At 43.2% G+C, this 52,111-nt stretch overlaps 1 protein-coding gene across 3 annotated transcripts; it reads right to left on the minus strand.

The window, feature by feature from the left end:
• Positions 1 to 209: 209 nt before the first annotated feature.
• Positions 210 to 39,172, minus strand: NTAQ1 (N-terminal glutamine amidase 1). 3 transcript variants are annotated; one of them, XM_049854101.1, is made up of 6 exons: positions 38,969 to 39,170; positions 30,360 to 30,459; positions 29,382 to 29,432; positions 24,289 to 24,437; positions 20,908 to 21,032; positions 210 to 1,222 (listed from the first exon to the last, which is right to left on the minus strand). In XM_049854101.1, the coding sequence occupies exons 1-6, from the start codon at positions 39,055 to 39,057 to the stop codon at positions 1,194 to 1,196; spliced, it is 543 nt and encodes a 180-aa protein (XP_049710058.1). In that variant the 5' UTR covers positions 39,058 to 39,170; the 3' UTR covers positions 210 to 1,193. The 3 variants fall into 3 exon arrangements, with proteins under 3 accessions (XP_049710058.1, XP_049710057.1, XP_049710059.1); XM_049854100.1 differs by lacking the exon at positions 210 to 1,222 and adding an exon at positions 15,052 to 15,941 and having other exon boundaries at positions 38,969 to 39,165; XM_049854102.1 differs by lacking the exons at positions 210 to 1,222; positions 29,382 to 29,432; positions 30,360 to 30,459 and adding exons at positions 15,052 to 15,941; positions 21,171 to 21,213 and having other exon boundaries at positions 38,969 to 39,172.
• Between the last annotated feature and the right edge of the window lie 12,939 nt (positions 39,173 to 52,111).

Consider the following 52,111-nt stretch of genomic DNA (forward strand, 5'->3'; position numbering starts at 1 on the left):
AATAATAGCACCACAAAGCAGTAAACATGGATTTAAATTGATCCTTCTATGTCACCATCTAAAAAACTTTCTGTAGGCATGATGGATTTCTTAATAAGGCTAAGTTTAAAAGGCAGTGTCCCTGGCCTTGGAAAGCCTGCATTATGAAATAAACGGATACAGTCAACATAGGCACACTTTTAAGAGGCTGTGCTAGTTTAATTCTCCATTTGCACACACACCCTCCTCCATCCCCCACCCTCCTCGGTGGCCCATGGGTTGACCCCTGTCTTAGCTACCTATTGCTACTGTAAGAGAAATACCACAAGTGGATGACTTCAACAAACAGAAATTTTCTGTCTCACAGTTTAGGTGACTAGAAGTCCAAATTTAGGGCACAGGCTCCAGGGGAAAGCTTTCTCTCTCTGTCAACTCTGGGGCAAGGCCCTTGTCATCAATCTTCCCCTGGTCTAGGAGCTTCTTAGCACAGGGGCCCCAGGTCCAAAGGGCACACTCCAGTCCGCTCTTCTTGCTTGGTGGTAGGAGGTCCCTCTCCTCTCTGTTCCCTTCTCTCTTATCTCTCAAAAGAGACTGACTCAAGACACAACGTAATTCTGTAGATTGTGTCCTGCCTTATTAACATATCTGCCTGTAATCCTGCCTCATTAACATCATAGAGGTCAGATTTACAACACAGGATAATTATAACAGATAACAAAATGGAGAACAACCACACAATACTGGGAATCATGGCCTCCCCAAGTTGACGCACATTATTGGGGGACACAATTCAATCCATAAAAACCCCTAAGAACTGCACTACCCAGGCTCCCTTGCCCTTGACTTCTGGTTGGGTTTGGCCAGTGGGTGAAAACAGCTGGGAATTGGAGGGCAGGAGAAGGGAAGTCTGGGTGTTTCTTCCCTTGCTCTCTCCACCTCTGTGGTCTGGCAATATCTTCTTTCTTCTCTTCCAACAGCTCGTTTCGGGCATCCCTCCCTACCCAACTCCACAGCTCCAACTCTCTCTGAGCTCCATGACACCATTTTCTCCCTATGTTCCTTCAGCCTTTGGGGTGGTAACAGCTTCCCTCTGTTGCCAGTTCTCAGGAGCTTTAACATCCCCACTGGTTTCCTCCAACCCAGGCTCACCTAGGTGAATAGCTCCTTCATTAAATCCTCTTCAAAATCCAGTGGAGCGTGTCTTAGATTCACTTTCAAGACCCTGACTGACACAGGAGCCATGCTGTAAAACCAAACAGATATAAACCTGGTCAAGGCTTAAAATGAAACCAAGAGTTAAATCAAGAGTGCCTTTAACTCTGTCAGAGCGACCCTTGGCTGGAGTTGTCTCTTCGGGGCACTGGGTTCTTAACTGCAATAACCAATTTGTTTATAAGATGCAATAATCCATTAGGGTCCACCCAATCAAAAAAATAAAATAAAACAGTTATCATCGAGTCAGTTCCAACTCATGACAACCCTGTGTGTTTCAGAATAGAACTGCACTCCATAGGGTTTTCAATAGCTGTGATCTTTCAGAAGTAGATTGCCAGGACTTTCCTCCAAGGTACCTCTGGGTAGATTTGAACCATCAACCTTTCAGTTAGTAGCCAGGCGCTTAACCCCTTGTGCTACCCGGTGACTCCCAATCCAGAAAAGTACCTTTAATAATAATTGGACAAGTACTTTAACTTTGAACTCCAGGAAGACCACAAAATAATGTATTAAAAATTGTTGGACCCAACATTCTACAAAACACATGCCCAATTCTCCTCAAAACTGTAACGCTCATGAAAAACTGTCACAGACCACACGAGATTAAGGTAATATGACAAATAAATGCATTGTGAGATCCTGGATTGTATCCTGAAACACAAAAAGGAAAAACCGGTAAAATGCAAATAAAAAAATATAGTTAAGAGGAACGTACCAACGTTGGTTTCTTGGTTTTGACAAGTGTACCACGGTAACGTAAGATGTTAGCATCAGGGGAAACTGAAACTGGGGGAGGTATGTGGGAACTCTCTGTATTACGCAACTTTTTTGTAAATCCAAAATATTCCAAAGTAAGAAGTTTATTATTTTTTTTAAATGATACTACCTTTACGATGGGGTGACAACTATAAACAGGGTAATAGTCAATTTAAGCATAAATAATTTACGTTCAACAATGAATGCTATAAAAAAATTTTTATTTTTTTAAAAATGAATGTTACATACTGGGTTTTTAATATAAATTTTATATATACCTACCTCTTCATATCATTGGAGATCTGGTGGCACAGTGGTTAAGAGCTCGGCTGCTAACTAAAAGGTCAGCAGTTCGAATCCACCAGCCGCTCCTTGGGAACCCTACCGAGCAGCTCTACCCTGTCCTATAGGGTTGCTATGAGTTAGAATAGACTCCAGTGGGTTTGGTTTGGTTTTCATATGTTGTTGTTAGGTGCCGTCGAGTTGGTTCTGACTCATAGCAACCCTATGCACAACAGAATGAAACACTGCCCGGTCCTGCGCCATCCTTACAATCGTTGTTATGTTTGAGCTCATTGTTGCAGCCACTGTGTCAATCCACCTCGTTGAGGGTCTTCTTCTTTTCCGCTGACCCTGTACTCTGTCAAGCATGATGTCCTTCTCCAGGGACTGATCCCTCCTGACAACATGTCCAAAGTATGTAGGACACAGTCTCGCCATCCTTGCTTCTAAGGAGCATTCTGGTTGTACTTCTTCTAAGACAGATTTGTTCGTTCTTTTGGCAGTCCACTGTATATTCAATATTCTTCGCCAACACCACAATTCAAAGGTGTCAACTCTTCTTCAGTCTTCCTTACTCATTGTCCAGCTTTCACATGCATATGAGGCAATTGAAACTACCATGGCTTGGGTCAGGCACACCTTAGTCTTCAGGGTGACATCTTTGCTCTTCAACACTTTCAAGAGGTCTTCTGCAGCAGATTTGCCCAATGCAATGCGTCTTTTGATTTCTTGACTGCTGCTTCCATGGCTGTTGATTGTGGATCCAAATAAAATGAAATCCTTGACAACTTCAATCTTTTCTCTGTTTATCATGATGTTGCTCATTGGTCCAGTTGTGAGGACTTTTCTTTTCTTTATGTTGAGGTGTAATCCATACTGAAGGCTGTGGTCTTTGATCTTCATTAGTAAGTGCTTCAAGTCCTCTTCACTTTCAGCAGGCAAGGTTGCGTCATCTGCATAAAGCAGGTTGTTAATGAGTCTTCCTCCAATCTTGATGGCTCGTTCTTCTTCATATAGTCCAGCTTCTCATATTATTTGTTCAGCATACAGATTAAATAGGTATGGTGAAAGAATACAACCCTGACGCACAACTTTCCTGACTTTAAACCTATCAGCAACCCCTTGTTCTGTCCGAACAACTGCCTCTTGATCTATGTAAAGGTTCCTTATGAGCACAGTTAAGTGTTCTGGAATTCCCATTCTTCGCAGTGTTATCTATAATTTGAAATGATCCACACAGTCAAATGCCTTTGCATAATGAATAAAACACAGGTAAACATCCTTCTGGTATTCTCTGCTTTCAGCCAGGATCCATCTGACATCAGCAATGATATCCCTGGTTCCACATCCTCTTCTGAAACCGGCCTGAATTTCTGGCAGTTCCTTGTCAATATACTGCTGCAGCCGTTTTTGAATGATCTTCAGCAAAATTTTGCTTGCGTGTGATATTAATGATATTGTTCTATAATTTCCACATTCGGTTGCATCACCTTTCTTGGGAATAGGCATAAATCTGGATCTCTTCCAATCAGTTGGCCAGGAAGCTGTCTTCCATATTTCTTAGCATAGACGAGTGAGCACCTCCAGCACTGCATCTGTTTGTTGAAACATCTCAATTGATATTCTATCAATTCCTGGAGCTTTGTTTTTCGCCAATGCCGTCAGAGCAGCTTGGACTTCTTCCTTCGGTACCATCGGTTCCTAATCATATGCCACCTCTTGAAATGGTTAAATATCGACTAATTCTTTTTGGTATAATGACTCTGTGTATTCCTCCCATCTGCTTTTGATGCTTCCTGCCTCGTTTAATATTTTCCCCATGGAATCCTTCACTAGGTTTTCATATAGAGAGTTATATATCAAATTTATATAAAAAACCTAGTACCCACTCCAACCCACTGTATACATACATACAGTGGGTTGGAGTGGGTACTAGGTTTTTTAATATAAATTTGATATATAAAACCTAGTATGTAATATATATTGTTGTAAGTAAATTATTTATGCTTAAATTGACTATTAACTTATTCAGTTATCACTCCAAAATACAGGTAGGAGCCCTTGTGGTACAATGGTTAAAGCACTCGGCTGCTAACCGAGAGCTCAGTGGTTTGAATCCACCAGCCACTCTTCAGGAGAAAGATTCAGCAGTCTGCTTCTGTAAAGATTAACAGCCTTGGAACTGTGGGGCAGTTCTACTCTGTCCTATAGGGTCACTATGAGTTGGAATTGACTAAATGGCAACGAGTCTGGTTTTGTTGTTGTTTTGGGATGATATGAAAACCCTTCATCATGCAGAGCTTACAAAAGTGTTGAGTGAACGGTCAATACAAAAGAGATTCCAATTCATTCATGCATGCACAATCCATTACCAAAAACCAAACCAAACCCGTTGCCGTCAAGTCAATTTTGACTCATAGCAACCCTACAGGTCAGAGTAGAACTGCCCCATAGGGTTTCCAAGGAGCACCTGGTGGATTCAAACTGCCAACCTTCTGGGTAGCAGCCATAGCTCTTAACAACTAAACCACCAGGGTTTCCACACAATCCGTTAGGAAGAAGTAAAACACCTAGCCACATAACTGCTAAGCTCCTTAACTTAATCGTCATCGTTCAGATTGTATAAGGGTGCTATTGAACGTCTCCCTCTGTTAGTTTGTGTGGCTTACAAAAGCAGGATGTCTTTTCATTCTATTTTTTGGTATCTCTTGAATGGAACACTTAGGTTATTGAAAAGACAGAATCTTTGGTTTCAATTAGAAAGCGGAGTGCATCTGTGAAGACCCTAAGAAAGAGTCAGCCCCTCAGAGGGCAGCTTCCAATGGAACATGGAGTCCTTCAGACATCTGCACCGAATCCTCAGCCTTTAAGGCCTCATCCCTTCCATTCTCCAGGCTACAAAATGAGTCCATCTCATCAGGTATTAGCCCTTAACAAAGAGCAGTGGACACAGAGGGACTTAGGGGGCCATGGTAAAAATAAATTATGGGATTTATTCTTGATTATGGGATCTCTAGTCCCATGGTGAGGAGTTCCTGTGTGATGCAAACGGTTAAGTATTTGGCTACTAACTGAAAGGTTGGTGGTTTGACTCCAACCAAAGGTGCCTCAGAAGAACAGCCTGGCAATCTACTTCTAAAAGGTCACAGCCATTGAAAACCCCATGGAGCAGTTCTACTCTGAAGCACATGGAGTCACCATGAGACGAAATCAGCTTAACAGCAACTGGTAGTTCCACGGTGTATATAAAAAACACAGAGAGTGCCCAGTGCTATCCTACAGAATGAATCATCCAGCCTAATCCTGTGGCTTCAAACTACACAAAGATCATCCTCCAAGAGTTTAGAGCCCATTAAAAGCTTATTTCCCACCCCACTCCCTTGTTTGGGACCCATCCTAGAATCCCTGACCTCATCACCATCTCTGTGTGCCTGGCCCCTGGTTCATTTGTTTACCTCTTACTCACAGCTTCTGAACTTGTCTCTATATTCACTGCTCCTTTGGCCTTCATCTCATCTCTTATTTCTTGACCAAGAACTATACAGAATTTTGGTCTGCTTCTCACTGCTCCAGAGCACTCCCTGATCAACCTGGTAAAGCCAGACACTACCAGAGGGAAACTGGGTATGAATGGCCAGTAATTAATTTATCAAATCCGATCCTCAGCAATATTCTCTATTTGAGATACTAATGGCAAGTTTAAAGACGTTGACAAAGCACCTAATGCAAAAGTTACAAAATCATAAAAGCACTTTAGAAATTATTCCAAATAGCACTTAAACCCCATTCAATTAACAAAAAAGCCTACGACACAATTCTGCACCGTTCAATATATAATAAAACTTCCAAGCACTATCTGGTGGGAATGTAAATTTCCACTGTGTTTTGAGAACCATAAAAAGTCCATGCCCTTTGACTCATTAATCCCATTCCCAGGAATTTGCTCTAAGAAAATTATACTACTAAAAAAAAAGACTTATATACAGATGTTTGTTTATTTCCAAATTTCCAAGTAACTGCTGTGTTGGCACAGCAAAACACAACATTATTTTCTTCCACCATCCCTTTAAATTTATTCTTTCAAGGTTGTTGCTGTTGTTTTGGGGGGGAATAGAGGTAGCGGGGGCCCTGGTGGTGAAGTGGTTAAGAGCTCAGCTGCTAACCACAAGGTCAGCAGTTCCAACAAATAGCTGCAAAGCCCAGGTGCTCCTGGGAAGCCCTGTGGGGCAGTTCTACTCTGTCCTATAGGGTCACTACGAGTTGGAATTGACTCAACAGCAATGGGTTTAGGGGTACGAGAGAGGAGAGGAGTTTGCCCTTGACTCTGAATGAAAACTATTACAGGCCACTGACTGTACTGGTCACTTTCAGGCAATAACAGTCTGATGGTCACATCAAGTCATAAACACAGTCTCAGTAGAGTGATTCAGTGTGTCAGTCTATATGAATATTAACCAGAAATTTGGTTTTCATTCCAAGGATTTCTCAGCTAGAGCCAGCAGTTCCGGGGGGCGGGGGGAACAGGGGAATCCCAAGCTGTTTTTCCACCATTCCCTCATATTTCCTCCCCCCACCCACTAGCTGCTGTTTTGGATACCACGTCAAAATGGACAAAGGAAGAAGAAGAGGTAAGTGGTTACATCTGGAAATACTTTAATTGGCCTGTGACTGGTAGTGCTCTAAGCTGGCTTCCTGCTCACTGGGCTTTGCAGCTATATAAAGCTGCTGCTCACTTGGCACTTCCGTGGGATCTTTGGAGGTTCCCATCTCTGGGGACCTCGCCAGAGTAATTCTTGGGACAAGAGTGAAGCATTCTATTCCAGCTGCCACTTACTCCCTCAGCCCCTGGCTCTCTGGCAATCCACTCCATTCAGACCTCACTGTTGGGGTTCCTCTCATCCTCTCAAAGGGTCCTCTTGGGCAGGACTGAAAATGACTCCAGCCTGGAATGGATAGAAAACTCCGTATGGATATACAATAGAATACTACTAAGCTATAAAAAGGAGCCCTGGTAGCGCAACTGTTAAGCATTCGGCTGCTAACTAAAAGGTTGGATGTTCAAACCCACCCAGCAGCTCCACAGGAGAAAGACCTGGCAATCGGCTCCTGTAAAGATTACAGCCTCAAAAACCCTATGGGGCAGTTCTACTCTGTCACATGGGGTCACAATGAGTCAAAATGCACTCAATGAAACCCAACAACAAGCTATAAAAAAGAACAAACTATTGATAAAAGGAGTAACTTGGATGGAACTCAAAGCTATTATGCTGAGTGAAAAAAACCAATCTCAGAAGATTACATATTATACGACTCCATTTGTAAAACACTCTTGAACTGACAAAATTATAGTGAGGGAGAATGGATCAGTGGTTGCCAGGGTTAGGGTTGGTGTTCATGGCTGACTACAAAGGTATATAGCATAAGGGGGTTTCTTTGTGGTGATGGAAAAATTATGCACCCTGATTGTGGTGGTGATTACACAAATCTATACATAAAGAAACCAAAAATCCACACAACCAGACCAATAAAAGCAATATCATGATAAACAGAGAAAATATTGATATTCTCAAGGATTTCATTTTACTTGGATCCACAACCAACGCCCATGGAAGCAGCAGTCAAGAAATCAAACATATTGCATTGGGTAAATTTGCTGCAAAAGATCTCTTTAAAGTGTTAAAAAGCAAAGATGCCATATTGAGGACTAAGGTGTGCCTGACCCAAGAAACGGTACTTTCAATCACCTCATATGCATGTGAAAGCTGAACAATGAAAAAGGAAGACCAAAGAAGAATTGATGCCTTTGAATTATGGTGTTGGTGAAGGATATTGAATATAACATGGACTGCCAGAAGAACAAAAAAATCTGTTTTAGAAGAAGTACAGCCAGAATTCTTCTTAGAAGCAAGGATGGTGAGACTTCGTTTCACGTACTTTGAACATGTTGTCAGAAGGGACCAGTCCCTGGAGAAGGGCATCATGCCTGGCAGAGTACAGGGTCAGTGGAAAAGAGGAAGACCCTCAGCGAGGTGGATGGACACAGTGGCTGCAACAATGGGCTCAAACAGCAAAGATTGTGAGGATGGCGCAGGACCAGGCAGTGTTTCCTTCTGTTGTACATAGGGTTGCTGAGTCGGAACCAACTCAGCAACACCTAACAACAACATACATGTGGTAAAATTTCATAATAACACACACAAACATATGCACGTAAAAACTGAAAACCCAAATAAGATTCGTAGTTTAGTTAATAGTATCAACACCAACATTACTGCCAGATTTCCAGGTTTTGAGAACGTACTATGGTTATGTAAGGTGTTACTGCTGGGGAAAGCTGGATGAGGAGCACACAGGAACTCTCGCTTTTATTTTTGCAACTTCTTAGGAGTGGTAAATTATTTTAAAATAAAAGGTTAGAAAAATGGCTCTGGCCTGGTTCTCTCTCTCCATGGGGCCTACATTTGAGCCACAGGAATGACTCTCTCATCCTGTGCCCCCAAAGCCTGGGAGTGTTCTGCTGCCACAGGCCACTTTAATCAGTTCTCTGACCAGGCCCCCAACTCTAGAAAACATATTTCAAGTTCTCTGCATGGTCTCATGAAATCCTCTCTCATACCCTTGAGGTAAAAGATGTGGCACTCCCAGCCCTCCCTTTGGGGAGTGAGAGAGGGGTCACAATATGGCAACATCTCTCTCCATTGGCCTCTCTCACCATCTTCCCCTTGCCATGCTCTAACCCTTTTGTGTATTTCTTTGGGCTGAGGGGATCCAAGACTTAGGCAACAGGTTCACGAATATTCCCCTGGTGTAGCGGATGCTGTGGTACGCTGCACAGAGCTCCCCTTCAGGACTGAGACACATTTCCACAGCTGCGAAGTGTGTTGCTGACTGACAGCTCTCAGCTAAGTCTCTTTCCAAAAATCGCCCTAAACTGAAAAGAGCTACCTCTCCCGAGGTCACCTCCCCTTCCCAGGAGCAACCCGCATGCAATGACTGGTCTGTGTAGGCGTATAAAAACCCAGCCTCCTTGCCTCAATAGAAACTCTGCAGACCATCCCAGCTCCAGAGCTCCCTGTGGGATCAGCTGAGGTCTCTGTAATGACTGCACTGAAGTTCAACTCTTCCCTCTAACCAATCCTGCTTCCTTTATTCTCCCACAAATGTTGATCCCATAAACCTGCTGCACGTGAAATCTCCATCTCAGAGTCTTTCCCAAGGACCTAATCCATGACATTTGGTGAACTCTTATTTATGACGGTCAGTCTCACACCGACTTTGGAATCTGATATCTTTTGAATTGGTGCCTCAAAATAAGAAACTACATTACACTTGTAACAGGAATAAACAATAACAACCAAAGAGAAATTAATTAGTAAATTAGAAAAATCAGTAAATCATTCCAAATCCACTTCATGGAATATTAAATAGCCATTAGAAATTAATATTTTGCAGCAAAAGAGTCCAGAAAAATGACCATGATCTAATAACACCAAGAGAATACAGAATTGCTTCTGGACTGAAAGGAATAGCAATAGAGGACTTTGGGGGAATATTTGCATATAGAGAGACTGGAGTAAAAAAAAAAAAAAATTTTTTTTTTTTTGGAGTACTGGATATTAAATAATATTGTTGCATCAATGTTAAATTTCTTGGGCATGATCATGATGTTGTAATTATGTAGAGGAATGTCTTTGTTCTTTGGAAATCCTGCTGAAGTATATCTCACGATGTCTGAAACTTGCTTCCAAACCGTTTACCAAAATAACATAGAGAGAAAACACGTGCTTTTCCCTGCAAAGGGCAAGAATGCTCACTCGCAGCAGAGATCCTTTCCTGTGCTAAATGCTCCCCCTTGTGTACCAAGACAGCAGAATGCATTCATCCAAACGTTGCCTGCCTTGAGAATTCTCCTCTTTTAACTATCTATTTGGGATCCAATGGACAACAGCAACCAGAAAGGTCAGAGAGCAAGCTTAGGAGGCAGTGAGTTTATGTCATGGTGGAGGACCAGCTCAGGAAAGGCGGGTGAGAATGGTGGCCCCACTTGAACAATATAATCAAGGAAATTACATTGTACATATAGAAATTGTTGAACTGGTGTATGTTCTGCTGTGTACATTTTCAACAACAACAAAAGTAAATTTTTTTAAATATATTTTAAAACTCTAGGGATACAGGCACTGGAAAGGACTATTTCCCCAGGCGTACCTTTCCTCACACATAATTTCAAGGAAATCAACTTATCTAGTTCTCCTCCAACTTTTCTGCTCACCTTTGTGCCTCCTCCAGGCCTTCTGCCTTTGAAACTCTAAGCATGGCCCGCCAAGGCAAGTCCCCCTCAGGCCCCATGTCAAGATTCCCAGTGAATCTCTCTATCCTTTCCCTCTTACTCTATCTCCCTTCCCTTTAACCAACCTATTCTCTGATAGACAGTTTCTCTTGGTCTTAGAGATACAAAATTATGAAGACATAGTTTCTGCCTTTTACGAATTTACAGTCCATCATGGAAGGGCAGTGACTGTCCCCCTCCCTAAAATGCACACATCCTGCATACGGACTTGCTTTTCCTGATTGCCACACTTCTACCCGCAATGTACCAACTGAACGCTTTCCTTACTCACTGTCAATATCTGACACCAGCGTTGCTTCTGATCATAAATTCATCCACAGTAAAGGAAGGAAGTCCGTGTGCAGGTGTCCCCAGGATTGTCTGGCTTTACCGTGTTCCCCATAACCCAGGAGAAGCTAATCTGATGGACCGCAGGATGGTCTACTGAAGGCTCGGGTACAGCCCTTGATGGGAGACACCACCTGGTGATGCTGAAGCTCTGTCCTACAAGATGCATCCCCTGAACCTGTGACAGTGCTGCCAGAACCCACAGGGCTGGGACCCAGGAGTGGAGGCGAGTGCATTTCTCACTGTTTCACCCAATGACCCACACTCTCTCCAAATGCCTGCTTCCCACCTCTGTGGCTTTGTAGCAAATCCCTTTCTGCTTCATGTAGCAAGAGTGATTTCAGTTATCTGCCACTGAAACCTGACCAAGTGCTTGCCGAATCAGAATTTCTCAAGGAAGAGTCTGGGTATCTGCTTGGAATGAACCTTATACTTGCGAAAGTATTAAATTCATTGATAAAGTCTCTCTGCAGTAACTACAAGGTCAGGAATTTCTCCCAGGTTGTGGTGAAGGGCAATGCTCACTCAGCTCCTGCCTCACAACAGCAGACACGTCTCTAGTGACTGGAATTTGATTACAGAATGTGGGGCTGAATGGGAACTGGGTAAGGTGGATGAGCAGACAGTTCCTGAAGCTGGGTTGCCTGAGTTCAAAGCCTACCTCTGCCACTCACAAGCTATACGGCTTTGGGCAAGTTATTTTACCTCACTGTGCCTTGGTTGGGAGAAGTTCTGGTGGCACCGTGGTTAAGCAATCGGCTGTTAACCGAAAGGTTGGCAGTTCGAGCCCAACAGCTGTTCCTCAGCAGAAAGATGTGGCAGTCTGCTTCCAAAAAGATTTACAGCCTTCGAAACCCTATGGGGTAGTTCTACTCTCTCCTATAGGGTCGCTATGAGTCAGAATCGACTCAACGGCGACGGATTTGGTGCCTTGGTTTCCTCATTGTACCATGAGGATAATAATGATGTTGTTGTTGTTGTTGTTAGTTGCTGTTGAGTCAGCTCTGACTCGTAGCAACTCTATACCGAACACAACTGTGAAACACTGCCAGGGCCTGTGCCATCTTCATGATTGTAGCACTATATTGGACAATATTCTGCTGTGATCCCAGGGGTTTTCCTGGTCTAATTTTTGTAAATAAATTGCCAGACCTTCCTTCCTAGTCTTAATCTGGAAGCTCTGCTGAAACCTGTCCACCATGGGTGGCCCTCCTGGTATCTGAAACATCACTGGTATAGCTTCCAGCATCATAGCGACACGCAGGCCACCACAGCATGACAAATAGATGAGTGGTGGGAGGATAACAGTAGCATCTACCTTACATGGTTGTTTTGAGGCTTAAAGGAGTTAATGCATATAAAGGGCTTAGGAGACTATCTGGCACATATTAGGCATGCAGTAAGTGTCAGCTATTTAAAAATCTTCAGAATATGCAACATTCTTATTCTGTTTGAGCCTCAAAATAACTCTTTCGTAGACAAAGCAACCAAAGCCCAGAAGGTTAAGTGACTTCCCAAGGTCATATAGCAATCCACCAGCAAAAGCAGGACTATAATGGGGACCAAGAGCCCAAAACTGATTTTCCCAGTATTCTAAATGCAGAGACTTGGTCCCTTCTTCATCTGGACCCCAAGGAGGTCACATACAGCTCTGTACCTGTGGGTCTTGAGTGGGAAGGGACTCATTGCACATGGCTGTAGAAACAGCACATGCCAGAATGGTATGACGGCACTAACGTTTTGCTCCTCAACTTCTTTCCAATGTTCTTTCCAGAAAGGGCTCTCAAGCTCCAAGTCACCATGGCAACCTCGGGAATGACTGCCTATTGACGCTAAGTGAGATTCTGCTATGACTGCTCCCTTGATAACAATTGGATATTATTAAAAGCCTGGCCCCAAGAGATGCCTACCACAGCTCAAGGCCAAACCCACATTTTCTTTGGATTGAGAGGGTAGAAGAGATGGTTCATTCTCTGGTGTTAGGCTGGGTGGTCAGCTTAGGGAAGGGGAGAGAGATTGCCTGAACCACTACTCTCAAAACCAAGCACAGTACAAGGTCCCTTCCGTATTTATTTGTGACAGGAAGCTGGAGTGAGGTGCCCACCAAGAATGTAGGAGTGAAGCTAATTAAGTCAACTCATGGGGATCTCTGCCATTTGCATAAGTCACTTGTCATATATTTTTCAGGCCAAAGGACGGAGGAGTAGGGCTTGAAGTTAAGGCTCAAGAGGCTGCAAAAGAAAACTGTTTGAAAAAAAAAATAGTATAATTCAAAACTAAAAGAAAAAACCAAAGCAGCTGCCATCAAGCCAACTCCGACTCACAGTGGCCTCATAAGGTTTTCAATGGCTGGGATCTTTTGGAAGCAGACCACCAGGCCTTTCTTCCAAGGCACCTCTGGGTAGACTTGAACTATCAACCTTTCAGTTAGTGGTCAAGCACTTATCTGTTTGTGTCACCCAGGGAATCCAAAACTAGCATGATCCAAACCCAGTATAATCCAAATCTAGTCAAAGAGAAGAATCCAAAGAGCAAGAACTTAGCTACATTTTTCTGGCATTATTCAGAGATCCAGTGGGATGGAAAAGCTGATATTTCAGTTTCCTTTGGCAACAGGAATTGTTCCTTCATTAAATATGTGGGGGATATTTGAGTACCCACTGTATGTCAGACACTGTAGTAGCCACTGGCATTGGAGTGAAGGATAAGGCAAGGAGAGGTTACAGTCTAGTAAAGGGAAACAGAAAATAGACTTTAAACAAATATACAAGATAATTTCAGTTAGTGATAACCACTATGAAAAATGCCACTCACACAAGCTGAGGAGAAAAAGGAATCCACAGGACCACGTAACTAGGAAATTCAGACATTGGGGCAGAGAGATCCAGGGGCTCAGCAATGCCCTGAGGGCCTCGCTCTCCCCCTCTCAGCTCTGCCTGGCTGCAATCTGCAGTCAGGCCCTTCTCCTTGTGGCCATTAGGATGCCCACCAGCAGCCCCAAATCCTCAGACCCTGAGCTTAGCAACCCTGGAGAGAGAACTTCTCTCTCTGAACATCAGCACAGCAAGCCCAGTGGAAGGCTCTGACTGCCATTGTCAGATGCCCCCCTCTGCACCAGGGATGGGTTCTAAGCTTGGTCCAGCGTAGGCTATATGCCTATACCTGTGGCCCACCAAGACTACATGCAATGTGCGGAGAGTTCCCCAAAGGACACCTTAGGGGTACTGGGTAGAAAAAAACGATTGTTAATGTTAGTTGCCGCTGAGTCAGCGCCAACTCCTGGAGACCTTGTAACAGAATGAAGCGCCGCCCCATCCCGTGCCATCTTGAGGATGGTTTGTGTGTCTGAGTCCACTGTTGCAGCTATTGCGTCAATCCAGCTCACTGAGAGTTTCCTTCGTTGAAATCTATAAACAGTAAATGTCCTATATTGTTTCTAACAAGTCAAGACAATGGCCACTGGATGTTTTCACAGGCTTAAAACAATAAAACCTGGCTCCCTCCACTGGTTCAAAGTAGTGGGTTTTTCAATTTCACGACTGGGTGAGTGGGGATATCAAACCTCCACATGCTGTCAGATTTGTCTGTACTAGACACACTTTTTGAATACCAGACAGGAAACCTGCTCATAAAATTGGCAAAATACTCCAGAAATGCAATTTGTAAAACAGATCACAATCCTGTGGTCCCTCTGAAACTTTCTGCTTAGGACAAAGTATTTCCGTGGTACAGCCTGCCAGAGTTTATCTTCTTCATTTTAGCCACATACTTTTCAAACGGCCATCTGAAACTAAATGAAGATATCTCAGTAGAGGGTCTATATTTAGCTCTAAATTATAAAATAACAAGAGATTGTATTTGCATTCTTCTTACCAGAAGGTCATTCACTTTCTTCCAGAATCTTCCTGATCAGCTAAACCAACTGGACAAGTAGTATTTCCTTAGCTGATAGATTCTTGAGTAAACGGTTGTTGTTGGACCCTCCACAGCACAAGGCACAGGATTCGTATTAAATGAAAGTTTCTTAATAAGTAGAAAACTCATCTAAGACCTAAAGCTTAGACATCCTTGCTATAAGAAATCGCTCATTTTTACAAGTAGAGCCACGCAAACATGAACAAGAGGTAGTGCTATATGCCAGTTTAATACTAAACATCTTTTATTTGGAATAAAACAATTAAAGCCAAATTTCCAAAACATGGTCAAGAAGGCAGATGTGATAAGTATATCTTAAAGCAACAGTTCCCCTCGACAATTGAGACATTCTGGGATATTTCAAATCGTCAAGAGTGAAGCAAAATCTTGAAGACAAAATTATTTTTAAATCAATTGTATTTAAGAACATATACAAATAGGCCATATAACACTCAAGCCCGAGAGGGCCGTAATCTTTTTTAAGAACGTAACAGTCTGAATAGACTAATAATTATTGCTGATTCAGCTCACAATATTATCCGTCTTCAAGCAGCAGCACAGTCACCAGCAAACATGTTACGGGCGCCTTTTATAGGCATCAGAGAGTCACAGAGCGATGGGCCATGGGCCCGCCCACAAGGAACGTCCAGTGTAGCTGGCGAGATGAGAAACTCAAAGAACAGTCACAAAATGCTGGCTCCAAGTCCACACCTCTGTCACAAGAGCAACCGCTGGCATAGGCGTCACATGTTTTAACAAGTAATTCATAGGAATAGCAATTACATGCTATATGCTATACCAAGTTACAGCTTGACATATCAAAAAAAATTTTTTTTTAATTTAGTTAAGTTATATTTGTGTTCACTCAAGTTTTAACTCAACTGAATTAAAAAAAGGAAAACATAATTCTAAGCCAACTGTACCATAATGCTTGCTCTCCCCTAAATGGAAGAATGGATAGTTTGCGTCCTAGAATTTCTCCATGGCTCCCGATCCTGATGTCAAGTTCAGGAGTGTTTACTGCCAAACCGACGGACAAATTCCGACAGCGTGTAGACAGCTCCCCATCCCACCTCAGGATTCATGCTGATAAAATCATTCAGGTTCATTTTGGAGTCTAGAAAAATACATGAAAAAAATTTCTACTGAAAACACAACTTTGGTTTAACAGACACTAATAAAACAATGCAAAAGGCCAAAGGGAGGGAAAATCATGCAAATGGATAAGGGTACACAGTATCACTTCTGTGGTATTCTTGCCCCAAATGCCTAACTTCAATCTAATCGTGACAAAACATCACACAAGCTGAAACTGAGAAGCACTCTATAAAATAACTGTACTCTTCAATAGTGTAAAGGTTGTGAAAGATAAAAAAAAAAAAAAAAGAATTGTCCCAGATTGGAGGAGACTGAGGAGACATGACAAATAAATGCAATATGGGATCCTGAGTTTGACCAGAAAAAGTAAATTGGAAAATTTCAATAAGCTCTACAGGAACCATTCCCGAAGCCAACTCTTCAGACATGGATTGGTCTGGACAGTGGGTTGGAGAGGGATGCTGGTGAGGAGTGAGCTTGTTGGATCAGGTGGACACTGGAGACTATGTTGGCATCTCCTCCCTGGAGGGGAGATGAGACGGTAGTGGGGTTAGAAGCTGGCGAAATGGATACAAAAAGAGAGAATAGAGGGAGGGAACAGGCTGTCTCATCAGGGGGAGAGCAACTGGGAGTATGTAGCAAGGTGTATATAAGTTTTTGTGTGAGAGGCTGACTTGATTTGTAAACTTTCACTTAAAGCACAATAAAAAAATTTTTTTTTTAATTTACATAAGCTCTAAAATTGTTGTCAGTTGTTAGTTACCGTTGAGTGAATCCTGACTCATGGACCCCACGTGTTACAGAGTAGAACTGCACTATAGGGTTTTCTTGACTGTAATCTTAACAGAACGACACCAAGCCTTTTCTTCTACAGAAACCCAGTGCCGTCGAGTGGACGGTACTGCTAGGTGGGTTCAAACCACCAACCTTTAGGTTAGCAGTCAGTCGCAGACCATTTGCGCCACCTAGGGACCTTAAGATCTAAAATTACTTAATAGTATTATATCAATGCCTGTTGCCATCGAATCAATTCCAACTCATAGCGACCCTACAGGACAGGGCAGAACTGCCCCATAGGGTTTCCAAGGAGCAGCTGTTGGCAAAGAATATTGAGCATACCATAAACTTCTAGAAGAACAAACAAATCTGTCTCAGAAGAAATACAGCCAGAGTGCTCCTTAGAAACAAGGATGGTGAGACTTCATCTCACATAGCTTGGACACGTTATCAGGAAGTTCAGTCCCTGGAGAAGGACATCATGCTTGATAAAGTAGAGGGCCAATGAAGAAGAGGAAGACGCTCAATTAGATGGACTGACAGTGGCTGCAACAATGGACTCAAGCATAACAACCATTGTGAGGATGGCACAGGACCAGCCATGTTTTGTTCTGTTGTACACAGGGTCGTTATGAGTTGGAACCAACCAAACAGCACCCCACGACAACACAATATTACTGTATTCTATAAACGCCCTGGTTTCAGGGATCATACTATGGTTATGTAGGATTTAACATTAGGGCAATCTGAGTGAAGGGTATACAGGAACTCTGTACTGGTTCAGCAAATTTTCTGCTTAACTCTAAAATTATTTCAAAATAAAAAGTTAAATGAAAAAAACACACGACTAATCAAACTGCCAATTGATTGGATTCTGCGGCCAGTTTACAGGAAATTCAGAGGCAACAATAGAGACATGATCAGCAAAATCCAGACTGTGGGAAATTCTACGGGACAAATTACCTGGTTTCTTCAATAAATAAGTTACGAGGAAAAAAAGTAGCTGGACAAGGGATTTATATATTTAAAAAGACTTAAGACACATGTCAACCAGGAACAACACATGGACTTTATTTGGCCTCTGACTCAAACAAACTGGATGAAACAAGGTTTTGACTTCATGAGATAACTCCACTTGACCACTGACTAGATAGGGAATTGCAGAGTTTTCAGGAATTATTGTTACACTGTTTCCGGATTTTCAGGAATGACAGCTATACGTTTTTAGATGTGACAGGGGTAATATAGTCATATTTTATTTTAAAAAATCCTGATATTTTAGAGATAATACTGAAAAATTAGGAGTTAAAATGATGTAATAGCCACAATTTGCTTCAAAGTAATATAAGAGGGGAGAAAGAGGGTGGGATTTAAATGAACCAAGACTGGCTGTGAGATGGTAACTGTTGAAGGGCTAATATACTATTCTGTCTACTTTTGAAAACGACTTAAATTAAAACTTTTTTTTAAAGTATATACAGATTTCTGCTTCTGCCCATGCAAAAACTGTTACAAGAATGGCACTCCCACCATAAATTGCTGGAAAACTGGTGAAACATATGCAGCAAATGTTTCCAGACATTGGCAACAGGCAGCATGTGACCATGATTCCTGAGAAAACACAACAGCCGAGGGGAGCCCAAGGACCCTTCCGGCTCCCTGGCTGGAGGCACAGCGCAGGAAACGTACAAACAGCATACAGCCTCCCAGAGCTGAGGAGACAGAGATGGACATTCAGGAAGGCCAAGGCAGCTAGGGTTTAGTGGCAGAGCACAGGAGAGAAGGGGGCTGCAGAGAGACAGGTTCCAGAGCTCTGGTCTGTTGGCTAAGTACCAACCTTCCTTTAAATACATTGACACTTGATGAGGCTGCGGAAAGAATCACCAGAAAGTTGTAGGGCTAATAATTTTCACCCAAGTTCCATGGGGCTAGGACTAATTCACGTTCCCACCAACCAGAGGAGAGAACTTGTAATACATGGAGATTTGGGAGGTCCTCAGAAGGGCCGTGACAAAGTACAGGCTAAATCAGCACTATATTAAAGGCTGTTCTGAAGTCACACTAAAAAAGCTGAAAAGCAAGCCTCAAAAGAATCCAACTGAGTCCAAGTGATTTAATTGTATACCAGGACAAAATCTAATGCTATTTTTTAAAATGCCTCAAAATCTAGCAACCACGGTATAAAACTTACAAGTCCAGCATCCCATCAAATATTACAAATCACACAAAGAAGCAGGAAGGTAGGGCCCATACCAGGAGAAAAAAAAATCGAACAGCAGCAACAGACCTAAAACAGCACAGATAACGGAACTAGCAGACAAGGACCATAGAACAGCTATTATATAAACGTGCTTCCTATGTTCAGAAAGGTAGGGTAAAAATGAACGTGATGAGGAGAAAAATGGAAGATAATAAATAAGCCCAATGACATCTCTAGTAAAGAAAAAAATTAATTATGTAAAAATGAAAAAAATGCACTGGATGGGATAAACAGCATATTAGTTAATTCAGAAGGCCAACGAATCTAGATATGCAACAAAAGAACTAGACTATAGGTTGCCTGAGACTAAGAGGTAGTTAGGGATCGTGGCCCCCAAAAAGTTATGTTGAAGCCCAAACCCCTGTCCCTGTAAATATGACCCTGTTTGGGATGAGGATTTTGTGTTACATTAATGAGGTTGTGTGGGAGTAGGGTGGGTTCTAGAAAAAGGGCAGAATATAAATCAGGCATACACGCATGGGGAAGACAGACACTGTGTGAAGACCCATCTACAAGCAAAGGATTGCCAAGGATTGCCAGGAGACACAAGAAATGAGGAGAGAGGCCCACAGAAACCGAGACGTTGATTTGGCCTTTTGGCCTCCAAAACAATGAGAAAATAAAACTCCATGCTTTAAAGCTACCCTCTTGTGGTACGTCTGTTATGACAACACTAGCAACCTGAGACAGAGGTAGACCCATGAAGTCCTCCCTTAACCTCGGGGCTACCCCAATTCCAACGCTGAGGTTGAGAAGCAGGCTGGTAGACCAACAAGCAATTCCATTAGGAGAGCTTTTCACAGACAGCCTCAAATGTAAGAGTTTGAATCTTGTTTTAATGTGAACTGCCTTCAAATATGGCAAATATATTTTTTACTTTCCTCCTTACTGAAATACTAATACGACTCCCCTATTTTTCTGGCATGTTGCTCAGCTTACAGGGCACTTTCGCCGACAGTATTATCCATGTGATGGGATGATCTCACCAGCAAATGGCAAGGCTGTGAATTACTAACAACCATAAATAATGTTTCAAACTCGTATGAATGCCAAGCGGTAGCAATGGGGTGAGGAACCCTTTATCTTCTTAAATCTCAGGAAATTATAAATTGGACTGATGCCGAAAAGCACTTAGATGAGATGAGTGGTACATAAACTCTGCTAGCACTCATCTCCCTGTAATGCAGATTTTATTACAGAGCCAGTGAAACGACATTTCACACACCATAAGGATGCACGGGCAATTTTTTTCACCATGAGACCCTACCATAGCAAGGTGCTATGAGTCCTACTGTGAAATGACACAAACATGCAGGAATTCTAAAGTAAAGCGTCCCAGTGGTGGTGGTTGTCAGTTGCCATCAAGTTGGTCCCTAAAACATGGCAACCCCTTTGCACAACAGAACAAAATGCTTCCAGGTCCTGTGTCATCTTATGATTGGTTGCGGATCAGACCACTGTTATCCATAGGGTTTTCACTGGCTGATTTTCAGAAGTAAACTGCCAGGCCTTTCTTCCTAGTCCGTCTTAGTCTGGACGCTCTGCTGAAACCTGTTCAGCGTCATAGTAACACACAAGCCTCCAGTGACAGACAGGTGGTGGCTATAACCGAAGTGCACTGGCCAGGAATTGAACCCGGGTCTCCCGCATAGAATGTGAGAATTTTACCACTAAACCATTACCGGTAGTAGGTATATCCAATGTTCCAGCAGCTTGCAAGTATCGTAGCTCCACTCCTAAACACCTTTTCCGTAAGTCATGCCTGCCAGTCCTGTTCTCTGTGCCTCAATTTCTGAATTGAATAAAATCACAGAACTAGCACTCCCTCTTACTTCCTTACCACTCAGGGAGTTTTATCCAAAGAATAACCCGACTCTTGTCCTTATGCACGAGAACACGTTGACTTGTACCATGACCAGTACCCTCTGGGACGGCATCATTGGCTCACCTCCAGTTTCAATGCAGGGATATGGAGGGGGTGGCTCTCTCCAGTTCCCACTGGAATCTTTCATGTGAGAACGGTCAGAAGCAAAGTGTTTCAAATATGAATCTGCACGGATCACTCTCAATTTCCTGCCGACGAATCAACATACATTTAGATTAAGGAAATGTCACGTTTGAAATTCTAACTCAATGCTTCTATGCGCTCATTATCTATGTGTGTATTTATGTTCTAATAGTAATACACAAATAATTCTGTGGCTTTATTACCTGTTAAAGAAGCCATGGAAGACACCCACGGAAATCCTTGGCTCTATGAAATTAAGGGGTTTGAAATGTATACTCTGCCAGTTTGCCCCATCTCCCATCCCACCCATTTCTAGTAAATTTAATTGAAATATATCTTAAATCCAACAACCAGCAATGACAATAAAAATCAACCTGAGACAGACACATTAAAAACAAGCAACTATAGGCAGGAGTTAGTTGTACAGTTAAACTGTATAAGGGATTCCACTTACCAGATGAGACAAATTTTTAAGCTCTCTGTGACTCAATTTCCGTCTCTACAAAATGGACTTATTGAGAGTAACTAACCCAACGGCTGCTGTGAAAATGAACTACTGTGACCCACGTAAAGTATTTAAGATAGTGCCTGGCATATACTAAGCGCTTAATAAACATTGTTATTAACATTATTAATATTCTTCTACCAACAAATCCGTTTTTCTCAATTCAGTTTTCAGTTTCAGAGAATTTAAATTGACGCAAAATTCCCTTTTTGTTAACTGAAGACGTAAGAAGTGATTCAGTCTGGTTAGCTAATGATAGTGAGGAATTTTGCTCACTTGTTGGTGTGGTGATAGAATTGTGGCTATGTTGCAAAAAAAACAGGCCTTACTTTTAAAAAATACATATGAAGTATTTACAAATGAAATGGTAAGACACCTGGGATTTGCTTCAAAATAATAGGGAGGAGCTGGGGACAGTGGTTTAGATTATAGAAGAAACAAAAACTAGCCAGGCGTTACTAACAATTGAAGCTGGATATGCAGCGTCATTACTGTACCTTTGTAGGTGCTTGATTTTCCCATCCAAAGAAAAGAGTTCAAAGTAAGAAAGTGATGTGGTGGCCCAACTGCTCTCTTGCCCCACAAATGTCCACCCTACCAGAGTTCACGGCACTTTACTTGGACCCTTGACACAGCCTTCTCTTCTTCTACGTCAACCGCACATCTGCTTTCAGCCATCTGGCCTTCCAGGTGACGGCCTCCTGGAATGAGCCTCCATGTTCCTGCTCCTGCCAGCTACTGTATGTTCCACTAGGGATCCATTACCCAAGCTTTTCAACTTTGTTTTTTGGTATAAGGCAATTAGATTTTAATTTTCATGTTTTATTCCTATGGCCTTTGGGGTTTTTTCCTCTCCTATTTACAATCTAATACTTTGGTTGTTAGGTGCCATCAAGTTGATTTTGGCTCATAGCGATCCCATGTGATAGAGTAAAACTGCCCCATAGGATTTTCTAGGCTGTAATCTTCCTGATGGCACAACAGTGAAGAACTTCGCTGCTAATTGAAAGGGCAGCAGTTCAAACCCACCCAGCAGCTCCATGGGTGAAAGACCTGGCGATCCGCTTCCATAAAGATATAAAATAAATAAATAAATAAAGCCGAGAAAACCCTATGGGGCAGTTCTACTCTGTCACATGGGATTACTATGAGTCGGAATTGACTCGAAAACACCTAACAACAACAACACCATCTAATTGGGCTTCGTCAATCACAGTGTTAAATGTAATGTCAAATGTGAACTGTACACGGCAGACATGAGCAACAATACTTGATAAGGGACTCAAAGCAGCCACTACGGATCATGATTACACCTGCAAGCAGTTCTCACCTAAAAAGATCAACGTACAACCAACAAGTATTTGCCTGTCATCTCCCCATGAGGCACTGTAACATGCCTGTTTATGCAACACTCATCCTCAAACTCAGGTCAAATTAGCCAGTTTTTTCTGTAACACAGTGAGAGCTAGAGCTCGTGGGGTACGTGGGGACAGGAGGTGGCAAAAGGCTTAGAAAGAAAGGGGACAAACTTGGTAAACTCAGCCTGAGGCTCAGGGAATGTCCTGAAAAACTGAACCATAGGCAGCTGCTGCTGGAACTGAGTCTTTCGGACAAGTCTGTAAAGCTGTTCATCTCAGTTTCCTCTGCTTCAATCTGGTTTCCTCAAACCAGGTCTTAACAATTCATGTAAATCTATTGCCATTCAGTTCCCACCCCTCCTTTGCAGAGAAGACAAGGAAATAATTAGGAGGCTAAGAAAGCACAGAGACACACATATGCCCTCCATCATGGCCTACCACCTCTAATTGTTAGCAGTGGAGAATATTCACATTACCCTACTCAAGGGCCCAGAACAGCATCTAGCTGGCGATGTAATCTGTAAAGCACATGGCAGATTTTTAGGACTGAATGAAATGCTGTAAAAATAAACCTAATTAGAAACACTAAAATACGGAGCTCTTCCCAAAGCAGCATATATGTCTGTGTGTGTATATATAAATTAGGTAATATATAACATAATATGTATGCTTCACAAAGCATATCGTATTGTGTAATAACACTTTACATATTATACGAATATATTCCGAAAACATACTTTATATATTATACGTTATATATATTACATTTATTTGTATCTATCATGTAATGGTAATTATATAATATATATGTTATATAATAAATATTATTACATGTAACAATACGTTATATAGTAGAAGATCTAAGAAACATATAAAAACTTCCTAGGCTCTAAACTATAAAGGGACAAAAATATATCTGGTCACCTTTATTTACCTCAGTTGCAGATGGGGTACCAAAAACTAAACCTGTTGCCCTCGAGTCAATTCCGACTCATAGTGACCCTACAGGGACAGAGTAGAACTGCCTCATAGGGTTTCCAAGGAGCAGCTGGTGGATTCGAACTGCCGACTTACTGGTTAGCAGCCGAGCTCTTAACCACTGCACCACCAGGGCTCCACAGACGTGGCAAAGGGCTTAATATTCAGGTGCTGTCACCAAGCCCTCTCAAATCTGGCAGCACGGGGCATTCCCCCACAAACAAGAATATGAGGGAAATGCCAACATGCCTGAAAGAAAATGTTTGTGATCAATCTCATCACACAATTTTTAAATGACTGCCAACCTCTTATAGGATGGATAACCCTTAAAACTTTAAAACATTCTGAATTTTCTGTGTACCATATCAACTCCGCGGTAACGCAAAGACAAGTGATCTGTAAAAAAACGAATGCAAAAAAAGCTCTGCACAGCTGCCAAAATCTTCAAAAAGTGAGCAAACCCACTCTGAGTGTCCTCACCTTGTAAACTGTGGATGAACGTCATCGTCTGACTTAAAGGCACCCTCCACGTAAATGTCAAAGGGGCAGGGAAATGGCAAGACAGTATCGAGATCGTAAATGAAGCTCTGTCCTCCACTTGAGACATGAAGCAGAACAACATGGTAATCCTAGAAGTAAAAGTTGCTGAAGTTAAACAACTTATTTTGTGATGGTGAAATACAGGTTTACAGTAATAATGCTATTGCTGTTAGCTCCCGTGTACAATGGGATTGGATCACTGTGCTCCACAGGGTTTTCACTGGCTGGTTCTCAGAAGTAGATCGTCAGGCCTTTCTTCCTAGTCTGTCTTAGTCTGGAGGCTTCGCTGAAACCTGTTCATCGTCATAGCAACAAGCAAGCCTCCAATGACAGACAGGTGGTGGCTGCACTTGAGGTGTACTGGCCAGGAATCGAACCCAGGTGTCTCACAAGGAAGGAGCAAATTCTACCACTAAACGATCACTACGCTCAGTAATGTCATATATATTATCAAAATCAGATACAAGACTAATACAGCCTTCCTTATAACACCAAAAAGAAGCCCTAGTGGTGCAATGGTTAAGCGCTCGGCTGCTAACCGAAAGGCTGGCAGTTTGAATCCACCAACTCCTCTGCAGGAGAAAGATGCGGCAGTCTGCTTCCATAAACCCTGGAAACCCTGTAGGGCAGTTCTACTCTGTCCTATAGGGTCGCTATGAGTCGGAATCAGCTCCACAGCACACAACAACAATGACAATATAACAGCAAAATTAAAAAAAAAAAAAAAGCAAACACAAAACCCTGACGATAGACTAAATGTCTATGACAAGGAATGATGAAACAAATAATGGAAATGCTCAGATACATTAAACAAAGATCCTTTGACCCAGCAATCTTACCTCTAGGAAGCTACCCTACAGAAAAACATGTGTACGCGTGTAAAGGTAATACATATACAATGATGACCTCGGCAGCGCTGTTTATAATAGTGAAAATTCAGAAACAACCCAAAGCCCGTGGAGAGGAGAATGGTTAATAAACTATGATATAGCCATATAACGGAGTATTATGCAGCTGCTAAAATAATTAGGTAAATTTATGTGAAAAACAGAAAAACGTCCATGTTATACAGTTGAATGGAAAAAGCAAATATTAGAATATGTCTTATATACTATTTTTTAAAAGCCCTGTATACATGAGGACACGCATGAACGCGCAGAAAAATGTCCCCAAGAGTATCCTCCAAACTATTTTTTAAAAAAGGGATTTCCTGGGGTTAGCCTGGAAAGGGGGAAGAGGGCCTCAATGTCTTGTTTATTGCACGTCTGTATTGTCTGAACTTGTTACACATATGTACTATTTTTGTAATTGGAAGAAAAAAAATGTTTAAAAAAATTTAAAATTTTTTAAACAATGTTTAAAAAAAATTAAAAATTTAAAAAAAGCAGCCACGCCAAGCATGTGTGTTAATTCTCACTCTCACTCCCAGACACCAAGCACTGCCTGACATCAGCTGCAGCTGAAAAGGATTTCAGGGAGGTTATCAAGGGACAGGAGCCCTGGGGGCGCAGTGATTAAGAGCTCAGCTGCTAAAAGGCCTGAACTTTGAATCCCCCAGTGCTCCCTGGAAACCCTATGAGGCAGTTCTACTCTGTCCTACAGGGTCACTGTGAGTATAGGGCCACTATAAGTCACAATCAGAATCGACTCAGCAGCAACAGGTTTTTTTGGTTTATTAAGGGACGGGAATGCGGTATCTGCTGCCTTGAGCTCCTCAGAAGAAAACTGCTTTCACAGACACCAGCACTGCAAAATAAAAATGCCTGTCTAACAACACCAGCAATACCAACTTACATTTCTAGCGTACTTTGGAATTTAAAAAGCTCTTTCTCAAATGTTATTTCATTTGAGCCCCCACAAAAACCCTGGAAAAGGTCACTAAAAACAACTAGAGATGTTGTACCATCAGAGCCTGAAGTGATTCCCTCAGCTCGGGCTCTGCCTTCAGCTCCGGCTCTATCTTAGTAAAGCATCAACAGCATCACAAACAGCCCCTCACTCCCTCTCCTCTCCTGGATGCGCCCTCACTCCCTTTCCTCTCCTCGATGCGCCCTCACTCCCTCTCCTCTCCTCGATGCGCCCTCACTCCCTCTCCTCTCCTCGAAGCGCCCTCACTCCCTCTCCTCTCCTCGATGCGCCCTCACTCCCTCTCCTCTCCTCGATGCGCCCTCACTCCCTCTCCTCTCCTCGATGCGCCCTCACTCCCTTTCCTCTCCTTGATGCATCCTACCCTCCAGATAAACGAACTGAGAGTTGCTCCCCTTACAACAGCCCATTTCCTGCCACTGGGCTCCTGTTAGTCCCTCCTCTCTCCCCAAACCCCATCACTCAAGCTCAGGCTCAAGGGCTTTCTCCCCAGGAGTCCGCTTTTTATCTTCCCCAACCACACTGCCAGATGTAGCCTCTGCCTTATCCAAAGTCTGTTTTCCTCTGAATACCTTCTACCTCATACTACAGCAGCTGTTTGTTGTTGTTGTTTTAAAGTATCTATTCCCTTTTATTTGTGGGAAACCATGCTGTTTTTCTGCAGATATGAAGATGAAAAAGATGACATCCTTCCTCTCAGAGAGTTTCCAGAGAAGCAGGTGGGAAACACACGGACACTGCTGCGGGGGCGGTGTGGTAAGTATATGCCAAAGGAGGCAGGCGAGCACACAGGGCAGGTGTTGTGAAGTCACACTGCCTGGTTCAAATCTCAGGCCCTCCACTCACCCATGGCTGGGGGGTCCTGTCCCCTCACGGTGTTACTGGGAGAGTTAATAAGATTATGTATGTAAGTGTCAGATCTTTAAAAAGCCAATCCTGGAAGCTAGGAATCAAGGAAGTGAGGGGACGGGAGGCCTAACTTCTATGGAAGGTTTCACCGAGGAAGAGAATGTATCACCGAATCTTGCCTGAAGGGGAGAGCGTTCCAGGAATAAACAATAAAAATTCACAACTCTGTAGTCAGTCCAGGTCTATATTCCCACACACCCGATGCCTGACGAACTTACAGAGAAGCAGGCCTCGACTCTAAATTGCCTCCACAGCATCGATGTGGAGTTGGGATACAGAGTTGAGTGGAACATGACTCTCAGTGACTGCCCAGCTGCCAGGAAAAGACTGTCTGGGTTTGGGGACGGGACACCCACCTAGACAGTGACCTACTCTTGGAAGCACAGTGGCATGTACCCTATTGTAGGCCCACTTCCCACAACAGCGAGGCAGACAAATCTGCCAGGAGATAAAAGAGACTTCTTGCCACAGGATTTCCCGCCCTGAGCTGCCATGAGGTGTTGCATGAGGGTGACATGGCCACAGGTCCTTTCCCTGCAAGCTTCCGCAAGACGGGAAGCAAGACCACGACTGGAAACTATGAGCAACTCAGCAAGGAGGATGACTTCTGGGGCAGCCAGACAGCCTGCAGCAGGGGTTATTTAGCTTGGCTGATAATACAGCTAACACTTCCTAAGCACTTCTTACATACCACATACCAGGAGAATGCTTCAGAGGCATTATCTCACTTAAGGCTCACAACCCACTGCCCAGATGAAGAAACCGAAGAGAGAAGGAAAATATCTGGTCCCAGGTCGCACAGCAACCAATGGGAGGGCTGGAACTTAAACCCAGTCCACCTGACACCAGGGCCCAGCTCCTAATTTGACCCTGCTTGGTTTAGACTTTAACGTTAGCAACAAATCACCTGCTGGAGAAGAAAGGAGGAACATGAGCAACGTGAGGCCAGGGATTTTTGTCTGTTTTGTGCCTGCCATATAATCGGCATTCAATAAACGTGTTAAATAAACAACAGACACTAATTCAAGTAATTGTTGTTGTTGTTAGGTGCCGTCGCGTCAGTTTCGACTCATGGCGACCCTACAGGACAGAGTAGAACTGCCCCATAGGGTTTCCAAGGCACAGCTGGTAGATTTGAACTACTGACCTTTTGGTTAGCAGCCAAGCTCTTAACCACTACGTCACCAGAGCTCCAATTCAAGTAATATATGGCTGTAAACAATATCCAGAAACTAGGTGTTTGTTACATTATCATTAATGGGGTTTCTTTTACTTTTTCTTGGTGTTTGTTAGAGCAAGCAATTCAGTTCTTAATGAGGACACATTAAAGTGACATACAGCTGTGTACTAGAAAGGCCACCTGGGTCTGAGACCTGTTCTGTGACTGACCAGCTATGTGACCCTTTGTGACCCTGAGCTACTCACTCTGCCTTTCTGGGCTTGTCTCTTCGCTGAGAAAATGAAAGAGTGCAGTAGATACAAATTTTTCAAATGCCAGTCATGTTTGCTCAGGAGTTTGCTAAGAATATTAATTCCTAAATCCCTCTCTGTTGTTGTTGTTAGGTGCCGTCGAGTTGGCCCCCAACTCACGGCAACCCCACGCACAACAGAACAAAACACTGCCTGGTCCTGTGCCATCCCCACAACTGGTAGCAGATCAGACCACTGTGATCTATGGGGTTTTCACTGGCTGATTTTTGGAAGTAGATCACCAGGCTTTTCCTCCTCGTCCATCTTGCCTGGAAGATCTGCAAAAACCCGTTCGGCATCATGGCAACTCGGAAACCACCACTGGCAGTCAGATGGTGGCTGTACATGAGATGCACTGGCCGGGAATCAAACTTAGGACTCCCGCGTGGAGGCCAGAATTCTACCGCTGAACCGCCAATGTCTCTGTAAACTCATCTCTAGATTTACTAAATCAAAAATCTTTATTTTTAACACATCATTCCAATGAGCAGCTAGGCTAGATATCACCAAAGTTCCTTCAAGTGCTGTCTCGGTAAGAGCCTAGGAAATCACAAATATATCTACCACGTCAGCCACATAAATCATCCCCATAATAATTCCTAAACAAAAAGCTAAACGTAATTATTCCTGTCAGCACTTCTACCTTAGACCAAATAATTTCCATTCTCAATTTATTAATAATTATCACAACTCTTCTCTACTGCCCCATCACTTCTGGTTTACCAAGCTTAAAGACCACTCAGGGAGGGCAAGTGTTAATGCTGGAAGCTCTGAACTGGCCATCTTACCCAGATCACAGGCCCATCTCCAGGTCTCGCCTGTTGTTTCCAGATAGGTATCTAGAAAATACAATAACTTTCATGAGCCACAACTTCGGTTAAACCATTACTAAATTATGTCAATACGTAAGTGAAAAATGAAATATTTATAAGCAATCAACGATCAAGGTGAAAGAAAAAATCCAAATGAATGAACAAATCCAAATCTTTCCAAGTGTCCTTAACCATGAAAGTGCACAACAGCAAAAATCAATTTTATGACATTCTTTTGAGAGTGAGAAGGGCCTTAAAGTGTTGCATTCCCAGTAAATTATGCACGGCACCTGGCATTGGTTGGAGCCCTGGTGGCACAGTGGTTAACAGCTCCGCTGCTAACCTAAGGGTCAGCAGCTGCTCCTTGGAAGCCCTATGGAGCAGTTCTACTCTGTCCTGTAGGGTCACTATGAGTTGGAATCCACTCAACAGCAACGGGTATTGGCATTGGTTGATGTTGGCAATCAATGGCACTCCCTGAGCCTCATCTATAAACAGAGAAGGGTGTCCAAGCCCTGCCTACTTCACAGAGTTTCCAGCAGGATCTAATGAGATGCTTGCAAAAGTGCCTTATGAAATATGAAGGGCTTACATTTTTTAATACTTCCTACAAGTTTACTGTAGTTCTATTTAAACTCCAGAGACAATGAATTCTTTACTTCAAACCTCAGGGTCTGTGGCTCTAATCTAAGCAATTTAAAAAACTCTAAATTCACACCTAAAAAAAGGGACTTAATTTGTATAAAGAAACCATCAGGTATTTCCTTACCTACAAATAAGGGACTAAACTCTTCCAACTCAACAGTATGGAAAAAAATCTCATTCAAAAACAAACTTGAAAATATTGCTGTATTTTATAAGGCACACTTTAGAACAGTACTGAACCCATGCTGCATTAGCTCTGACAGCATCCTAAATCTCTGGTTTCCTTTCTGCAATCCCTCATCCACTTACCATCTTCCTCTCATTAGATATGAAGACAGCGTAACACTCTTCTAAAGGATACTGGTTGTGGTTTTTGATGTATTCACAGAGCTTCCAGATATTTTCTTCACTGAAATAAAATAATTGTTTAATCGATATCATCGAGAGAGAATGATCTGTGTCTTTCAAATTGGAGCAAAAGCTTGATGATGCCACAGAAAAGTCAGAAGAGACCTTAAATATCATCTAATAACTGGTTAAGGTCTGAATTTCCTCTAAAACCCAGCAAACTGCTGTTGCTAGTTGTTGGGTCGGCTCCAACTCATGGTGACCTTATGTGTAACAGGGTATAACGTTGCCCAGTCCTGTGCCATCTTCACAATCGCTGGTATGCTGGAGTCCATCGTTGTGGCTATGATGTCAATCCATCTCACAGAGAGTTTCCCTCGTTTTCAATGATCCTTTACTTTCCCACCTATAATGTCCTTCTCTAGCGATTTGTCTTTCCTGATGACGTGTGCAAAATAAGAAGTCAAAGCTTTGTCATCCTCACTTGTAAGGAGCATTCTGGTTGTATTTCTCCTAAGTCTTAAACAAGCTGCTAGCAAACCTATACTATGTGTGGACACCTCTCCAGACACAGAGCTCACCTCCCACAGCAATGCCTCTGTATATAGGCATTTTACAAATGATAAAGTGCTATGTCAACATTCTAAGTTTTGGATCCAGGGAGGCTTGAGATACAGCTAGAATTCCAATTCAGCCACTCACAAGGTAAGAAGCTTTGAACATCTTGACCCCTCTGAGTATCTACTTTTCTCATCTGTAAAATGGGTGTAACTTCATTATACTATAAACAATAAATCTCAGTTAACACTGATTCCCTGTGGGGCGGAAAAGGTGTTTTGGGCAGGAGGTCTCCTGGCTGGAGAGGGTCAGCAGCAGTCACATGATACGTTCAGAATTTTTTTTTTGGAGGAAGCCCCTGTGAGTAGGATTCCTCGAGCACCTCTGGTAAGGCAGAGGTTCTGGCTTACAGAAGTTCTTTTTCACGCTGAACTGAAATCCACCTTTCTACGGAGTCCCCAGGTGGTGCAAACAGTTAACGTATTCGACTGCTAACCAAAAGCTTGGAGGTTGGAGTCCACCCAGAGGTACCTCTGAAGAAAGCCCTGGCAATCTGCTTCTGAAAAATCAGCCACTGAAAACCCTACGGAGCACACTTCTACTCAGACACACATGAGGTCACCGTGAGTCGTAACAAACTCAACAGCAGCCGGTTTGGCTGGTATGCCTCTGCCTCAGACAGATCACTCTTCTACAGGACAGGCCCCTACCTATTTGAGGAAACCTCAGGCTGCTAACCAAAAGGTCAGCAGTTCAAACCCACCAGCCACTCTGTGGAAACCTTATGGGGCAGTTCTACTCTGTCCTATAGCGTCACTATGGGTCGGAATCAACTCGATGGCAACAGGTTTGGGTTTGGTTTTCTGGTGGTGTAGTGGTTAAGAGTTTAGCTGCTAACCAAAACGCCAGCAGTTCAAATCCACCAGGCGCTCCTTGGAAACCCTATGGGGTAGTTCTGCTTTGTCCTATAGGGTCACTATGAGCCAGAGCTCACTCAACAGCAATGGGTTTGGTGGTTTGGTTAGCTATTTGAAGCAGTGATCAGAACCCGCCTGGGTAAAAAGCAATACTACGACAACAAACTGAGCACTGATGGAGCCACACTCCTGTGCAGGGGCAACCACAGATGCCACAGGCAGAATTTATAGCTCAGCCTCTGGGTTCCTGTCCTTTCCTAATGAGTCACACAGCACCTTTGCTCAAAACAAGTCACACCAACGCTCTGAAACACAACCCACGACTCCGTCTGCCAAAGCCGAACTTGCAACCATCTCTACCATGCTATCTGAACATGAAGTGGGCACGAACAGCACTGGGAACTATCACCATTTTACGGAAAAATACACTTTCAATTCGCAAGTCTTGGTCTTGTCTACCTGATCTTAATGCTTGATACAACTAGGCTTAAAATACTCAAGTTGGGCTTCTGCATTTTCTTCCTGTTGCTTTGATTTTCTCCAAAAATACCTAAAAACCTTAAGGACAAAGTGGTGGCCGTAGTGATAACAGGAGATTGCCATTGATTACTTCAATATGGCATGTAATATTGAGAAACAAAAACTACTGACAGCTTCAATATGTCATGGAACATGTAGTAAACCAAACAAAACAAACTAACTAAACCCGTTGCCATTAAGTCAATTCCAACTCGTGGCAGCCTCATGTGTGTCCAGGTAGAACTGCTCCATAGGGTTTTCTTGGCTGTAATCTTTATGGAGGCAGATGGTCAGGCCTTTCTTCCGTGGCACCGCCAGGTGCGTTCGAACTGCCAGCCTTTAGGTTAGTATTAAGCACAAATCGTTTGCTCCACCTAAGGACCTGGAGCGTGTAGTAGCAAAGCTTGTTTGTTTTTTTAAGTCTAAGAACAAATTTTGAGAAGACATTTATCTGCCCAGCCTACAGGTGTTTTGGGGAGTTGACCACAAACAGCTTCAAGAGCCTATTATACAAAGCACTATGCTAACAGTTTGGGGAATACGATTGTTATGGATTGAATTGTGTCCCCTAAAAATGTCTGTCAACTTGGCTAGGCCATGATTCCCAGGATTATGCGACTGTCCTCCATTTTGTGATCTAATGTGATTACCTTATGTGTTACAAATCCAAACCTCTATGATGTTAATGAGGCAGGTTTAGAGCAGTTATGTTAATAAGGCAGGATACAATCTACAGGATTAGGCTGTATCTTGAGTCAATCTCTTTTGAGATATAAAAGAGAGAAGCAGACAAAGAGGAGAGGGACCTCCTACCGCCAAGAAAGAAGAGCCAAGACCAGAGCTCGTCCTTTGGACCCAGGGTCCCTGTGTTGAGAAACTCATAGACACAGGGGAAGATTGTTGACATGGACCTTCCCCCAGAGCCAACAGAGAGAGCAAGCCTTCCCCTGGAGCTGGCACACTGAATTCAGACTTCTAGCCTCCTGAACTGTGAGAGATTAAATTTCTGTTTGTTAAAGCCATCCACTTCTGGCATTTCTGTTATAGCAGCACTAGACAACTGAGACATTGATAAATTAAGAGCATACAGGAGATGAGAGGAGACATACAAATCCATAAATAATAAACACAACTGAAAAAAAAAAATCAACAACTGAAGTTCATAAAAAATGTATGCAGAAAGCATAGAGGAGGAAGACACTGATTTTCAGGAAGGTGGAAGATGGAGGTGGTATACAGGTGGTCAGTGGTTTTTCCATCCCAAGGGTAGGCAGAGAGTTAATGTACGACTTCATGAACCCACAGGAACACAAGCACTGTTTGTAGACTGAACACATACTGTGGCTGGAACACAGATTGCCTATTGTTTTTCATACCCATGTAAACATTACACCTATAAAAAACAAATTTAAACATAAGAGTAACTGAATTTTTAGTCCCTATTCATCAATTTTTTTTCAAGAGTACAATTAACATCATGTAGGAGGGTCTCAAGAAATTTTTAATGCTTAAAAAAAAAAAGGCATTATACTTGGAAAGGCTGGAGTCACTGTCAGGATAGAAGGTGCCCTGGGTTTAAGGTGCATTCTGGCACCTATTTAATATGTAAAAAAGGGGAGGATGATAATAGCATTCCAACCTGTCAGCTCAACAGTTTGGTAGCAGAAAAGGCTGGCAAACAGCAGAAGGTTTGAGACACTGCAGGAGTTACCACCAATGAGCTGAGAACAGAGAGGCATGCAGAGAAGGAGGGCCCCTGCACACAGTAGGTACTCAATAAATGTTTGAAAAATACAAAACAATTAAAACAGAATTGTGAGTGCTTTGTAAACCACACAAGACCATGCAAAAATTGGCTACCACTATTATCATTAAAGGAGCCCTGGCACCGCAGTGGTTAGAGCACCCAGCTGCCAACCAAAAGGTTGGTGGTTTGAACTCGCCAGTGGCTCCATGGGAGAAAGATGTGGCAGTCCACTTCAATAAAGATTACAGCCTTAGAAACCCTATGGGGCAGTTCAGTTCTGTCCTACAGGGTTGCTGTGAGTCAGAATTGACTCAACCACAATGGGTTTGCTTGGGTACTGGTACCTAGTGAGTAGAGGCCAGAGATGCTGCTACATGTCCACAATACACAGGACAGTCCCATGACAAGGAACTATCAGCCCAAAATGTCAATGGTGTCACAGATGAGAAACCCTGGGAGCAGAGAAGACAGGTTCAAATGAGTTTGGAAGAACAGATGGTGACCAGATCTTGGAGAGCTTGCTATGCTCAGGAGACAGACTTTATTGTCTATGCCTGTATTCCTTGAAATGTGGTCAATGGACCACCAGCCTCAACTTCTCCACTGTGCTGCTTAAACACCCAGATCCTCTGCAGTAGGACCCTAAGATCTACATGTTTTCAAAGCTCCCAGGTGATTCTTGGACACATTCAAATTCAGAACTGCTCTGAGCAGTGTGAAGCCACCTAAGGTTAGAAAGACTTGGCTGGATGGGGGACAGCTAGGCAGAGAGGCTGCTAGAAAGCTAGTGGAACAGTCTCCACTGCAGCTGAGGAGGGTCTGGCTTACGGCTGAAGGAACTAAAAGGAGACAATCTATTGAAGAGATGTCCATCTCCTACCCCTCTTCCACCAGCCTCCTTGCTGTTCTTAGAATCCTCACACACACTTCCTCCTCAGGGCCTCTGCACCTCCTGTTCTGCGTGCCTGGAATGACTTCCCTCCAGATATTCACAAAGCTCCTGACTGCTTCTCTCTTCAGGTCTCTGTTCAAATATCACCTTACCAGCAATGTCTTCCTTAACGATCCTAATATAAATAGTATCTGAGGCAGTATCCTGTGCCTTGTTTTATTTTTCTCATCACACTTAACACCACCTGAACATGGTTTGCTTGTTTCTGTCTTCTCCCTCAACCCCAAAATGTTAAGTTCCAGGAGATCTTACCAGGGAACGTGTCTATTTTGCTCACTGCTCTAGCCCCAGTGCCTAGAATAGTGCATCACACACACCAAGTGCCTGATGAACATTCGCCGAATGAACGAAACAATGAATGAACATCAGGGACAAGAACTAACAGGATTTATGACAGAGGCAGAAATATCATGCAACAGTTAAAAGCACGGGCTCTGGCATCACAGAGGTTAGAGTTTCAGCACTACCATTTGTCAGGTGTGTGAACTTGGGCAAACAATGGCCTGTCAATGGCACAGCTTTTTCATTAGCAAAATGAGGATAATAACAGAAGCTCTCTCGTAGGCTGCTTCTAAGGATTAAATAAGAAAATGGGTGGAAGCACTTGGCACTAGGCTTCACACCTAGTCAGAGCAGAACAAATGTTGAGCTCTTGGAGGCCCGGGCTTGGTGACCAGCTAAAGGTAGGTGGATGGGTGGGTAGTTTTAGAGCCCCGAGGTTTCTTGTGTGGGGGGTCGGGGAGTAAATCATTACTGAGGAAAAGGAAAGGTAGATGTGCCACTGACAGGACCAAGGAAGGTGCTTCAGCTGCAGAGGTGGCCTGTTGTTAGTTGCCATGGAGTCAATTCTGAATCATGGCAACTCCATGAGTTACAGAGTAGAACTGCCTATAGGGTTTTCTTGGCTGCAATCTTAATGGAAGCAGATCACCTTGACTTTTCTTCCAAGGTGGCACTGGGTGGGTTTGAATCCCCAGCCTTTCGGTTAGCAGCTGAGCACTTAACCGTTGAACCACCAGGGCTTCATATAGGTGGCCTAGGACTAGGATGAAGTACAAGCACTCTAGAGCCAGGCTCTGCCTATAAATCCCCATTCCTAAATTCACAAGCTAAGTGGCTGTCATGGATTGAATTATGGCCCCCAAAAAATGTGTATCAGTTTGGATGGGATTGATTCCCAGTAGTGTGGTTATCCTCCATTTTGTGGTTGTAATTTTATGTTAAGGAGGATTAGGGTGGGATTGTAACACCCTTATTAAGATCACATCCCTGATCCAATGTAAAGGGAGTTCCCTGGGATGTGGCCTGCACCACCTTTTATCTTACAAGCGATAAAGGAAAAGGAGGCAAGCAGAGAGCAGGTGACCTCATACCACCAAGAAAGGAGTGCCGGAAGCAGAGTGCATCCTTTTGACCCGGGGTCCCTGCGCAGAGAAGCTCCTAGTCTGGGGGAAGATTGATGACAAGGCCGACAGAAAGAAAAACTTTCTCCTGGAGCTGACACCCTGAATTTGGACTTTTAGCCTACTTTACTGTGATGAAAATAAATTTGTTTGTTAAACCCAACCACTTGTGGCATTTCTGTTATAGCAGCACTAGATGACTAAGACAAAATTTGGTACCAGGAGTGGGGTGCTGTTCTAACGGATACCTAAAATGTGGAAGCAGTTTTGAAACTGTGAATGAATAGAGGAGCAGCAGCAGAAGAGGATCGGCAGCAGCAAAGAAACTGCAGCAGCAGGGAAGTGGCTGCAGCAGAGAACCAGCAGCAGCAGAGACCTGGCAGCAGCAGAACCAAGAGACCAGTGCAAGATGGCACTGAAGCAGACCAACAGAGAGAGAGAGCTGAGTGCCTGTGCACAAGAGGCTTCCTAGAGGAGTGGGGTGCCTCCGGGCACTTACCAGTGGAGCTACAGAGCTTTGGAACACTTGCCCCAGAAGGGCAGATGTGGGCGTGAGGCCCTAGGAGCCGAGAAGCCAAGAAACCAGGAAGCAGAAGCTGAACAGACAAGGAACACAAGAAGCCAAGCTGCCTCAGTCTCAAAAGATATGGCCAGGACCTCTGGGATTTCAAAGGATGGAGCCATGGCCTCTGATGTTTCTAAAGGCGGAGTCACCACTCAGATGGACTAGGAGAATGGCGTGCCTAAAGCTGAGGGAGCAGAGTTGCTGTCCCAGTGGGCGTGGAAGGTGGAGCTGAAGCCCAGGGCAGAGGGGCCTCCCCTCAGGATCCAGAAAGTGTGGCCAATACCTAGAGTCTAGAGGGCGGAGCCATTTTGTAAATGGTCTCAGAGAACAGAGGATTTTTTCAAAGACTTTAGGGCTAATATAATGTGTTCTGCTGACTTGTTTGGTGCCTGTTATCCCTTCTTTTCCTCCAGTTTCTCCCATTTGTAATGGAAATGTCTAGCTTGTGCCTGTTCTGCCATTGTACCTTTGTCAGCAGATAACTTGCATTCTACATTTCACAGATGAAGAGGAATTTTTGGATGCTGGACTTGGAGTTAAGACTTGCTATGATATAATGGGATAAATATGCTTTGCATGCTACAAGGATGTGATTTTTTGGGGACCAAAATGAAGAATGTCATGGATTGAACTGTGTCCCCCAAATATATGTGTCGACTTGGTTAGGCCATGACTCCCAGTATTGTGTGGTTGTCCTCCATTCTGTGATTTTAACTTTAGATTAAAGAGGATTAGGGTGGGACTGTAACACTCTTACCGAGGTCACATGCCTGATTCAATATAAAAGGAGTTTCCCCAGGATATGGCCTGCACCACCTTTTATCTCTCAAGAGACAAAAAGGAAAAGGATGCGAGCAGAGAGAGGGCACCTCCTACCACCAAGAAAGCAGTGCTGGGAGCAGAGCGCGTTGTTTGAATCCAGGGTCCCTGCACAGAGAAGCTCCGAGTCTGGGGGAAGAGTAATGAGAAGGCCGACAGAGAGAGAAAGCCCTCCGCTGGAGTTGATGCCCTGAATTTGGACATTTAGCCTACTTTAATGTGAAGAAGTAAATTTCTCTTTGTTAAAGCTATCCACTTGTGGTATTTCTTTTATAGAACTGGATAACTAAGACGGTGGCCTTAGGCAAATTACTTGTCCCCCTCTGTACTTCAATGTCCTCATTTTAAAAAATGGGTGTAACAACAGTACCTCAAACTACTTGGCAAAAGTCAGCCATTGAAACCCCTGTGGAGCACGGTCCTACCCTGACACATGTGGGGTCAAGAGTGGGAATCAACTCAATGGCAACTGCTTTGTTTGTTTGTTTTAATAACATTACCTGCCAGTGAGACTCAAAAGAATTAGACGACATAAACAACCCAGAACAACGCTTGGCATGTAGCAAGTACAATGTAAGTGTAACAGTTATTATTGTTACAGCACAGTGGTTAAGACCATGGTTTCTAGTGCAAGAGGGGATGGACTGGATTCTTGGCTGCTATTAGCTTGGTAACCCTCGGAAAATTGCTTTGAACTCTGTGCCTCTATACTCTTAAAATGGCCCTCACATCGATCTGAAACCATACAGGATTCCACACAGTAGCTTGCAAGGGTTCTCTGCGCTCCACCCTCAGCCTCTAACTTCCCCGTTCCCACTAGGATCTGCTTAAGTCCAGCCAAAAACCGCCAACCAGAAGTAAGGCACCACCACCGACTCTGCCATTCCTGACCAATCCCCCTCATCCTACTGCCCACGCTGTACTCCAGCGGCAAGGGCTGCCGTTCCCGCTCCCTCCACTCCGAAACAGGAAAACCGGCCAGTGGAGGCCCCGAGCTCCAGAGGAGGCCCCGAGCTCCAGAGGAGGGGCCTGGACGAGGCGAGCCCGGCTGAGGCTGGGAGATTCGGGGACCTGCGCCCGCTCCCCTCACCAATAGCAGCTGCTGTAGACACACGCTTCCCGCGGGGGGCCGGCCGGCTGGTACCACGAGGCGGCGGCAGAGGGACCATCCCCTTCCATGACGGCTGGCCGGGGCCGGGGCCGGGGCCGGGCCTCAGGCAGACAAGCTGCACCGATCCAGAGGGCTCGCGGGGAGGAGCCACGGGAGGAGCCTGCCCTCGTTCTTGTTGCGAGAACCAGCGGCCGGGTGGGCGGAGTCCAGGGCGGAGCGGTCAAGGCTAGGAAGAGTGGGCGGGGTCAGGGCAGGGCCTGGGTAGGGCTAGCCGCCCAACCTCTCGGCGCGCGGAGCCTGGGGCGGGGTGGGCGGAGCAGCTTCCGAGTGGTGGAGCCGGGTGAGGGGGGCGGAGCCCAGGGCTGTGCGGCCAGAGCTCGGGGCGGGGAGAGCAGCGCAAGTTCCCGGCGCGCGCAGGTCAGGGGTGGGTGGGCGGAGTCAGGGGGCGCAGTTTCCGGGTGGTGGAGCCAGTGGGCGGAGCTCAGGGTGGGGAGGATGGACAGTGCTGGTTCCTTCTGGGTGGAGCCAGGGGTGAGGTGGGCGGATCCGGAACGAGGTGAGCGGCGTGAGTTAGCGGTGGGTGGAGTCCGGGGCGATGCTGACGGTGCTTGTTCTGTGTAGGTGGAGAGCGGACCGGAGGGTGGACTCCTAGAGGGGCGGAGCTGGCGGCGCGGGTTCCTGCTGGGCGGGGTCTTGAGCGGGGACAGGGGTGCTGCCAGGGACAGTAACGCGGGGGGTCCTGGATGCCTGGGCAGAGAGAGGTCACCAGCGGGCGGCTGAGGAGAGGAGTCGGCAGGGGAAGGCTTGGAGTTGCTAAACCTGCAACCTGGGTGGCGCTTCGCTGTGAGTTTCCCGGAGGTGTCTGAGACCCTTCCCCAACCGGGAACGGGGTTGCCAACTTCGGAGAACTGTATGAGACGCCAAAGACTTTCGACGTGTGCAAATGAAATAAGAGAACCTTTGTGTGAAAATTTAAGCTTTAGGACTTCCAGCCTAGAGTCACTGGGAGCCTGGGGGAGAAGAGAGAAGGAGGAATTCCAAATATTACCACATCAAGGACAGTTTTAGAGAGGGATATCACCCCAAATCAAACCATATTGTACCTTAATTTTTTTTTAATTAGGAAGTCTGTATATACTGACTTGGAAAGACGTATTGATACCTTGATATATTAAGTTAAAAAAAAAAGAAAAAAAGTTAAACAGTCCGCATGGAATCCTTGTGTTAAACATGTATTTGTTTCTTTTTTTTAATTTGTACGTTAGATGAAGGTTTATAGAGCAGATTAGTTTCTCATTAAGCAATTAATACACATTGTTTTGTGACACTGGTTGCCAACCCCATGATATTGAACATCTATTGGATTGTTTGCTGCCAATATTGGAGCCCTGGTGAGACAGGGGAAACCCTGGTGGCATAGTGGTTAAGTGCTAGGGTTGCTACCCAAAGGGTTGGCAGTTTGAATCTGGCAGGAGCTCCTTGGAAACTCTATGGGGCAGTTCTACCCTGTCCTATAGGGTTGCTATGCGTCAGAATTAACTCGATGCACTGGGTTTGGTTTTTTTTTTTTTTTTTGGTTTGGTGAGACAGGTAGGGTTAACTGTGCTGGCAGAAGGAAAGCACTGTTAAAAGATTACCATCTAGAAGTTGGATAAATAGGAACCACACCATGTCAACATGAAATAAGGCTGAAACAACCTGTAAACTACTTTCTCCTTCTTAGTGTTTTTCTAGTCCCTCCCCCCTTTACAGGCTCAGAAGAACAAAATGCGGCCACTGTTTACCCTTCCTTAGCCCTCCAAAGATGGTGATGTAGTGCCAAAGATCAGTGCGCCTGCACTATAATCCCATAGTAAGTGATGCCAAGAGCTGCTGAGAGGACTCCACCTTGAACATCAGCGGGTTCCATCTTGGATTCCAGATGTGCCGGCAACTTAATTAACATGCGCCGCCATTCTGAGAAGTATCTGCCCCTTGAAGGAAGCCCACTAAATATTCGTTACTTCACTGTCTCCACCGAACCCATATAAGCCCTAGCTTTGCTTCCCTCTTCAAGTCAGTATTTTAGAGAGGCTTAGATCCCTGCTGACTCCTTCTGCTTGACTCAAGCAAAATAAAGCTTGTCGAAGGTAAAGTTTGTCTTTTGCGTGTATTGGTACTCAGGAAAAGGCAAGGACCCTTTGTGTCAGATTGGCAATTGGCAACATTGTGGCGCAGTGGTTAAGAGCTAGGCTGCTAACGAAAAGGTCAGCAGTTCCAATACACCAGCCTCCTTGGAAATCCTACCTGGCAGTTCTGCTCTGTCCTGTAGGGTCGCTATGAGTTGGAATCAACTCCACAGCAATGGGTTTGGGGTTTTTTTGGTATGGAAGGAAAGATAGCAAAGTGTTAAAACAGTATTTGTCTCTGGTAAATCCATGCCCATTATCAAGGACTTTCACTGTACAGTTTATAGCCTTCTGTATTGTTTATATTTGCAATGAACATATATAGCTGATCAGAGAATGTCTCATTATACAAGCTGAAATTCTCAGTTTGGTCTATAGGCCGTCTAGAGTCAGATTCTCAAAACCTCATGAGTCCTAAAGGCCGAAAGACCTAAAGACTTTGAGCATAGGTTCTTGTATCAGTTATCAATTTATTGCCTCTTAGTTCCCAATGCACACTTCAATATACAGTGAAACCTGTGAGAGCTGGAACTCTAGGGGACTGCCTTATTTTTCCCAGTCTTGCCAGTTCTCCACCTGTGAAAGAGTGTAGTCATACCACTTTTCTATAGCTGTCTATTGGTGAAAAATTTTTGAGTTTTCTTTCTCTGACAGGTTTCCATCTTACACGGGTTCTGGATTCTGTAGGTTTTACTGTATATTCTTGTTGTTATTAGGTGCCGTCGAGTTAGTTCTGACTCATAGAGACCCTATGCACAACAGAACAACACACTGCCTGGTCCTGCACCATTCTTACAATCCTTGCTGTTTGAGCCCATTGTTGCAGGCACTGTGTCAATCCACCTCATTGAGGGTCTTCTTCTTTTTCAGTGACCCTCTACCAAACATGATGTTCTTCTCCAGGAACTGGCTCCTTCTGATAACATGTCCAAAGTACGTGAGATGAACTCTTGCCATCCTGGCTTCTAAGGAGTACTCTGGCTGTACTTCTTTCAAGACAGATCTGTTCCTTTTTCTGGCAGTCCACGGTATGTTAAATATTTTTTACCAGCACCATAATTCAAAGGCATCAATTCTTCTTCAGTCTTCCCTATTCATTGTCCAGCTTTCACATGCATATGAAGCAATTGAAAATACCATGGCTTTGGGTCAGGTACACCTTAGTTTTCAAGTTTCTTTATTTTTTAACACTTTAAAGAGGCCTTTTGCAGCAGATTTGCCCAATGCAATACTTTGTTTGATTTCTTGACTGCTGCTTCCATGGGCATTCATTGTGGATCCAAGTAAATGAAATCACTGACAACTTCAATCTTTTCTCCATTTATCATGATCTTTGTTTATTGGTCAAGTTGCGATGATTTTTTTCTTTATGTTGAGATGAAATCCATACTGAAGACTGTAGTCTTTTATCCTCCTTAGTAAGTGGTTCAAGTCCTCTTCACTTTCAGCAAGCAAGGTTTTGTCATTTGTATACTAAAAAAAAATCAAACCCACTGCCATCGAGTCGATTCCGACTCACAGCGACACTGTAGGACAGAGTAGAACTGCCCCATACGGTTTCCAAGGAACACCTGGTGGATTTGTACTGCTGACCTTTTGGTTAGCAGTTGAACTCTTAACCACTACACCACCAGGGTTTCCCATTTGCATGTTAAAAAACAAACAAACCCTTTGCCTTCAAGTTGATTCTGACTCAGAGCGACCCTAAAGGACAGAGTAGAACTGTCCCATAGAGTTTCCAAGGAGTGCCTGGTGGATTCAAACTGCCAACCTTTTGGTTAGCAGCCAAGCTCTTAACCATAACCCCACCACGGTTTCCCACCTGTATATAAAAAAAAAAAAAAATTTTTTTTTTTTTAGCAGGTTATTAATGAGTCTTCCTCCAATTCTGATGCCACCATTCTTTTTCATATAGTCCAGCATCTCAGATTATATGCTAAGCATACAGATTGAATAAGTACGGTGAAAGGATACACCCCTGACGCACGCTTTTTCTGATTTTAAACCATGCATTATCACCTTGTTCTGTTCAAACGACAGCCTCTTGGTCTATGTACAGGTTCCTCATCAGCACAATTAAGTGTTCTGGAATTCCCATTCTTCCCAATGTTATCCACAAAATTTATTATGATCTACCTAGTCAAATGCCTTTGCATAGTCAGTAAAACACAGGTAAACATCTTTCTGGCATTCTCTGCTTTCAACCAAGATCCATCTGACATCAGCAATGATATCCCTCGTTCCATGTCCTCTTCCAAAATCGGCTTGAACTTCTGGCAGTTCCCTGTTGATGTACTGCTTCAAATGTTTTTGGATTATCTTCAGCATAATTTTACTTGCATGTGATGTTAATGATATTGTTTGATAATTTCTACATTCCATTGGATAACCTTTCTTTGGAATGGGCATGAATATGAATCTCTTCCAGTCAGTTGGCCAGAAAATTGTCTTCCACATTTGTTCTCATAGACAAGTGAGCGCTTCCAGTGCTGCATCCATTTGTTGAAACATCTCAATCAGTATTCCTTCAACTTCTGCAGCCTTGTCTTCACCAATGCCTTCAGTGCAGCTTGGACTTCTTCCATCAGTACCATTGGTTCTTGAACATATGCTATCTCCTGAAATGGCTGAGTGTTGACCAATTCTTTTTGGTACAGTGACTCTATATTACTTCCATCTTCTTTTGATGCTTCCTACGTCATTCAATTTTTTGCGCTTAGAATTCTTCAATTTTGCAACTCAAGGTTTCAATGTTTTCTTCAGTTCTTTCAGCTTGAGAAATACCAAGCATGTTCTTCCCTCTTGATTTTCTAACTCCAGGCCTCTGCACATTTCATTATAATACTTCACTTTGTCTTCTGGAGCCAACCTTTGATTTCTTCTGTTCGGCTCCTTTCCTTCAATATCTCTCTTTCGCTTTAACTATTCTACATTCAAGAGCCAGTTTGAGTCTCTTCTGACATCCATTTTGGTCTTTTCTTTCTTTTCCAACTTTTTAATGACCTCTTGCTTTTCTTACGTGTGAAGTTCTTGATGCCATTCACAACTCATCTGGTCTTTGGTTGTTAGTGTCCAATGTGTCAAATCTATTTCTGAGATGGTCTCTAAATTCAGGTGGGACATACTCAAGGTCCCCCATGTTGCTGTGATGCTGGAAGCTATGCCATCAAGATCACCCATGGTAGACAGGTTTCAGCTGAACTTCCAGACTAAGACAGACTAGGAAGAAGGACCCAGCAGTCTACTTCTGAAAAGCTTTAGCCAGTGTAAACCTTATGACCATTTTTTGATATAGTGCCGGAAGATGAGCCCCTCAGTTTGGAAGCACTCAAAATACGACTGGAGAAGAGCTCCCTCCTCAAAGTAGAGTCGACCATAATGATGTGGATGGAGTCAAGCTTCTGGGACCTTCATTTGCTGATGTGGCATGACTCAACATGAGAAGAAACAGCTGCAAACATCCATTAATAATCGGATTGTGGAGTACACGAAGTATGCCTCTAGAAAAATTAGAAGTTATCCAAAAATGAAATGGAATGCATAAACATTGATGTCCCAGGCATTAGTGAGCTGAAATGGACTGGTATTGGCCATTTTGAATTGGACAATCATAAGGTCTACTATGCCGGGAATGACAACTTGAAGACGAATGATGTTACATTCATCATCAAAAAGAACATTTCAAAATCTATCCTGAAGTACAATACTATCAGTGGTAGGATAATATCCACTTGCCTACAAGGAAGACCAGTTAATATGACTATTATTCAAATTTACGCACCAACTACTAAGGTCAAAGATGAAAAAATTGAAGATTTTTACCAAATTCTGCAGTCTGAAGTTGAACAAATGTGCAATCATGATGCATTGATAATTACTGCTGACTGGAATGCAAAAGCTGGAAACGAAGAAGGATCAGTAGTTGGAAAATATGGCTTTGATGATAGAAACAAAGCTGGAGATTGCATGATAGCGTTTTGCACGACCAACACTTCTTCATTGAAAATACCTTTTTTCACCAACATAAATGGCAAATATACACATGGACCTCGCCAGATGGAATACACAAGAATCAAATCAACTACATCTGTGGGAAGAGATGATGGAAAAGTTCAATATCATCAATCAGAACAAGGCCAGGGGCCGACTGCAGAACAGACCGTCAATTATTCACATGCAAGTTCAAGTTGAAACTGAAGCAAATTAGAACAAGTCAATGAAAGCCAAAGTACAACCTTGGGTATATCTCATCTGAATTTAGAGACCATCTCAAGAATAGATTTGATATATTGAACACTAGTGCCCGAAGACCAGGTGAGTTGTGGAATGACATCAAGGACATCATACATGAACAAAGCAAGAGATCATTAAAAAGACAGGAAAGAAAGAAAAGGCCAAAATGGACATCAGAAGACACTCTGAAACTTGCTCTTGAACGCAGAGTAGCTGAAGTGTAAGGAAGAATGAATGCAGAGTAGCTAAAGGGAAAGGAAGAAATGATGAAGTAAAAGAGTTGAACAGATTTCAAAGGGTGGCTTGAGAAGACAAAGTAAAGTATTATAATGACATGTGCAAAGACCTGGAGATAGAAAACCAAAAAGGAAGAACATGCTCTGCATTTCTCAAGCTGAAAGAACTGAAGAAAACATTCAAGTTTTGAGTTGCAATATTGAAGGATTCTTTGGGGAAAATATTAAAAGATTCAGGAAGCATCAAAAGACGATGGAAGGAATACACAGACTCACTATATCAAAAAGAATTGGTCAATGTCCAACCATTTCAGGAGGAACCATATGAGCAGGAACCAGTGGTACTGAAGGAATTGGCAAAAAACAAATCTCTGGGGATTCATGGAATACCAATTGAGGTGTTTCAACAAACGGAGGCAGTGCTGGGAGTACTCGCTTGTCTATGTCAAGAAATTTGGAAGACGGCTACCTGGCCAACTGACTGGAAGAGATCCATATTTATGCCTACTCCCAACAAAAGTGATTCCGTGGAATGTGGAATTATCAAACAATATCACTGATATCATACGCAAGTAAAATTTTGCTGAAGATCATTCAAAAGCAGCTGTGGCAGTATATCAACAGGAAACTGCCAGAAATTCAAGCCAGATTCGGAAGAGGATGTCGAACCGGAGATATCATTGCTGATGTCAGATGGATCCTGGCTGAAAGCAGAGAATACCAGAAGGACGTTTACTTGTGTTTTATTGACTATGCAAAAGCTTTCAACTGTGTAGATCATAACAAATAATGGATAACATTGCGTAGAATGAGAATTCCGGAACATTCAATCGTGCTCATGAGGAATCTGGACAATGATCAAGAGGCAATTATTCAAACAGAACAAGGGGATACTGCATGGTTTAAAGTCAGGAAAGGTGTGTGTCAAGGTTGTATCCTTTCACCATACCTATTCAATCTGTATGCTGAGCAAATAATCCAAGAAGCTGGACTACATGAAGAACAGGGCATCATGATCAGAGGAAAGCTCATTAACAACCTGTGTTATGCAGATGATACAACCTTGCTTGGTAAAAGTGAAGAGGACTTGAAGCACTTGCTGATGAAGATCAAAGACCACAGCCTTCAATATGGATTACACCTCAACATAAAGAAAACAAAAATCCTCACAAGGGGACCAATAAGCAAATCAGGATAAAGGGAGAAAAGATTGAAGTTGTCAAGGATTTCATTTTACCTGGATTCACAATCAACACCCATGGAAGCAGCAGTCAAGAAATCAAAAGACACACTGGATTGGGGAAATCTGCAAAAGACCTCTTCAAAGTGCTGAAAAGCAAAGATGTCACCTTGAAGAGTAAAGTGCGCCTGATTCAAGCCATGGTGTTTTCAATCGCCTCCTATGCATGGGAAAGCCGGACGATGAATAAAGAAGACCGAAAAAGAATTACGCCTTTGAATCGTGGTGTTGGAGAAGAATATTGACTATACCATGGTCTGCCAAAAGAACCAACAAATCTGCCTTAAAAGAAGTACAACCAGAATGCTTCTCAGAAGCAAGGATGGCAAGACTATGTCTCACATACTTTGGACGTGTTGTCAGGAGGGATCAGTCCCTGGAGAAGGACTTCATACTTGGTAATGTAGAGGATCAGTGAAAAAGGGGAAGACCTTCAATGAGATGGATTGACACGGTGGCTGCAACAATGGGCTTAAGCATAACAATGATTGTAAGGATGGCACAGGACCGGACAGTGTTTCATTCTGTTGTACATAGGGTCGCTATGAGTTGGAACTGACTCAGTGGCACCTAGTAACAACAACATACTCAAGGTCATACTTTGGCTCTATTCGTCTTACTTTAATTTTCTTCAGCTTCAACTTGATCTGGCATGTGAGCAACTGATGGTCTGTTTTGGAGTCAGCCCATGGCCTTGTTCTGACTGATGATAACAAGCTTTTCCATCATCTCTTTCCACACATGGAGTCTAGTTGATTCCTGTATATTCCATCCAACGAGGTCCACGTGTATAGTCACCATTTGTGTTCTTGAAAAAAGGTACAGCGTTTGCAATGGATAAGTTGCTGGTCCTGCAAAATTCTATCATGTGATCTCCAGCATCATTTCTATTGCCAAGGCCATATTTTCTAACTACTGATCCTTCGTCTTTGTTTCCAATTTTAGCATTCCAATCACTAGTAGCTATCAATACATCTTGATTGCATGTTTGATCAGTTCCAGACTGCAGAAGTTGGTAAAAATCTTCTACCTCTTCATACTTTGGCATTAGTGATTAGCGCATAAATTTGAATAATAGTCATATTAACTGGTCTTCCTTGTAGGCATATAGATATTATCCTATCACTGACAGCATTGTACTTCAGAATACATCTTGAAATGTTCTTTTTAACGGTGAATGTGATGCCATTCATCTTCAACTTTTCATTCCCAGGATAGTATACCATGTGATTGTCTGATCCAAAATGGCCAATATCAATCCATTTTAGCTCCCTAATGCCTAGGATATCAATCTTCAAACATTTCATTTCATTTTTGATGACTTCGAATTTTCCTAGATTCATACTTTGTACATTAAGGGATGTTTGCACCTATTTTTTCTCATTTTAAATCATGCCACATCAGCAAAGGAAGGTCCAAAAAGCTTGACTCCATCCACATCATTAAGGTAGACCCTACTTTGAGGAGGCAGCCCTTTCCTAATCGTATTTTGAGTGCCTTCTGACCTGAGGATCTCATCTTTAATGGCATTATATCAGACAATGTTCTGTTGCTATCCATAAGATTTTCATTAGCCAATTTTTTCAGAAGTCAATCGCCAGGTCCTTCTTTCTAGTATGTCTTAGTCTGGAAGCTCCACTGGAATCTGTCCACCATTAGTGACCCTGCTAGCATTTGAAATACCGGTGGCATAGCTTCCAGCATCACAGCAACAAGCAAGCCACCACAGCACAACAAACTGGCAGATGAGTGACGGTTTACTGTACGATGTATGATAAGTCACAGAATTCCTTTAAGCATTTCCCCCCTTTAAATTGAGCATGACATTAAGCTTTTCCAGTAAACAGTGCTGGAGGGACATTGGAGGAGTTAGAGGTTTTCTGTAATTTCTGGTGGAGGCTAGATGTCGGCAATATGAGCATGAGAACATCCAGTGAAGCCTGCCAAAGCCACAGACCCAGAACTTGATCCCTTGCTACCTTGCAGACTTAGCCTGGCAATAACCTTCCTACAGCTCTCTTGACACAGAAACCAGAGCCCGGAGTTCTGTAGGTAGCTTCCTGACCAGATTCCCTCAGCAAGCCTTTCATGGCCTATATACATTCACCTCTGGTCCACAAGGTCACACACTAAGCAGTCGTTCTTTCCGCAAGCCTCCCCCACTTGGCCTCCCTGCAAGCACTCTGAAGGTCTTCTGCCCCTGCTGGTGCCTGGACTCCCACTCACACCCACACCACCAGCTCCTGATGGTTCCCCTCTCTTCACTCCAGAGGATGGCCTATTGCTTGCTCAAGCAACTCTAGACTCCAGCTCTGCACTGGATTATCTAGCAAACTCTGCAATCTAGTAGCTAAATGACACCCTCTCCAAAAAGGTCTGAACCCTTTCAAGTTTGTCTTTGTATTCTCTCCCTCAGCTCTGGGTACCCTACAGAGTTTTCCTATACTTTATAATTAATCTAGTATCATAGTTAATAATTTTTATATAAAATTTCCCTTGTTTGGCAGTTTGAATCCACCAGCCACTCCTTTAAAACCCTATGGCGCAGTTCTACTCAGTACAATAGGGTCACTATGAGTTGGAATCGTCTCGATAGCAGTGGGTTTTTGGAACCTAGTATGTGATTTCTGTCTCCTGATTGGACCCAGATTATTGCAATCCTAAAAAGCATGGACCTTGGAACCAGAAGGCTTAGGTCCAAATCCTCACTCTACCATTAATCAAACCCACTGCCGTTGAGTTGATTTCAACTCAGAGCAACCCTATAAGCAAAAACCAAACTTCTTGCCCTTGAGTCGATTCTTACTCATAGCCACCCTATAGGACATGGCAAAACTGCCCCATAGGATTTCCAAGGAGCAGCTGATGGATTTGAACTGCCAATCTTTTGATTAGCAGCTGAGCTCTTAAGCACAGTGCCACCAGGGCTTCACCACTTACTAGTTATATGATTTGGGGCAAAGTTCCTTAACTCCTTTGTGCCTCAGTTTCTTCACCTGTAGAGCTGAGATAGTAATACCTAATTCACAGGGTTGATAGGAAGGTTAATTTAGTTAATGTATATAAGTCACTTAGACTAGTTGCTAGCATATAACAGTAAATGTTAGCTATCATTATTTTCAGTACTATCTCACTCCATTACCTCCAATAGCCCTTCTTCTCTTGTTATTGAATGTCCAACTGTCCCTGACATGTCAAGCGTTTGCACAAGATATGTATACCCTCTGTTTCATGAGATCTTTCACTTTCCTTGTTTGCAGCTTTTCCCAAGGAGAGTTAATTGTTGCCTTCCATCCTTCCACAGCTTTTTCTCCCTGTTTTTTTTTTTTTTTTTTGACAACTTTCTATCCCTATCTCTTTAATAGCTTTATCATGCTAAAAAGCTCAACCTATCTGCCTCTCCCTGTGCCATGAGCTCCTCCAGGGCATAGGTCCTATCTTGGGAGGTAGAATAAAGAATGGTTCCAGAGATGGGAAGATATGGGTTCAAATCCTATCTCTGCTACTTACTATCCTGTATGACCTTGGACTAGTCACCAACCTTTCTGTGTATCAGAAAGGTTACTTGGTAAAATGAGGGTAATAATACTAGAGTGCCTACCTAATAAAAATAGGTGCTGTTAAAAAACAGTTGCTGTTGAGTTGATTCCAACTCATGGCAACCCCCCATGTGTCAGAGTAGGACTGTGCTCCAAAGGGTTTTCAGTGGCTGATTTTTCAGAAGTAGATCACTAGATCACTAGGTTTTTTTTTTTTTTTTTTCCCCAGATGCCTCTGGGTGGACTTGAACCTCCAAACTTTTGGTTAGCAGCCAAGTGCATTAATCATTTGCACCACCCAGGAACTCCAGTGGGTGCTGCGGTGAGGATTAAATGAACTAATCTGTGCAAAACAGTACAGTGCCTGGAATAACACAGTTAACCTATGTAGTACACAACTACATAGCTTTGCAGTTTATTATTATTATATCTCTGTGAGCAGAATATAAGCATTGTGACTGGCATAAATCCTTGTTGAATTAAGGAATTATTAGTTAGGATACAAGTGAGGTTGTTGTAAAAAAAAGAAAATGAAAAAGGTAGTGGCTTAAATGAGATAAAATATAATTCTCATGTAATGGCCTGAGCATATACAATCCAGATGATATGGTATCTTGACAGTGTCTATCACCCACACTGCTGCTATTTTGTTTGGGATACTCAGAGTGTTGCCCTGGTCCACATGGTTCAAGATGGCTAGCCACCATATCTGCTGTTTGCATCCTGTTCAACAAAATGAGAACGGGATAGAGGAAGATTTAAGAACAAAATCTGCAAGGTGCACACATCACTTCTGTTCACATTCCACTGACCGAAAGATAATCACATGGCTGCACCCAGGTGCAAGGACGTTAGGAAACCTGGAGTATTCTGGGTAGACCAGCTAACATTTGAATGTCTTAAGAAGGGGAGAATGAATATTGAGGGTTAGGCAACAGTCTCTGCCATAATTTGCTCTCTTTATTTTTAGAAAACACTTGTCTGTATTTTCTAAACTCTCAGGAATTACTTTTTGCAATTGAAAACAATTCGATCATAGAAAAAATAGGTATAATACTATAAAAGAGACTACAAAAAGGTATCCAGTTTCAGAGGAGTAAGAGGTACTTAGAACCAGATTCTGACCTACAAGTGCTAGTGATCTGGATGAGGAAGAAATAAGAGATATACTCAAAGAACCCAGTATAACTGGGCAGGGAGTGATCCACTGAAATTAGGATATTAAAAGGCAGGAGTTTGAAGGAGGAGCACATAAAAAAAGTAAAGTATAAGAGAGGGCCACAGACATGTAAGGAGAGATTCGGGACGTTTACAGCACACAATACACTAAGGTTTGTTAACAAAAGGGGATTTTATATTTTAGTTTTGGGGAGTTCCTTTTTAATGTTCAATGTTAAAAGCCAGAAGAAAAAGGAAGAGGATCCTATTGCCTATGGTATAACGTGATCGGAGAACTGAAAGAAAGCAAAAATACCTAATGCCTATTTTGCTTGCATTTTCTCTATCAAATAAAATGATCTTCAAGCTGTAAAGAATAAGGAAAATGACAAAGAAAATTAAAAGCCAAGATAGACACAGTGATAATAAGAAAGCACTCAGTTGCCTTCAATAGGTTAAAAATCTTCAAACCCAAACAACAAAAAGGCAAACAACCAGACCGAAAAATGGGCAAAGGATTCGAACAGACATTTCACAGAGAAGACATA

The sequence above is a fragment of the Elephas maximus genome, chromosome 15 (genome assembly GCF_024166365.1).
Source record: "Elephas maximus indicus isolate mEleMax1 chromosome 15, mEleMax1 primary haplotype, whole genome shotgun sequence".
Classification (NCBI taxonomy): domain Eukaryota; kingdom Metazoa; phylum Chordata; class Mammalia; order Proboscidea; family Elephantidae; genus Elephas; species Elephas maximus.

Bases quoted from the DNA above. Each gene is read 5' to 3' on its own strand.
- NTAQ1 (XM_049854100.1), bottom strand. From the start codon at position 39,057: ATGGAAGGGGATGGTCCCTCTGCCGCCGCCTCGTGGTACCAGCCGGCC. The intron at 29,433-30,359 runs GTAAGTGGATGA...TGTATTTTCTAG, and splicing joins TATCTAATGAGAGGAAGATG to ATACCTATCTGGAAACAACA. The intron at 15,942-20,907 runs GTGAGCCAATGA...GTATTTTTCTAG, and splicing joins TCCCTGCATTGAAACTGGAG to ACTCCAAAATGAACCTGAAT.